The following is a 72,089-nucleotide window of genomic DNA, read 5'->3' as shown; positions in this document are numbered from 1 at the left end:
AAGCAGATACCTGCTGCTGTGGGACAGATCCTGCAATCTTTGCTGAATAAACCTTCCTCTTTACCTGTTAGCCTCATCTGCATCTTTGGTACAGAACTGTTATTCCACAACAAAATATTCACCACCCCACACAATTGGCAGCCAGCCAGCTCCCTAGGACAACTCATATCATGCAATAGTAAGGAAGCCAAAATGCATCTGTGTCAAAAGATCAAAGGCAACCTACTTCCAACAAGGAGAAAACAAATACAAAATTAAAACTAACAATGCAGCAGACACTAAAAACTGCAGTAGATCAGACCAAACCTTCCATCCATTTATTTACCCTCTTTATTTAACTCCAAGGAAAAAAGAAGAAGAATCAAGAGATACAATTATCCATTCCAACCCAATCTCCTAGTCCTTTTCACTTTAGATCTCCAAAAGGTTACCCTGAAATCTGCTCTCAAAAGTGTTTGATCTGCCACAGAACTCTGTTCCTCCCAGGGGTGGGTATGTTTAAGAAAGCCCCCTTCGAGATGGTAGCCCCTAATCAACCTTGGTTGATCTTGAAAACTTAAGTATGGTTGGACCTCCAAGAATACGAAGGGTGTAGGCTAGATTACAAAGTAAAAAAGAAAAAAGAAAACATCCTGGGAAATACAATAAGATACCACTTCCATATTGTTGCCACACAAGTCTATCCATTCACTAGGAATCTCTGAGCAACTCTGGTTGAGCTTGAAAGAAGTTAAGCACAGTTGGACCAGGTTAGTACTTGGATAGGAAATTACCAGGAAGTCTCAGGGCAATAGGCTAAATGGGGATCAACACACTCTCCAAGGGAAAGTAATGGCAAAATAACAATCATATTGTTGCGAGGAAAACTGCACAGACACATAGTCACCAGAACTTTATCCTTAAGAAAAAAGGCTCAGTGGCTCAGTGAAAGTGCTCAAACGTGGTGTAAAAAACTACTCCAGAAAGTTCAGTTATTGCTCTTTTCCATTTTGAATAAAGTCAAGCTTGCCTTGCTGTTTGTAATGGTTCAGTATTCATTGCTTTTGGTTGCATTTCCTCTGAAGGACACAAGCAACCTTTAAAAGCGCTGGTAAATCTGACCGTGGTTTCTTTTTAATGTACTAAGTGTACCTTTAAGGTCATGATTCAGTGGAGTTACATTTTGTAGGTCTGAAAATTATTTTCTTTCCTGGCAGCTGATGGTGAAAAGAAAACTCTACGCTTGATCATTTAACATCTGTGGACTCAGTTCCTACTGTTGCCGCTCTTCCATAATAAAAGGTAAACTAAGCTATAAAAAGAGGGATAGATGCCAGAGGCCATAAAAGGATTCTTTTTAGGAACTCTCTGGTCTGGAAAAGTGTATTAACAGTTGGAAATTTGCTGCCAGCTTGTCTCTGGCACCACTTTCCTAGTCTTACGACCATCATTAAAAAGTATTCTAAAGTATTTTAAATTATCAAATGATTTTAGTGATCTGCAGTCCTTTTTCACATTTGATCATGTGTTGTAGAGCAAAGAACAGCTTTGATGCCTCAGTGGTTATGACAAAGGAAGCCTAGCCTGGCATTTACCTTCCTCAAATACCCTCTGTTTCAAGGCTATAATGTTGCTTTGTCTTTGGGGTCTAGAGAATTAGCTTCCAATCTGAAAAGAAAACTAATTTCAAGCTTTACCCCTTCCCTTCCCCCAGATAACAGGAAAAAGATATGGCAAGCAATGTACCCAATTGCTTAAAAAAGAATCAAATCTCTCCTGGCCTTTGGGGTTTTGGCTTGTTTTGTTGGTCAGAATCTATTGAAAAGAAACTATATTGTGTCCAGTTCTAGGTGACACTCTTTAAAAGATTCAGACAAAGCGAACTGGTTTCAGAGAAAGTGAACCAAGTAGGTCAGGGAAGTGGAAACTAAGTCTTTGAAAGAGAGGTTAAAGGAACTGAGTGTGTTTAGTTTTAAGAAAAGATAACCAAAAAGGGATAGGACAGCAGTCTTCAAGTATCTGGAAAAAAAATTCGATAGAAGAGAAAGTCAAAACCAGTTCTCTGTCATTCCAGAATCACTGGAATTAAGTTACAGGAAAGTAGAGTCTGACTGTAGGTCAGAAAAGCCTTCTTAACAGCGGGATCAGTTACTGAGAGATGATGGACTCCCCTTCATGGGTTATGTTCAACTAGAAGTTAGACAGTCATCCCTCAGGAATGTTTTAATTTGGATTCCTACAGCAGGGGGTTAGATTCTATGGCCTAATGGCCACTCCCAATTCCATGATTCTATGGAATACTGTTTCATCAGAATGTCAATATTTTCACTGTTATGCAGTGGTATCCATAATCATTTGCAGTTATTTTATCCACAAACTTCCTCTGATGTATTTAACTACCTACCAACTGTCACACGTTTCTTAGGACAACTCTGTTTTTCCAAGGATGCTCCCTCCGCAAATCCCAGACTTGCTTTGAACAGCTTTACCCAGTTCAAATTGCCAGTTATACTCCCCCGCTCCAGCCCCACCCAACTCCTGTTCCCATGGGTTTCTCCTGAGTATGCTCATTTAATGCCCATTTCATTAATAGAGGATTGACCTTCCTGAAGTTGCTAGAATGCATGATTTTTTTGCACTTAATCAAGGGCCAAGACAATGTATAATGGTAAAAAGAATACATTAACTACCTTAGCCAATTGCCTCTTAACTGCAATCTAGAACTGGATATTCCAGTTGTATCTAGGACCTTATTATTTGCTTGAGCAACAGCTTGGAACAGAGGTGAAAGATTTATGAATGAGCCATGCTATGTTTGGCAAAGTTCTAAGACATCCAACGTGAGGCACCAATTATAAATATGTTCTTCCTGATGCTATTTTGTTTATAAACTATGAACCAATGGTACAGGTTGGGGAGGTAGAAATGAAGGAAGGTTTGTCTTGTTTTCAGAAGTTTCTGCAAAGTTGTACATATAGTTTGTGCTGTTTGATTCTGTTTGTGTTATTTAATTCTGTTTAGATGGAAGAGGGAGAAATATGGTATATGTACACTATATTCCAGTATCTAGGACTCGATGCATTCTGAGGGTCAACATCTTCTTCAGGGGATTATAAAGAAAGAAATGTCATTGTTGCAATGCATCCTTCAAAATTAAATGTACAGGTAAAACACATTAACCAATATGAAACAGTGAAGACTCTGTATGCATTACCAAATATCCAAGAAATATAGAATGGGACTACATGTTACGGTTTTGGAAACTGATGAAACTGAGAAAGAAAAACACGATCAACTAGTTAAAACAAAGATAAACATATATCAGTAAGCAGAGTCCAAATGAATGAGTTAAGAATTTATCCAAATATTCTACAGAAAAGATTGCTTCCATAGATGGGTTTGTAGTGGCCAGGAAAAAAAAGTGAGTGTTCCTTTCTAAGCACGTGTTTCATAACTGGCCCTGAATCCTGCAGTGGTCACTTTGTGATCATATAATTTCCCACAACAGCCATTTGGTGGCAGTGCCCGCGATCTCTTCCATGTGGAGCTAGCAACAGGACTCCTGGAGCCTGCTCAGTACGTATGTACACACATGCATATACACAGAGTGGAAGAGAGAATTTCCTATACTTTAGGTGAGTCAACTTTTTTTCTAAAAGTACCTGACCCACCTTCTATGCAGAGTTGGAGAAAAATAATTACTGAAGAGGGAAGATAAGACTTCAAGTAGAGCCATACACTGGGCATTCTTTATTCTCCATTTATTAGCTAGATTTTGTCAAACACTGCACAGGCAGAAGTTTGATTTGGTTGCCGAAATAACGGCATGTTAGAGGTCTGTAGAATAACAAAAGCTGGGTCTACAATTTCCCATTGGCCCACAATCTGTTTGTGCACACTGTTAACTGAATAACATTTTCTTCTTCTTTCCCTACTTTGGCACAAACGGTACAAATTGTTCTCTTCAGATGAGAAACTGTAACCAACAGTCTATTTAAAAAATAATAATAATAATCTCACAAGCTGGGTCATGCAGTCTCCTGAGTCCTGTTTGTGCAACCATCTGGGCCTGCATGGAGGCTGCATGGAAAATCTTGGCGGCTTCAGCCAGAAGCAAGGCAAATATTGCTTCTTGGCAAATTGAAATACTAGTAGGGTTAGCACAGTCTTTTAAAGGGCCCTGAGCCAAATTCGTTCTGGCAGCCTACAATTGGATCAGAGTAGTTCCCCAACTTCAGTTGTGGTGGTTGTTGTTGTTGTTGTTGTTACTGATGGAGGAGGAGGAGGAAGAGAAACTTTGCCTAAGGATTTTTTTTAATATTGTTGATTTAATTTTATTCACAATATAAGAAAGAGAATATAAAAGCAAAATACTCATATAACACTAGCGAATTAAATTATCTAGGTAGGAACCTGAAAGTGAGTAGTAAACAATTGTATCTTTGCTGTGCACAATTAATACATAGAAACTAGGTAGAATTAAAATAAACTTCTGTCTTATCATGAGGCTGACGTCTTTTTTTTGGTTGGCTTTTCTATCAGTGTAGTCATACAACTATATTTGCCACTATATGGAAATACTCAAATCTTCCCTTATTTTCCAAGATCTTGCCATACCTGTCGAGCTGCAATCAACAACAAAATAAATATCTCAATTCTTTTTACATTATATAAGATATCATTTAAGAGCCAGTTTGGTGTAGTAGTTTGAACAGATTTTGAAAAAGGGTATCACTTGTGTTATCAAAAAGCCATAATCAGGTCCATTTAGGATCAAAAATAATTGGGTTAGCACTTCCTTTAAGTGTTCAAGGAAAATATTAAAGTGGATATATAGATGTTCCTCAGATAAAGAGTATGAATCTTTAGAAAAGAAGCATCCAAAGTTTCAAGAACACTTGTGTCCAAAACCACACAGGAAAAGGCCCTGGTGGATCAAATAATCTCATCCATGGGCTGCTGCAAGGGGCCTCCTGTTGCCCACCCATCTGATCACCAATGCAGTTTCCAAAGAGCCTCCCAGCCTTCCACACGCTCCCTTGTGGGGGGAGATGGGCGGTGATAAAAATTTGATAATAAATAAATAAACAAATTACCCATCTCCTCTCTTTCATCAAAGTTCTTTTTTTCCACAGTGATCCCCAAGAAGTTCTTAAGTGGAACAGTGATGGTTATAGTCACCTAAACTCTTGCTTCCAGGCACTGATACCTGAAGGAAGAGAGCACGCTGCTTCAGTAATTACACCGGTCAATATTGATTGATTACATTGTCTGCCATATATTTGTCTAGTGCCCTTTTCAGTGATCTAGTCTATTCTTCACTACCACATCCTGCAATAGTGAATTCCATACCTCAGTTACATGTGTGTTAATGCATGCAGACACCATATTAGCAAAGGGCATACCTATCCATTAAGAAAGGCTTATTGTGTGTCTTTTTATATTTCAGCATGACACGGCCTTAACCTTTATCTTGGAAACCACCTAGATACCTTTGGCAATAAAGCACCATAGAAATGCAGTCAATCAATCGGTAATGTCAGCATAATAAAAGACAGGATGTTATTATTTCAAATGTAAATAATAAGTTCCATAAATAAATGAAACAGATTGGCAGTACATTCAGGACAAAAGAAAGTATTTTACATATTGTTATTATTTGAAACCATTGTTTTTATGAACAGTAGGTTTTAGTGATATCTATCTATCTATCTAAGAACAGCAAAACAGTAAAATCTTTAAAAACTCTGAATTCTGAAAACTATGTCAAGCATTACATTTCTATTATAATTTCAAATGTTTGGAGTGACGAAAAAGTTTTAATATGGTACAATATCAGTGTGAGATATATTTCCCATGGAAGACTATTCCAAAATTGAGGGTAGCCCCATATGTCTCTTTTGTAAATATTATATATATATTCCCTCTTGTGCCCCAGATTTTGCCAGAAATGGATTTGTACAAGCCACCCATAACAGACTTTCCAGCAACTCAGATATGAGCATAAAGTGGAGTCTGCTATTATTCATCTTACTCCAAAGTCTAGAAAAAAGTGAAATTGAAAAAAAGAATGTATAGCATTAAAAGCTGTGTACAAATAACATCAGTTATATTTTTTAAAAAAGAGCTTGCACTGGGATTAGTACTGATTTCCTCTTTAGCTACTATGAAAAGATTCTTCGATAAAATTTGTGCACAAGCCAAACACTTCTAAAAATTTCAAGCTTGCATTGGATTGGTGTCACACAAGAGTAGCTTTGCTGGTTTGTGTTTTTTGAATCTGTTCTTAATTTGGGCTCTCCACATTGTCTTTCCATCTCAATTCAGGCAGTGAAAGACAAAACAGCACAGAATAAATCCTTCATTCTCTATCTACTTCTCACTGTCCCTTGTGGTTAGTAGGATGGAAGTGCTGAATAGCTAGTGCTACTGAAATTATACTTCCAGGACACTATCCATCATCCGTATATTCAGCATTATATTCAGCTCTTTTCCTTGCATATTTTTGTCCCAACGTTAAGGCTTTTTTTTTCAGAATCAGGAAAATGTTAAGGATACATTTAATATCTAGATCAGTGTTTCTCAACCTTAGCAACTTGAAGATGTTTAGACTTCAGCTCCCAGAATTCCCCAGTCAGGGGAATTCTTCAAGCTGCCAAGGTTGAGAAACCCTGATCTAGATGATAGTTACTTTCTTTTAGCACTAGTGTTATGTTCTACATCTAAATTGTTGAACGTGGGGGAATACTTCAAAAATTGGTTTTTTGCATCATTTATTATATTGAACATTGTCCCTTTAATATGTAGGCTATAAGACATCTTTAGGGCAAAAAGTAAATGAAGGACGCCTTCACCTTGGATTCTGGACACAAAACTAAACTGCATACATGGAATAATTATGGAGGGAGGTTACCTTCAAGGGTCTTGCTTTTCACTAAGAACAAGATACGGCTGTTTTCAAGGCAAACCATACAAATTCAATGTCCTTATAGAAGATAAACCAAACAATATTCATTGCCTTATGATCTGGACAAACCTGATGCATACAAAAGCTATCAATCATTTATCTACACTCTTATTTTCCAGTCCTTCACTAAAAAAAACCCATTAACTGAAAATGAAGCAAAGATGAGAAATTGTGGTGTCTCCAAAACCAAGGGCATGTTTGGAGGTAACTCTAAAATTCCATTCTGGCAAACCTGTATCTGAAGGATGATACTGATCTTCAAGCACTTATCTTAGCTACCAGACTTCACACTGGAGCCTTTCCAAGCAACTATGTGCCTTATATGTCCCTTACATATGATTGTGTCTCCCTCTGCACAGATGGTGGCCTCTATCCGGAATAAATTTAACTGACCAGTAAGAGCCCAAGCAAATTTTAATACATGTATCATATATTGGCTACATTTCTGCAGATAAGAAAAATCACATTAGGTGCTAAAAATGCTAGAATGTCATTCAGCATTTGGAATGCTCTGATCTTTCTAGGGCATTCTTAGTGGAAGATCGGGAAATAACAGCTATCGCATAGAAAGTGATAGTCATCAGTGAAGGTTCCCAACTTTAATCTGATGGCTAATTGTTCCACTCAGGATGTCTCACTGTTGTCATATACAGACAAAAGAAATTGGTATTCATTTATTTATTTTCTATACCGCCTTCATTATTTTTATAAATAACTCAAGGTGGTGAACATACCTAATACTCCTTCCTCCTCCTATTTCCCCACAACAACAACCCTGTGAGGTGAGTTGGGCTGAGAAAGGGACTGGCCCAAGGTCACCCAACCAGCTTTCAGGCCTGAGGCGGGACTAGAAAGTCTCCTGGATTCTAGCCTGGTGCCTTAACCATTAGACCAAGCTGACTCTATTAGAGAGACTTGCCAAAAGAAAAAGCAGTGACAAACACAGGTGCAGTAAGCTTTTAAAAACACACACCATTTCTTCATTTACATTTTGTATACAATATTGGTAAACTACCTTCTCTCGAGAATGAGAATAAAAGTAACTTAGTGAATGAATACAAAATAAAGGAGACTTGTTCAGCTGTGTTAGAATGCAGGGTGCAGGGAAGAGGAGAAGGGGTTGCAAATTAAAGACTGGGCAATATTGTCCCTCACTTGATCAATTAAGGCTAAAGTCAGGCTTTGGTGCAGCATTGAGATCTAAATATTTGGAGTCCCATCCTCTCTGCTGGCTACATAACCAATGCCAGTTGGCTTGGAGATAGGCAGAGATGGCAGATTTGTAAGCACGCCTCAGTTTAAATTGATCACTCAAAGTAGGGCAGACATCAAATAGGCCCTTGGCCTGGCTTTGCTTACAGTGGACCCCTTGAAGTAAATGGAATTTAAATTAGTCCTGGGTAATCTGTACCACTGATTTTAGCAGACTTATTCTAAGCACAGCAACATCTAAAGCCCATTCTCTGGCTCTGTAATGAAACTAAGGAAGATGGATCAGCTTGCTCACTCAGAAAGACTGAGAAGAAAGCTTTTTCTTTATTCCTGTTTCTGAAATTGTGGCCATGAAAGCTACACAGGCACATCTCAAGAAGACAGCTGAAACAATGTAGGAGAAAGCAGCTTATACATTTTAAAGAGCTGGATAAAATAATTCCTGATTCCGTCACCCTGAAAAATTGTACATGTCATTCAAGAGAATAATATTGCCCTAAAATTGTGCCTGGTTGCATCCTAATTACACGATCCTGTCTTGGACTACAAGCTCTACAGCATATTTGGATGGCACTTAGATGAGAAAATCTGCAATAGACCACAACCAGTTTGATAGGGCATATACTGAGCCACCCCAAAAATAGTTCAGTCCCATTAAAAAAGAGTCACATACAGAATTTTATAGGACTGATGGTCAATAAACAGCTATTTTCAGAGAGCATATATATCTTTGTCCCCCGCATTACTGTACACTAAGCTCAATTATAAGACCTCAGGATGAAGGTATAAAATAGGAAGGTTCAAATTACTGGCATTTAATAATTAAAAATAGAGAAGTCCTTGTACTTCACAGCTGAGATGTTACTGTGTGGAAAGTTAGTATTTAACAGCAACAAAGAACTTTGTGCTATTTCTAAATTTACCTGCTTCTCCACATGCAGCACCAAAGTATCAATAAAGAGATTTCCACAGACTTTCACAGTCATTAATCCATTTTAATATCTAAGAGCTGGTGATAGAGGAGATCAGGACAAAAACAGAAAAAAAAGTCATGAATATTCCTGTCTAGTAAAAGAGCTACTGGCATAACATCTGGGTTTTCAGAAACAGTATTTTCTTGGCATGAGAAAAACTAGACAGAAACTAGTGTGCTAAGAATGGGAGGGCAAAGTGGCAAGGAAGTCTGTCACTTTACTCTTAGAAGGAGCCTGAAATTGGATTCTCAGGCAGAACTAATTCTTGACTTCATTAGAAAAAACAGAAGGCAGACTAAGCAAAGCCAAGAGGTTGGGTTTTGTAGCTCAGAAGTTCAGAGCTTGAAGTCTCCAGAAAGAGAAAGATTCCAAAGGTCTCTCTAAGCCAGTGTTTCTCAACCTTAGCAACATTAAGATATTTGGACTTCAACTCCCAGAATTCTCCAGTCAGCATGCTGACTGGGGAGTTCTGGGAGTTGATCTCCAGACATCTTAAAGTTGCCAAGGTTGAGAAACACTGCTCTAAGCTTTAGTTATGAAACTCCATAAGTGTCACTACAACCTGCCTGTGAATTATGTTTAATGGAACAAAGGGGAAATATTATTAAACAAATAGGCAATAATCTTATTTTTCAATTATTCATGTTGCTGTGTGTTGCAATTTTTTTATTATTATTTTATTAGTCAGCTTTGATCTGGTGACTACATGGACAAGGTCAGGCAGTTTTCCTAGCAACATTTTCTGAAGTGGTTTGCCATTGCCTTCTTCCTAGGGCTGAAACACCATAACTAAGTCAGGTTTTCCTACACCTGATTTAATACTTTAACCACTAGACCAAACTGGCTCTTGTGATTTTAGTTAATGGTGTTTATTTTATCAAAACTGTTGTACACTGTTTTGAGAGGTCCTTGTCATGAGAATGTATTTATTTATTTAATCAAATGTGTATGCCACCCAACTCCCAACGACTCTGTTAGATTAAATAAAGTGTAATATTAAATAAGATTAAATAAGTGTAATATGAAATAATGTTTTACACTTAATCAAATTTAGTTTGAGGCTTGGCCCCACCCACTTTTTTATCCTGATTCTGAACTTTCTGGAGTATGGCCTCTGATATACCACTCCAAAGAAAAGTCCAACCTTGGTCATGCTTGTTTTAAGAGACATTCCAAAAGTAAGTGACTCCAGGAGGCAAGTTGTTCCTCTGTTTAATAGTTCTCACTCTTAGCAAATTGCTCCTAGTTTAGATCTCTCTATATAAAGCTTCCACCCATTGGTTCTTGTCCTATTTTTGGACACGATGGAGAATAAATCCATACCATCTTCCCTGTATCAGGGACCCTATCATCAACCTATGAATTTCTAGTTTCATATGCAGCCACAACACTCTAGATGATACCAGTTCATGCCTTCTAATATGCACTCTAGTCCTTTCATACATATCTGAACCTACAGTATACCTTCACTTCCTTGCATGCATTCACTATCTCCACTCTATAAGACATACATTGTCTGTTACATCCTTCTCCTGTCTTGAGGTTCATAGGTACAACGTATCTAGTTTCCTTGCTTTGCCTTCCTCCATTAAGTTATATCCTGTTTCCCATGTATTCCTTTTACATTCCAAAGCTCAATTTTCCATATGCCATGGCCATCATCCGATGGGACCAGAGATCTGACCCTACCTCCCATCATGACTATGGTCAATCAAGGCTTTCACATAATATTTAAGTAACAGAAAGACGGTGTAGACTAGGTTACCGTCCCTAGTCACACTCATGGCATGTGTGCAGCATTCTCTGCTAATAGTAAGGGCAATATCAGTTCATTTTTGCACATTTTGTCCAGTATGCAGCAATGCCCAGTTTTACCCCAAGTGTGTTCACACTATTCTATGCAAGAAGGATATCTAATCTAGAGTCTACTTTGCAAGCCAACATATTGTTGTCTGTATCCCAATAAGGAAGAACTACTCAAGACCTTTGAGTGTAACGAAGTGCAAATGGATGTTTTAGCCTGAAATGCATTTTCCATGAAATTGACAAAGAAACCCTATAATAATGATAATTGTATCATTGGATTCATAATTATTTAAGAGACAGCCTTGCAGATGTGGTTAAAAAAGGTAGATGGCTGGAAGGAACAGTTTATTATTATAGAAGGAGACTATATTAAAATGTCAGCACCAGCCAATGGATTATTAATGTGAGATCATAGTAACAAAGGTAAGTTGCCAAATCCAAACATTAAAGAGAGGTGGGAGAGTTATTTCCACCTTTGCCTTGCACAATGAAAAAGCACAGAGTAAAAACTGATGTTGCATGACTGGTTCTATAGGCAGTAATGCACAGGTTCTTCAGGAAGGAAAGAGTTGGCATCTTTGCAGCTCCAGTACCATAGCTTGGCAGAGAAATGATGTTTTTTGCAACCTAGCCAACCCTGAGACTGGAAACCATAGTGTAATAAGGACTCCTGCCAAGTGGTAGGAATAACATGGAAAATATACTAAAACCAAAGTTTGTGTCACTACGCTCAGGCGATACCCAATTTGACCTTCAGCTTCAACACTGTGCTACTTTTGTGTAAGATGCTACAGTTGCATTGTGGGAAAAGCAGAGAGCAGAAACATAATGTTGCTTAACTAGTGCCAGGACCATTTGTTGTAAGTATGGGGCAAAAATTGAAGTGATGCACTATATAATACCTGAGAAATTACTTCCTTTTTCCAGTTTATCTTGTGAGGCTTGCTTAGTCTAGATGATGTAGATGCTGCTGGTTTTTTACAACTAGAAAACATAGTTTTACAGTCCAGAATACTCTAGCCCAACTTTACTCAACCTTTTGACCCCGAAGGAACCCTTGAAATATTTTTCAGGTCTTGGGGAACCTCTGCACATTCAGGCTCAAATATAGGCCAGAAGTTACAAAATTATTGTATTTGTTTCATGGGTAGGCCTGTATGTATGCATTGACAGTGTTCTTAAACTAAAAATAAAGAATGGAACTTACCTCTTTAATGTGAAGTTGCCCGAATTTGAAATAATTTTTTAAATAAATCATGATCCCCCAGGGAACCCCTAGTGACCTCTCACAGAACCCTAGGGTGCCATGGAACCCTAGTTGAGAATCCCTGTTCTAGCCCATTTTTCCAATGCTAATTTCCATGGGATTTTTTTTTTCAATCTGACTGCTTTTCTTGACTTTCTTTTCTGTAATGTAGCTTTCCTGTTGAGGATCATGTGTTTCAAAGTTGGGCAAGCTATCTATTTCACTTGTTGAATACTTTTAGGAGAAAGTACACACTTCTTATATAAATAGGAAAAACTTTTATAGCCACTGAGACACCAACTAGAAGGAAATGAAACTGACCGGTGGGATTAAGATCAGATATATTTATAATTTGTGAAATCCATCAGAGAACAAGCAATTGGCCAAGGTGAGATCAAGAGGGATGTGACTCCTGATTTCTTCTTTTACCCAAGATTGATGGCCAAGAAATGATCCATTTCTTTAAAAACAAAAAACCCTACATGTACAAAACAGGAATGAAAGAATGATGGTTGAAAACATGTGCATATTTGCAGACAGCCCATGGGAAGAAGCAGAGCAAGAGCAATGCTTTTGATTGCCAAAAGTGCATGGAGCTTTGAGGCACCAGTGGGGTCTGCAGATGTGGTCAAAAAAGTCAAGATGGCAGCCACAATGGGGCAATTGACCTACATAAAAAACAAACGGAGCTTCAATCATACCATCGTGGCCATCATCTTGACATTTTGACCACACCCTGTGGACAACCCTGCTAGCAATGTCTGCTTCTCCATCTGTTACAAGCTGCATGCCTTGTGTCCATGTTATAAAGGCAGGATGCATTGAGTCATACTGTTTTTCATGTGCCTGCTAAGCAGCAATTACATTTTGGAAAACTGAGCCATCGCAGTGCGTCCTACAAAGGAAGGGCCCCATACAGGTCTTATCCAAGAAGCCTACTTTATAAGCAGAAGTAAGGGGAGAAATGAGTTGCTTGCTCATTCTCAAATATGCTGTGTGTTGCTTAGCATCTGCCTTACATTTCTATCCAAACTACAGCGGGGCAGATGCCACTGATTTCAATAAGGCCCAAAGATCTCTCGCAGCCCACACTCCTGGAAATAAAACTCCTTGTTGATCCAAGAACTTGCCATGAGTGCAATAGGAATGAATAATAACTTTCCAACGGACTCCATAAGGGATGATATTCTACTAAATTTTCATTCCACATACTTATGGCTGATAAAATATAAGCCCAGTGATATTTCTGCCAGTCTGATAAATTAAAGCCATCCTCATCAAATGGTAATCTCAGTTTAGCTAATGAAATCCTTGGTGGGCTATTATCCCAAATAAATTTCCTAAATAACCTATCAACCTGAAGAAAATATTTATTTGGAATTAGCATTGGGATGCCACAGAGGGCATAAATCAAACAAGGGACAATGTTCATTTTAATAGCATTAATTTTGCCTCACAGACTTAATGGAATTTTAATCCATCTATTTGCATCCAGATAAATCTTTTCTAAAAGTTTCAACGTATTTATTTCCACGTGTTTAGAAGAATCTGGGGGGATATAAAGTCCCAAATATTTAATATCCTTGATAGAAATCACAAAATCCAGCTCTTTACATAACTGTGTTGATGTATTAGAGCCTAAAGGAAATAAACAGGATTTATCCCAGTTAATCTTAGAGGCAGAAGACTTTCCAAAATCCATACTACCTGTATAAAAGTAGGCAGAAAAGGAAAATACTTATCTAAAACTGCTAAAATATCATCAGCATATAAAAATAATGTGTATTCATATCCCACCAAAGTAATACCCATAATGTCTGAAGATTACCTTACAGTAATAGCTAAAGGTACAAGAATTAAACTAAAAATCAAGGATGATGGTGGGCAAGCCTGCCGAGTATCACACAGTAATTCTGTATATAATTTTTTACTAAGGATTTTGATTACAATAGTAAAAACTAATAAAACTAAACTTAAAGAAAGAAAAGAGAACAGAAAGAAAGAAAAAAGTGCAAGAATGGTTAAGGCAATGGGCTAGAAACCAGGAGACTGAGAGTTCTAGTCCCACCTTAGGCACGAAAGCCGGCTGGGTGACCTTGGGCCAGTCCCTCTCTCTCAGCCCAAGAGCCAATCAGGTGTGGTATGAGAGTTCTAGTCCCACCTTAGGCATGAAAGCCGGCTGGGTGACCTTGGGCCAGTCACTTTCTCTCAGCCCAAGAGCCAATCAGGCGTGGTATGAGAGTTCTAGTCCCGCCTTAGGCACGAAAGCCGGCTGGGTGACCTTGGGCCAGTCACTTTCTCTCAGCCCAAGAGCCAATCAGGCGTGGTATGAGAGTTCTAGTCCCGCCTTAGGCACGAAAGCCGGCTGGGTGACCTTGGGCCAGTCCCTCTCTCTCAGCCCAAGAGCCAATCAGGCGTGGTATGAGAGTTCTAGTCCCACCTTAGGCACAAAAGCCGGCTGGGTGACCTTGGGCCAGTCCCTCTCTCTCAGCCCAAGAGCCAATCAGGCGTGGTATGAGAGTTCTAGTCCCACCTTAGGCATGAAAGCCGGCTGGGTGACCTTTGGCCAGTCCCTCTCTCTCAGCCCAACTCACCTCACAGGGATGTTGTTGTGGGGAAAATAGGAGAACGAAGGAGTATTAGGTATGTTGGCCCCCTTGAGTTATTTATAAAAATAATAAAGGAGAGATAGAAAATAAATAGATAGATAGATAGATAGATAAATAAAATAAGAAGAAAGGAGAGAAAAGAAAAATATAATAAAAAGAAAAGAAATATTTAAAATGACTTCCAACCTTCATTACAACAGATATAGACGAATTTAGTAACTTTTCACCCCCTATAAGGTTACAAACAGATATCTCTTCATCCCATATCCCATCCCTTATCTACTGTATAAGCAAATCCATAAAACATCAACTTTTCAGTCCTGGTGTCAGCAAAAAGTTCGTAAAGGTTTGCCAGAACTTTGCAAAAAGAAAGAGTCTTATTTTAACCCTGATAAGATAAACCAACTTTATATTCCTTCCTTTTACTTCTAACAGCTTTAATCTTTAGTTCATTCAAATATTGTCATAGGATTTGATTTCCCTTCAATTCTTCTTTATCCCATCGCACAGACTTCTTCAAGGATTTAAAATCCCTCTTTTGTGTATCCAATAAAGCATCCTTTTCAAAATCATTCTCTTGGCCTGTCATTTGTAGTTCCCCTTTCAGTATTTCTCTGTCTTGTCAGACACAACTTGCTCCACATCTGTCATTTCCTCATTAACATTTGGACATAGTCTATCCATATAGTCAGACATCATTACTGACCCTGTTGATATTGTAGCTACTAATTTATAGCTCCATTGTCTAAATATCTCCTTTATTATTTCCAATGTTGTGATGTTTTGTGTCATTTTGTAAGTTCCAGTACTAACTGACACCAAAAGCAGGCTTGTATTTTTTTCCTTCTACTTAGAATCTTCAGTCCCCTCTAGTATCCAGTTTCTAAAATCATAAAGTCACTTAACTTTAGTATGACTTACAGTAACCTAAGTTACCCAAAATAAATCTGGTTCCCACGAGAACCTATTTCTTTTTTATAAATTAAAGTTAATATTCCAAATATAACAGGACCTTTAATCCGTTTATAACTTTCTTAGATCAAAATCTTATTTAGCTTTTTCCTGTTTATTTCAAATTCTTTAAATTCTTAAGCTTATAATTAATTTTTATTTTGTTCAAAGTTGAAGCTAAACTCACCTGGTGACTTTTTAAACTTGTCATTCTGAAGGTCTCTAAATAGCTTTAAGATGATTAATAAGCTATTTCCATAAGTGATTAGAAAGTGAGGCTTGTGAACTTAGTGTCCTTCAAAAGTGTCCCCAATGCTCAAACCCGCAGAAAACTGCTGTCCTGAGGAACAGCCATCTGGAGCATACGTGGGTGATCTCCCATCCTCTCCTTGTCTGGAGAGGTTCCAAAGAACCAGTCTACTCACCAGTTCTTCACCCTTTGCCACTGTCATTGGCTCCACTTTTGCAGAGATATCTTCAGTTCACCATGCCTCCCCTTCAAGACAGGGACTGAGTGGAAAGAGGACTTACAAATCACAGACTACAAAAATGACATGGAAAAAGATGTTACACTGGACAGACAAAAGAAACTGGCTGATGTTTTATAATTGAAAGGGACATATAAACCATAAACCAAGAGAGTGACCTGGATAATTTTTTCTATATTGGATCTACGAAAGAGATTAAATCCTTGAAGAAGTCTGTGTGATGGAATAAAGAAGAATTGAAGAGAAATTAAATCCTACAACAATATTTGAATGAACAAAAGTTTAAGACTGTTAGAAATAAAAGGAAGGAATATAAAGTTGGTTTATTTGATCAAGATTAAAATAGATATGTTGTTATCTCTGGTAATCGTTAATGGATTTTGGTTACAGCAGGACTGAAATGACAGTGCTTTATGGATTTGCATATAGATAAGGGATGGGTAAAGGGAAGAAGAGATAATTTGTTTTAATTTAAGAGTAGGTGAAAAATTACTAAAATTGTTTATACTTGTTGTGTTGAAGGTTGGGAGTCACTTCCTTATATATTTCTTTTCTTTTTCTTTACCATATTCTTATTTTTCTTTCTTTTCTTTTTTTTCTTTTCTATTTTTTATGTCTTTCCTATTTTTTCCCTTTGCACCTTTTACTCCCTTCTATTTTTCTAACTTTCTTTCCATTTGTATCAGTTTTTACTATTGTAATTACAAACTTTAATAAAATTACTTGGAAAAAAAAAAAGAAAGTCAGAAAGAAATTCCACCCAACTTTTATGCCCAGAAATTTGGAGAAGACCTTGTTCTCAGCCACAGTACCTCAGATAATAAAGTGCAAACAGGCAAACAAACCATCGTTGCTAGTCATCAGAGATAAAAAAAGAAAAAGATAGCCGTTTCGTAGGCTTAGCGTACAACAAAACACATGAGCTGTGCACTTAGTTGCGTTTAAGATTTCTGGTTGTGTTATATCGTATTATTGCTCTGTTCTCATCTAAATGTAGTTCTTGAGAAAGGGACTTTGAGTTCTCATTATTGTTGAGTAAGCATTTGACTTGCATAATATGCACTATTTTCTCCCTTATCTTCACCTTCTCCCTTCTCTTAGCACTGCCATCATTCTGGCAAGTTTTCAGTTTTGAAATTGTTTAGAATACAGGCGGGGGGGAAGAATTATAAGGGGGGGCACATTTATTCTTCCTCTTTAGAGTGAAAACAAATGTGTTTTTCTCCAAAATCTGCCAAGCCCGTGTTTTAATGATTTAACAGATGGAGTTGGCACATGTAAACCTGGGAGATGCATCTGTCTGATTTTTTTTTTTTCAGTCTAAAGATTTTTTAGCTGCATTAATAGCACAGATGATGGTAAAATATCACCTCCCCAGGCTGCTTTGCTCTCCTACCATATAATGACTTTTAAGAGGAAGTGGGGAGAAGTGAAAGCAACTAGAATAAGGAAAAGGCCAGAGAACTGCAACTGTAAAAACTTTAATAATTTCTATCTGAACCAATTAGGCTCTCATGTTGCTGAGACATCCAAGATCCTTGCCAGCTAAACATATCTGTTCTCATCTCTCAGTTCTACTAATTATTTACTTATATATAAACAAACAATATGGCCAAGAGGAACTGATATTTCTTTTTTTAGTTATTGTGACTTGCAATGTTGGATGAGTTCTACTTTTTACACAAAACAGGTTTCAGAAGTCTTGCTATTTGTTCATAGTACTTTTCCATGAACAAACCTAGAATATGGAACCCAAAAATGTTCACAAACATCTTAGTTTAAGAAGTAGAGCACTCCGCTCAATAGTTGAGTTATTCATTTGATTGATTTTATACCATCAATTCAGTGTTAACTCTTAGCAACCATATAGACAGATTTTCTCCAGGAGGATCTGCCCCAACCTGGTCCTTCAGGTCTTCAAATGGTGTACCTATTACCACTGTAATTGAGTCCATCCCTCTTGCTGCTGGTCATCCTTTTTATCTCTTTCCTTCCACATTTCCTAACATTATGGACTTCTTCAGGGAGCTGGGTCTTTGCATGTGTCTGAAGTATGACCATTTGAGCCTGATCATTTGTGCCTCAAGTGAGAACTCTGAATTGATTTGTTTGATCATCCATTTGTTTGGGAGTTTCTTGGCTATCCAACATCGAAGTTTGAAAGGGTCAATACACTTTCTATCCTGCTTCTTCAAAGTCCAAGTTTTACTTACATAGAGTTATCACAGATAAAACTATTGCCTGCACAGTTCTGACCTTTGCAGGTGTAGACACATCACAGCATCTGAGTATTTTTCCCAAGGTCTTCATGGCACCCCTACCAAGTGCTAGTCTCTGATGCATTTCTTGATTGCTTGTCCCTTTAGTGTTGATAATTTAACCTAAAAGGCAGAAGCTATCCAGCATGTCAATATCTTCTTTGTCAATTCTAAAACAGGTTGCTGTACCTATGGTCATTACTTTGGTCTTCTTTATATTTAATCTCAGCCCCATTTGTCCACTGAGCTCCTTGACTTTTATTACTAAAGCATGCAGATCATTTGCATATTTAGTTATCATAGTAGTACCATCAGCCTAAAATAGGTTATGTTTCTTCTTCCAATTTTAAAACAACACTCATCTTCTTCCAATCCAGCTTCCCCCAATATACATTATATTCTGCATGTAGGTTGAATAAATAAGGGGAGTGTATACATATTTCTCTCACTCTTTTGACAACCTGCAGCCATCTGTTTCACCATGTTCTGTCCATACTGTGCCTTCCTGACTAGTTTATAGATTTCACAGAAGGACAATGAGATGTTCTTGGATTCCCATTTTTCTAAACAGATTCCACAGCTTTACATGGTCAACACAGTCAGAGAGCTTTCTGTAATCATATACAGCCTTCTTTTTGATATATTTTTTTTAATTATCCAGCATGCATCCACAATCGAGACGTGTGTTCCTTGACCTTTTCTAAAGTCACCTTGAATATCTGGCATTTCCATTTCCATGTAGGGCTCTAATCTGTGTTGGATAATCCAAAACATTATTCTGCTAGCATGTGAAACTAAGTATGAAATTGTACACTCTGTTAAGTCTTTTGTTAAGTAGCAAAGTCTTCTTTGATAATGGGATGTATAATGACCTCTTCCAATCTATGGACCACTGTATCATTCTCTAGATTTTCTGGCATACCTTGGTTAGAACCTTAACTGATTTTTCTTCTGTTGCTTGCCATGTTCTTGTAGACATTCCATCAATTCCTATAGCCTTCCAATTTGGTAATGATCAGAGTGTTGATCTAGCTTCATCTTCTAATATTAGAGTTATTCTAAGTAGGGAATATACTGTAGGTATCTTGGATGTTGACTTTACCAGTGTACAGAATTTCAGTATGCTCCCTCCATCTTTCTTTGATCTTATTTGAATCAGTTATTCTCTGTCCATTGGCAACCTTTAGCATACCAATTTAAGGTTGGAACCTCCTTCTGAGTTCAGAGATTGTTTGGAAGATGTTCCTTGCTTTTCTCTTTTTAATGTCTTTACAAATGTTGTTGTAATACTGCTTCTTGTCTCTTCTAACAGCCCTCTGAAATTCTTTGTTAAGTTCCTTCCTGAGATTTTTGTCTTTCTTGGCTTTGGCTTCTCTTCTCTTCTTGGCAATTTCCATGATTTGTTCTGACATTCAGTTTGCTTTCTTCTGTTTCTTCATCTTTGCCAGACTTTTTCCACATTCTTTCTTAATAACTTTTAAAAGTTCCTCTGGTTCTCTATCAATGAGGTTTGAAACTTCAAAGCAATTCATGATGTTCTCCTTGAAAATGATGGGTATACACTTAAGTTCGTATTGCAGAAACTAATTGGTTTTCTTCTTCTACTTTTGCTTTGTTGGAGATGTTAACAAATCATCATGCCTCATGTTAGCATATTTATGAGTTGCTCTAGGATGCAGACTCTATGTGAGAGGAAATTGTTTGTTGCCACTCCCACTTCCTCTCTCTCTCTTCCTCCTTCTTCACCATCTAGGAAGAAGCATGCTTTGCTTCTCTGTCCATCTTGGGCCTAAAGCCATGTGCTTGCTCGTTCTCCCATGCAGCTCTTAGCAGCTATAGGGCTAAGGCAGGGCCACAACTAGGGTCTGTGTCACCTGGGGCAAACATGGATTCCGCGCCCATTTTGGCACCCCCCCCCCAGTGCAGCGCCTGGGGCACATGCCCCACTTGCCCCCCCTTAGTTGCGGCCCTGGGCTAAGAGATCACTAAGTATAGGGAAAGAACAGAAGAAACAAGGAACATCATTTTTGCACCGAAGATGGATGTAACTGAACCAAGAATAAAGTCAGTAAGACTCTTTTTACTTATCTTAAACCTACTTTGTCTAAGCGTCTAATTCTTTATGCTTGGGAGGGCTAAGTGTGTAAGATCAATAACCTGTGTTTCTCTGACATGCTCATCAAAGCTATTTAAGATAATATTCTTTTTCTGTGCACAGCTTCTCTGCTGTGTTAAGCTCTGCTCCATTCAGTGGTCCTAGCTGTCCACTAATGGCTTCAAGCTTAACTTGGAACTTGCACATGAACAGTTCGTGATCTGTTCCACAGTCAGCACATGGCCATATCTGTGATGCTATAACTGAGCTCCTCCACTTCCTTTTAGCCATAATATAGTCAATTTGATTTCTATATAGCCATCTGGTGATGTCCATGTATATAGGCATCATTTTGGTTGTGTGAAAACTGTGTTAGCAATGAAGAAATCATTGGATTGGCAGAAAATAAGTCATTATCCTGCTTCATTCTGGGCCGTACAATCCAATTACATTTTCCTCCTTAATATTTCCAACACAGGCATTCCAGTCTCTAATCACAAGCTGTACATCTTGTTCGCATGTTCTGTCAATTTCAAATTGAACAACCATAAAACTCACCAACCTCCTCTTCTTCTGCATAGGTAGTTGGAGCATAAACTTGGGTAACTGTCATATCAAAGAGTTGTCCACGAAGTCTAATTGATATTATTTGATAATTGATTGCATTGAAGTTAAGTACAGTTCTTGCCATACCCTTCCTAAGTATGAAAGCAACACTGTTCTGTCTTTGTTTTTCATGCCCTGAGCAGTAAACAATGTGATATTCTGTCTGAAAATGTCCAATTCCAGTCCATCTCAATTCACTGATGCCTTAGATGTCAATGTGTAGTCAATTTATTTCATCTTTCACTGTGCTGAGCTTCCTGTGTTTATGTTCTACGTTCATTCCTGTCTTTATAGCTTTGGATTTTCTTTTCCTGCATGGCAACATCAGCAACTAGATGTCTCAAAGGCTTTAATCTAGCCACATAATAAACATCATTAGTACTCTGAAAAATCCTCAACTTCTTCAATGGCATATTGAGTGCCATCCTACCTGAGGTGCCCATCGTCCAGCACTATATAGTCAATCATTTAAAATTTTCTATCCATGTGGTTTACTTGGTAAAAATACAGAAGTAGTTTACCCTTGCCTTCTCATGCTCAATATGAATTGAAGCCTTTATGGTTGTACTTGAGTGATCATCCACCTCCAGCATATTCTTACATCCCCGCTGCCCAATATAGATGCCTGCTTGGCTTAGCTGGGCAGTTAAGAGATCTTAATGACTTGGGTGACCCTGCTGGAGTTAAATACTCTTGGCATTCACTCATCCCTCCCAGGAATACACACACTGACACACAGACACACCCCATGATGAGGCACCAGAGTGGGATGTAGATGCAGGGAGCTACTCATTATGTCTATGCAAAGGATCTGAAAAGATGCAACATACAGCAGAAACAGACAGAAACAGTTCCTGTAGCCACTGTGAAAGCTTTGCAAAAGACACCATTACTTTAATGATTCAAAGAGAGGTATTTCATACACACACACATTGTAGAGCACCCCCTTTGAAAGCTTTGCATAGTCTTATTACTGTATCCGTAGGGATTTATTCAGTTGCCGATATTTACATATAACCTATATGTGGTTTCATCTGGACCAAGAAAGACAAAATAAAGGGGGAAAAATCCCTTGGTGAACTGTATTCCTTCCAGTGAGAGAGGCAAAATAAGTATCTCCCAGGGAATTTTGCAAAATTGAACCTCTCCCATCAAAACCAAGTGCCTGCATGTAACCTCAGCTAATTTCATCTCAAGCACACGTTTCACAGTGAAAAAGCAATAAACTCTCTCATCACACTTACACAGTGCTTTCATTCCTCTTTGCCCACAGTCCCAGTTATTATTAACGAGTCAAATGTTTGCCTTTGACACATGCTGTCTGCAGAAGAAATACTTACTTAAACATAAATACATATTTAAACCGTTCCCTAGCAGAATGTGATTGCTGTCAAAGCTAGAAAGTTTTAGACTCTCCAGAATAAAGATATGAATAATCAAATCCAGTCTTTCTAATTCAGTTTTAAAAATAAGAAAACAATCCTCTATTTTAAAATATTTTAAAAATTACCTGCCAAAGTTGCAGATCCATGCAACATTATTTCTAGAGCTGAGCAAAACGCTGCCACCTTTATTCATAAGGTTTTTTTCCCCCTCTCTCTGTGGAAGAGTCTCTTTTTTTTACCCTGTTTTACAGAAAGCTAAGGCATCTTGCCAAAAATGTCAGGGAGCAGGGCTGAGAAAGGCAGGGTCTCCTTACCATCTTACCAATTAGGGATTTTTTTCCCCATTTCCTGAAAGTCCCCACATATGCTCATTTGATTGTAGCATTAGAGAGCCAGTTTTGTCTAGTGGTTAAAGCATCAGGCTAGAAACCAGGAAACTGAGAGTTTAGTTCCACCTTAGGCATGAAAGCCGGCTGGGTGACCTTGGGCCAATCACCCTCTCTCAGCCCAACTAACCTCACAGGGTTGTTGTTGTGGGGAAAATAGGAGGAGGAAGGACTATTTGGTATTTTCACCACCTTGAGTTATTTATAAAAATAATAAAGGCGGGATATTAAATAAATAAATTATAAGTGTTTGCCATCACCTTGGCCCAGGCAATGTTGTGCAATCCCTTGAAAATGCAAGATGGGCAGTGACCGAATTTAAAATATAAATAAATAAATAAATGCTGCTGTTCCCCAAGTGGAATTGCTCAGAATGTTTCCATAGTGATTCTATGCATGTCTACTTAGGACAGGGTTTCTCAACCTTGACCACTTTAAGATGTGTGGACTTCAACTCCCAGAATTCCCCAGCCAGCATATCCACACCTCTTAAAGTGGCCATGGTTGAAAAATACTGTTTTAGGAATACATTCTACTGAATGCCATTTGATTTACACCTGGATAATAGAAGTGCAGTCTTAGTATGTTATCCCAGGGATCAAGCTGCCACAGTGTACCAAATGTTAGCTTATTTAACATTTCTTCGAGGTCAAACACTCATATTCCTAGATCCATGATGGTTCTGAAATTTTAAGCATGCTTCCTTGGTCTGACCAATTTGGCAGTGACACAGATTAAGGTCCCGACCATTCACTCTTTTCTCCCTCTGGAATGCTAGCCCTGCAATTGGTTTTGGAGCTAGAATACCATTTCTTTTAGTTTTTCTCTTCTTAAAATGTTGTGTCTTCATTGAATGTAACTCATTCCTTGATCTGAACGGTATTTTATTAGCATATTAAACTTTATGATGCTCAGTCAAAGCATACCTACATAGTACTTTGGGAGGATTTTAATCAGATTTGATGCTTTTGAATGAAAAGCACACTGGGTTGGTGTCTCCCAAAGAGGGGCACATAATCCTTCAGTCATTAAACTCTAATCTGGGTGTAATTGGTGCTAATGACAGGATGTCCATTTATTTCCTTGTTCCAAGATCAGAGTCCAGATACTCCCCTAAATTATATATGTTAACATTCTGGCTTCTGCATAAGTAGGAGGAAATGAGAAAAAAAAACAATAGAGCCTCACACAAAACAAATTGAGCAGTGCAAATGAGTTGCTAAAAACAATCTTGTTTATTTGCAAAGATATTTCTGTAAGACAATAAAGATCAATCACTTGCTTTTGATTGCTTAATAGCATGCTAATACATTTCATCTTTAACATTTTAAATTTTTTCCCATAGAGCTCCTTAGTCACCGCAGCTGAATTTTGTAAGCAGCTCATAATGATGAAATCTATGTTGGGAGCAATATACTGTTTGAAATAACCTAAAATGAAGACACTTTGGAAAGATAGGTCCCCTTGATCAAAACAACAGGGAAAACTTAATTTATGGCATATTGACTTACCTACAGTAAACATTATTTATTTGTTTGCTTGCTTGCTCTATTTGTACACCACCCATTCCCAAAGGCTCTGGGCAGGTAAAGATCAATATCAGCATAAAATAAAATAAAAACATGCTCAAAAACCATAAATAAACCTACCCATAATATAAACAAAATTGATACCATCAAAATAATAAACAGAAAGTAAACGAAGTAATGAGATCATCATCAGATCATCATCAGATTCCAACCTTCACTCACAATATGGCTTCCTCTTATGCCAGATGGAACAACCAGGTCTTAACTGCTGTCCTGAAACCTAGGAGAGAAGGAGCAGACCAGATCTCTGTGGCGAGGGAATTCCAAAATAGGGGACCAATGAAGGGCCCACTTCTGAGACCCTGCCAAATAACACTCTTGTATAGACAGGACCTGGAGGGAGTTGACCCTGCTTGGTCTGATTGATGAGCAGGTGACTGTGCGCAAAGGCAGACCTTCAAATAGCTTGGTCCAGAGCCAAGTCAGGCATGACAAGTGATAGTCAACATACTGAATTGCACCCAGAAGCCAACTTGGCAAGCAATGCAATGGAGTCTCCCATGAATATTGGGATACATCATCACTGCCCAGGTTGCTTCATTGGCATGAGTGGACTTCAACTCCCAGAACTCCCCAGCCAGCATGCTGGGGAATTCTGTGAGTTGAAGTCCACACATCTTCAAGTTGCCAAGTTTGAACATTTTATTACAATAATTTTATTACAATAATCCAAGTGGGAGGTGAGTAATGCACGAATAACTAGGGACCTCCCGAACCAGGAATGGGCACAATTCGCACAGAAGATGTAACTACTCTATACGAAATCCCTCTTGGCTCCCAGATGGTAGAGACAGAAGTGTACATTATCATATGAAAGCGCTTTCGGGTTGTCTCTCAAGAAGACCTTTTCCACATGCCTTTTCTATGAGATATATTGTTATTTAGGTTTAATACAGTATATCTCATGCTGTCAATTCCCAGGAAAGTGTTTAACTGTCTTATTTCTTATTTGCTGTGGCCACCACTGCCACCTTGGCCACTCCTCCAGATTTTCATGCAAAAGTAGATGGAAGTTGGTTTGCTTGTCAGTGAAGTGGAAACAACATATAATGAGCTGTGAGAATAACCTTGGGAGAAAGAAGGAAGAGACGCAGCCCAGACAACAGTCAGACAAGAGATACCTCAGCCCACAGAAGGAACGGGGCTCCTGGAGAAAGCGTCTCAGAAGGGACCCTCCCTAGTTCTCTGGAAAGAAAAGGCAGGGAGGGGGGAAGTGCTTTCACACTTGCAAGATTCTGTTACTGGAACCTCACAATAAAGGTAGTGTTATTACTCATGGTTTTGGTTTCCTGTCTGGACTACCTCAAAGGGCTGACACAGACTCCCTCAAGTCAAACTGAACATGGACATGTCCACCTGCATGGCAACAATAGGAAAGTGGGTAGCCATTGCTTTCTTTCAGGATCTCATTTCAGCTTCTCAATCTAGCCTCAACCATGATATATCTCCTGGTGGTCCCCCATCCTAGCGTTCAACAGGCCCAACGCTGTTTAGCTTTTTTAACATACTCCCTCCAAAAGTATGTGTGATTGGAGCAATCTATAAATACGATTAAACAAGCAGGCAAACAAATGCCGCACACCTGCTGCAATCCTGCTTGCGAGTACCTTTGCTTTGTTGCACAGGATGTTCCTTTCAGACTGTCTCGCTATGAGGTGTTGTGCAATCTTTTTTGCTGAAGCTTATTTTTCTTTCTTCTGAGTTTCTTTAAAGAGATGCATCGTTTTAAAAGACGGTCTTGCCATTTAGCCCTTGTGGTTTGCTTAGAGTTTATTATGCCTGCTACACTTTCCTTGAACTTGCACCAGAAAAAAGAAGACCAAGCCTTTTACTTTAAAAAAGACTGGGAATCCACAGCATCTTCTTTCCTGAAATTTTCCCTTTTTACCACACCGCATGGTTCAAAAAAGCAGCAGCAATGTCAGTGAAGGCGGCGGTGGGGGGTAACCAAGAATCAATTATGCAGGTTATCTGCCATCTTGACTTTTTTCAACTCCCCCTGTTGCAGGGACCCTGATTCTTTGAGTATATAGCACTGCAGTTTGAGAGAAAGGACCAGACAGAAAAATAGGAGATGAAGCAGAGCTAATTTTTCAGTTCTATAAACCAGTATTTCTCAGAGTTGGGGTCCACACAACTTAAAGTTGCTGAGGTTGAGAAGCATTGCTATAAACCAGCCTTTCTCAACCTTTTGACCCTGGAGGAACCCTTGAAATATTTTTTCAGGCCTCAGGGAACCCCTGCACATTCAGCCTCAAATATAGTTACAAAATTATTCGTTTCATGGGTAGGCCTGTATATATGCATTGACAGTTTTCTTAAACTAAAAATAAAGAATGAAACTTACCTCTTTAATGTGAAGTTGCCCAAATTTGAAATATTTTTTTAAATAAATTGTGATCTCCCAGGGAACCCCTAGTGAACTCTCACAGAACCCTAGGGTGCCACAGAACCCTGGTTAAAAAACCCTGCCATAAATTAATACCACCCAGGAAAGCAGAAATGTCTCTTATTCTGATACCTTCTGGATCCTTAAGCTGCACTTCCAAATGTCACTTGTTTTCAACATACGTATTTGTAAATGAACTCAATATGACAGAAGGGCCTTCAGTGACCCCTCCTTCCAAACAAATCCAAATGTAGGGAAATGTCAGCCCTGAAGTTTTTCTCACTCTACAGTACAACAGGGAAAGGATAGCTTTGATGCTATCAAAGATCCAATCATTCGTTTTAATGGACAGCCTCACCAAACAAATGCTTCCCTATGCAGTTGTATAGGGGAAGAATGCTGGCTGGAGAATTCTGGAAGTTGAAGTCCACATATCTTAAAGTTGCCAAGGTTGAGAAACACTGGTATACACCATTCCACTGAGAAGTGGCTTGTCTTCAAAGTTATACCAGCCAATGCTTAACCTGTGAAAGTATAAATCTTTTGAGTCATCTCTGGAGGACTGTTCTATCCTTGTAGAATTTCATGGCTGTCCTGGTAAAAGCCAATGTAATGCTCCCTACCTCCTGGCTCATAGTAATTCTACTGCTATACCTTCACCCTTCTGGTTCTCCTTGTTATCCTATTTCCCTTATGGTTACAAGGTTGTCATTGTTTTTCTCCCACTTGTTATTCTTGTGGAATTCAAAAAATGTGTAACAGTGAAAGCCGAGCCAGCTCTGGGGGGGAGGGGGGTCAAAACTGTCAAGAGACTGGCTGCAACTGAGCAATCAAAGTTGCCATCTTGACTACTTTAACCACCCTTCTGGATGCTCCCATTAAAAAATAGCTCCCACACAGCTTTTTGTAACTGTCTACTTGTGTCTATGACTCCACAGTTACAATTAGGATTATACACAGCTGAAACCCGAAATCTGAAACATAGCTGCAGCTGTCTGCACATAAACTCTCTTCAGAAAAAGGAAGCAAGCATGGCTTGATCAAGAGGTCCCCAACCTTTTAGGGCCAGTGGAAACATTCAACATGTTTTGTTGCAAACATCTATTGCTGTGGGAGAGGTTGGAGCAGTTGCCCATTCAGAAAATGGCTGCCACGGGGTATATAACCACATGCAAATTCCTGGCTTACCAGAATTCTATTGGCTACCCCATTTTGCTGCCTTCTCCCCAAATCCCCCTTCTAGCTTCAGGATGCTCATTATTACTAGGACTACCTTAGTTCTTCCTCCAGAGTGGTGGCAAACTTCAGAGCAAAGCACTGCATAAGCCAACCATAACTTTAGTAGATGGTCAGAAGTAGAAACAATGTATGAATAAGCAAAAGAAAATTAAGGCCATGTAATAAGGAAAAAAGAAAGAAAATATAGCTAAATCTAGTTCACACTAACACTACAGCTCTTCATGCAAATTTTTATCCTTGCAAACCACTGCATTGTGATATCCCCATCCACTGCCTTTTCTTCTTTAGTTACAGTTTTATCAGCATTGATAGCTCTAGAATCATTACAATGCAGGCTAAATATTTTTAAAACTTGCCTTTAAGTTAAAGTTATATAGCAGTGCAAAAGCAATCTGAAGAAGGGCTAGATGTAATTAAAATACCATTGTGTTCCAGTGACATTGCTGACATTGTTCCTATTGGATGTAGATCCTAAAGCCAGGTATACGGGGGCAGCCTTGGACCTACACAAATTTAAATCTCCTGTTCCTTTAACATGCCCACAAAAAAAGCCTCCAAACTCTATCGACTTGATTGTGATATTCTTATCCCTCCTGTTGGTAACAAATGGGAAATTTAAAACGGGCAGCGGAAGTTACAATTATTTTTCTGGGTTGCTTATTCCGAGATTTCTATCCCAGCTTCCATTCAGGAGCTCACGGTGATGTGCAAAACTCGTTATGTTTTCCTCATATAACAACTCTGTGAGATACGTTGGGCTGAAAGAGGGTCACTGGCTCGAAATCAATCAGCGACCTTCCATAGGTAAGGGTGGACTTGTCCCTGAGTCTCCCCAGTGCCAATCTAATGCCTCAGTCCCAATCAAAATATGGATTCTTCTGCTATGGAAAGTATTTTTCTGTAATCTTGAATATATCTAAGAGGGGGACCTTCAACCATGCTAAAAATTATCCCAAGGGAAAGAAAGAGATAAAAAAGATCAAACGTTTGGTGTCCCTCAGTCATGAAACTCTAAAATGATGCTCTTTGACTAAATCAAAGCAGCAGCACTGGATCTCATGAAATAATCTTGTCAGCCATTTTGCAAATGGGAGCTGAGACTGGCATGAAACACACTCATACAATTTAAGCTGAAAAATAATGAGAATTAGTATGTGTAAAGGCTGAGGTGTTGAACTAGATTTGATGAGATCAAGATTCAAATCTAACTTCAAACATGGAAGTTCAATGGATGACTTGAAACCAGCCATTTTCATAGGTTGGGAGGAAGAAATTAGAAGCGGGAGGGCTACCACTATTGCTAGACCAGCTTTCCCAAATCCAATGCCCTCCTGATGTTTGAAACATCAACCTCCATCACCCCCACCCAATGTATAAACTAATGGAGAAAGATGGAGGTCACAATCCAACATACCTGGAAAGTGCCAAGTTTGGGAAAATTAAATTGAACCACTAACTGACCCAGTGGCCAATGTCTATCTTGGCTAAGGATGATGGGATTTACAATTCTGCAAATATTTCTTTCCATATTATAGTCCTCATCTTGATTTACCTATTGTGATGTGGGTATATTTGCTGTATTCCAGCAAAAAGTTCAGCTTTCATTCCTTATGCTGTTTCATGAATTACAAATCTTTCAGATGGCATGTTTTAAATATATTGGACAAACAAAGTTGGATAATTTAAGTAACACCTCTCAAGTGTAATAACTTGGAAGGTTCTTAAATTGCCTGTCTATCCACATAGTCAATAGCAGAGTCTTAAAAAAGCATCACGCATGCAGCCTTTGCAAATTATTATACACTTTCCTCCTTTTAAAATGCAAATTAATATTTTATATTTGAGTATATAGAACAAATTTCTTTAAATATTTAACGGCAAGTCAAAATATTACATTTACAAGTTCAAATAATAAAAAATTTATCAGAGTTCTGAAAAATTCAGGGGCTAGATTATACAAATTTGAACAGCGCTCAGAGATATACCTTAATGGTAAAGAAATATATTCTATTCAGAGCTACTGTTTGCATCTGGGCAGCTTCAGTTGAGCCATTTTGTGTATATCTGTTTCTAAAATTAAAAACTGTACACATACATAGGGACTTTAGCACATAGAGGAATAAACAGAATTAGGACCAGATGCTGATAAACAATACAAGTATTTCAGCCAAATCAGATGGCTGGTACCCTGTTCTTATATAGTATTGTGGTATGTGCTATATTGTGAGTATGTGTGTCTGTGTGTATATATATATATACACACATGCACACTCACAGAAAGACACACACACACACACACATTTATGTATTATGATATGTTTAAGCCAGGACTGCCAGCCTTTCTGGGCTGGGGGTCATATTTGGAATTTGGAATTATTGATTCATCAGCTCTTCCCCGGAGGCTTCCTACTATGTTTGCTTGCCTTTTTATGGGCAGGTGGGCTCAATTCTAAACAAAGCACACTGGGTTGTAGGTTTCCATCATTTGTAGTTTTTAATCAAGCTTATTAAGGAATTATTTTTAAACAAGCAATGCGCGGAAGTGGAAGAAGACAATAGAATAGGAAGGACAAGAGACCTCTTCCAGAAAATTAGAAACATCGGAGGTAAATTCCAGGCCAAAATGGGTATGATCAAAAACAAAGGTGGCAAGGACCTAACAGAAGAAGAAGAGATCAAGAAAAGGTGGCAAGAATATACAGAAGACCTGTATAGGAAGGATAACAAGATCGGGGATAGCTTTGACGGTGTGGTCAGTGAGCTAGAGCCAGACATCCTGAAGAGTGAGGTTGAGTGGGCCTTAAGAAGCATTGCTAATAACAAGGCAGCAGGAGACAACGGCATCCCAGCTGAACTGTTCAAAATCTTGCAAGATGATGCTGTCAAGGTAATGCATGCTATATGCCAGCAAATTTGGAAAACACAGGAATGGCCATCAGACTGGAAAAAATCAACTTATCTCCCCATACCAAAAAAGGGAAACACGAAAGAATGTTCAAACTATCGAACAGTGGCACTCATTTCACATGCCAATAAGGTAATGCTCAAGATCCTGCAAGGTAGACTTCAGCAATTCATGGAGCGAGAATTGCCAGATGTACAAGCTGGGTTTAGAAAAGGCAGAGGAACTAGGGACCAAATTGCCAATATCCGCTGGATAATGGAAAAAGCCAGGGAGTTTCAGAAAAACATCTATTTCTGTTTTATTGACTATTCTAAAGCCTTTGACTGTGTGGACCATAACAAATTGTGGCAAGTTCTTAGTGGTATGGGGATACCAAGTCATCTTGTCTGCCTCCTGAAGAATCTGTATAACGACCAAGTAGCAACAGTAAGAACAGACCATGGAACAACAGACTGGTTTAAGATTGGGAAAGGAGTACGGCAGGGCTGTATCCTCTCACCCTACCTATTCAACTTGTACGCAGAACACATCATGCAACAAGCTGGGCTTGAGGAATCCAAGGCTGGAGTTAAAATCTCTGGAAGAAACATTAACAATCTCAGATATGCAGATGATACCACTTTGATGGCTGAAAGCGAAGAGGAACTGAGGAGCCTTATGATGAAGGTGAAAGAAGAAAGTGCAAAAGCTGGCTTGCAGCTAAACCTCAAAAAAACCAAGATTATGGCAACCAGCTTGATTTATAACTGGCAAATAGAGGGAGAAAATGTAGAAGCAGTGAAAGACTTTGTATTCCTAGGTGCGAACATTACTGCAGATGCTGACTGCAGTCAGGAAATCAGAAGACGCTTAATCCTTGGGAGAAGAGCAATGACAAATCTTGATAAAATAGTTCAGAGCAGAGACATCACACTGACAACAAAGGTCCACATAGTTAAAGCAATGATGTTCCCCGTAGTAACATATGGCTGCGAGAGCTGGACCATAAGGAAGGCTGAGAGAAGGAAGATCGATGCTTTGGAACTGTGGTGTTGGAGGAAAATTCTGAGAGTGCCTTGGACTGCAAGAAGATCAAACCAGTCCATACTCCAGGAAATAAAGCCAGACTGCTCACTTGAGGGAACGATATTAAAGGCAAAACTGAAATACTTTGGCCACATAATGAGAAGAGAGGACACCCTGGAGTACATGCTGATGCTAGGGAGAGTGGAGGGCAAAAGGAAGAGGGGCCGACCAAGGGCAAGGTGCATGGATGATATTCTAGAGGTGATGGATTTGTCCCTGGGGGAGCTGGGGGTGTTGACGACCGACAGGAAGCTCTGGCGTGGGCTGTTCCATGAAGTCATGAAGAGTCGGAAGCGACTAAACGAATAAACAACAACAACAACAATCAAGCTTATGGGCTTTACTGTGGGCTTAGAGTAAATAAAGATGATGGGAAATGATGATGGTGATGGTGATGATGATGCTGGACACTTGCAACTCCCCATTTTTCAATGTATTATTATTTTTTAGGTATACAGTTAGGGAGGGAGGAGTGGCTGGTAGATACCAAGGACTTGGGTTGTGGGTCCTTGCAATGATGACTGACAATATATAAAAGGGGAGATGACACTGGATCTTTCAACCAGCATGAGGAATAGAATTATATCCTTGCAAGTCAGTGGGTTAGGAAAAATCTTTGACTTAGCAGTGTTTCTGTAGGTGGAATACGCGTGCTCACTGAGATGAACTAATGGTCTGATCTGCCAGGAAACAGTTTAATCCTATACAGTAAAATCATAGTTCACCACCAGTTGAGGATTTTTACCATGCCTGTTCATTATCTTTAAAAGAATATTTAGTTTGCTGTCACCCGACTATGAATCAATGGCACTTGTTTTTTGTTTTACTATCAAGTAATTTTTCACGGAATTATTAATATTTACATAGGAGTAGTGACACACCTTCACCATTTTAGAATTCTTTTCTTCTTTAATTTTCATTGACAGCATTTATTCCCCACCCTGCATCCAGAAAAGAACCCAGACTTATTGTCATGAGTACTGATGAGGGACGCGGTGGCGCTGCGGGTTAAACCGCTGGCTGTCGATCGGAAGGTCGGCGGTTCGAAACCACGCGGCGGGGTGAGCTCCCGTTGCTAGTCCCAGCTCCTGCTCACCTAGCAGTTCGAAAACATGCAAATGTGAGTAGATCAATAGGTACTGCTTCGGCGGGAAGGTAACGGCGTTCCGAGTCGTCATGCTGGCCACATGACCCGGAAGTGTCTATGACAACGCCGGCTCCAAGGCTTAGAAACGGAGATGAGCACCGCTCCCTAGAGTCGGATTCGACTGGACTTCACGTCAAGGGAAACCTTTACCTTTACCTTTACTGATGGTGAGCAGGAGGGGGCCTCTATCCAGGGGGGAAAACGCATGCGTAGTACTGAGGAGTTGAGCAGCCATTCAAAGAGACACAGATCGGACCCGCCTTAACCTTTGGGGTTTATCTGTTTGGGTTTTTCCCACACTTCTTCAGTTTGTTAGGATTTTCTGTCTAATGTAGCAGTAATAAAGCACTAGAGACCTATTCCTTGTCTCAGCGTGGTTCCTGGCTGTTAGGACACTTATTTCCCCAAATAATAAAACAGTATTTAATGCTTGTATGTATTCAATGAGAATTTGGAAATAGGCAGTGATGCACACAGGGGTGGAGTCAAAAAAAAGCAAGATGGGGATGCAATGTTGTGATGCAAGCCTGACCTTTTTTGTATGTGTGTCAATATTGCACACGTGTACAAAAGGGTAGGCCTTGTATCATGACCATAGATCTACCATCTAGCCTTTTTTGACCCCATTGCACAGAAACTATGGAAATAGGAAGTGAGATTACTCACTCTAATTCAGGACAAATAACTAGAAATGGCCAATCCAATTCTATGTTCAAATCTGGAGCAAGATTTGGAAGAATGAGGAAAAAACAAACAATCCAAAACCTGACTTGTTTATTTTTAGTGGAAATTTGCAGGGAGCAAAGTGTTCCAATTTTCATGGAAATCAGCACAGGGCTTTTGAGCTGCTTCTAATAAAAATCTTGTGATTGTTTTTTATTTTGCTTTGGGGACAAAACATGATGAAATTTGCAACAGTGGTAGGTCTTAAGCTTGGGAAATCTAGGTTAAATTTCAAATAGATATTGGAACTATTGTACACAAGGGAGGGGTGGTTAAAAGAAATGATGACATCTCATCTTAAGAGTGGTGAAGCTGACGTTCCTCAGGAATTTTGCCAGAAAGAACTTAGCAATCTTATTCTTTTCCATTATCAAATCTCACTGAACACGATGCTATGAAAGTCACCAGAATTTCTGAATTAAACATTACAGAATTAAAAAATAAATAACAAGTGCTATATCCAGTCAGCTAGCTATTGGGATTTAGAAAACATCATCACTCAACCATTCAGCTGAGAGGATAGTGTTATTACACTTTATGGAAAAAAATAGTAAAAAAGGAGCATGTTTCAACCCCATGATTTCTCCACCTTGACACAATATATGGTGTGGCCAAAATGACCTACCAATCGAAGCAATAATGACCTAATCATGAAAATCAGAGTTGTTGCTTACTGAAACCTAATACTCCATCCCCCTCCCTGTGTTAATCCAAAACTGGAGAAAAAAAAAAGTAGGGCCTGCACATTGCACAGAGGCCAAGAACTGGAATGAAGAATATTCAAATCTACTCATTCCATCACTAGGGAATCGTAATCTGGCACAAATTACTCTGCGCAACTTCTGGATCTGTGATTTAGCCAAATTGGATGCACATGTCTTTAGGGAATTAATAAAATATAATTCATTGCAAAGAATATGAAAGCCCAGATTAGCACCAAAATAGGCAATGTCATTCTTACAGAAAATATTGAGATAGCATTCTGGAGTCAAACTAAAATTTCAGTAATAATATGTTTTCTGACGACTTATAAGAAAAAAAAATGTTTCTTTTCCTCTAACAGGATTTAGATGGAATAACATCTGTGTTGAGATTATTGTGAATATGGTACACTGACAGCAAGCCTCTAAGGGCCACTATTCATTAATTTTCCATGCATAAAATTAACTATCTATCTATCTATCTATCTATCTATCTATCTATCTATCTATCTATCTATCTATCAACCATCTACCTAGCTATCATCTATCCATTTTGAATCATTTAAGCAATTCGCATGCAAAGGAACTCTTATACTGAAATAATATATTGGGAAAGTAAAGCATGAAAATCTTTGACTTCTTGCTTCTCATCAAAAAGAATGGAAGGAAATCAGCTCTCTCCTGATTTGAAATGCATGCTGAATGAGACAAAAAAAACCCCTACTTTAGAATGGCATTAAAAGGGAGACCAGTCCATGAAGGCCAGAAAACTGCAGGTAGGTTTTCCCAAATTATATTTAATTCATGCTGTCTTGCTGAGATGTTGAAACATATGCTGACTAATGTAAACTCTCCCAGATGCACCCAACCACAGGATAATGGGACTATGTATTTCCCTTTCAAATATTTGTAAAAAAAAAAAGTTAATTTTGTCTCTGTTGCATCTATGGCCTCTTTTACAGGATAATAATGATAAAATAATTTAAAACTGGAAAATCCACCAGCATTCTAACACACTACAAAATAAGCTGTTATTTTTTTTTAATATAAATTTTATTAAAAGTTTTAAAGAGAAAATAAAAACTAACAAAAACTAATATAAAGAAAGAAAAGGGGGGAAGGGGGGAAGGGGGAAAGTTTTAAAGAGAAAATAAAAACTAACAAAAATTAATATAGAGAACAAAAGGAAAAAGGGGGGAAAAGAGGGAAATGAGGAAAAAGGGGGGGAAGAAAGAAAAAAAACAAAAAAAACTAGATAATAGAAAAAAGTGAGTTTTTCTTTTGTAACCATAGAGTACAAGATAACTTTGTAATCATACTTTATCTGCTGCAAAGAAAATCAGAAGCTTCTTTCTATTCTTATCTTTTTTTCTGCACCTTTGTCTTTGCCTTTCCTCCCCCCCCATAAATTCTTATTTCTAAAACATATGTGAATGCTGCATTTCCTAGCTGAATATTGTGAATGGCAGGAACACTCACCAATTCATGGTCTCACTATCAGACACTGACAGTCTCATATAGATGACTGTCCACAATTGTTGAAGTATTTTTTAAGATCTGGGAGAGTCTCAAGAGTCAGATGTGGTAGTTGACTTTCACTGTGGCAATTAAGACTATCAAATTTCAAATATTCACAATTGTAGCAATTTCAACATACTTGAAAGTATAGGAGCAGACTCTTGAGTTTTTAGCAGCATGGCTTGGCTAGAAATCTGGGAGCTGTCATCCAGGCATATCTAGAGGACACTAATGTATTGCTGTGAAATAATGCATCTCCTGTTCAGACACAGCCAATCAGAAGCCATGTTCCTTTGAGCATAGCTCCTGAGCATAGTTCCACAATATGGGAATAATATTCATGAACTATGTGCTACTCTTCCTAGATTAATACATGGGATGTGTTCACCCTAAGGGTACCTTATAAAAGTCAATTACTTTAATTATTACATTGTGCTACCACATCTGGGCTTCAAAATTCCAGATGTTCACTAAATGTCAGCAAAGAGTTGGTGTTCAGCCTCTCCTTTCTGCCCTCTGTTGGTGCAGTCCAAATCTGGTAGCTCTATTACAATTCAGTCTTACATCCTCTGACTAAAATGGCATTATTTGATTCAGAAGTGTTGTTAGCAGTGCTGATGAATTCCGCCTGCACCTTACTCCAGTTGAGGCCCTTACACTTCTACAGTTATTATTTCTTCTCCTTTGAGAAAGGTTTAAGATAGTCATCAACAGCAGGTATATTTGCATTTTGCACACAGGTAATAGGCTTTCTCATAAAATGGCTGTGATAAGATAGGCATCTACAGTATTCACAAAGTGGCTGCTACAGTCCCTGTGAATGGTCACAAAACACCCAATTACCAGCAGCAAACTGGTGAAGTTGATCTCCTCTAGATCTCCTAGAAAATAAAAGTGGTAGAAATGGTTTTTGATAGCAACAGTTAATAGGTATGGCATGGATATGACACAATGATAGCAAGAAATATGTATTTAATTGTTGCATAACCTAATTCCTACAGTTAACTCCTCAAAGACTTGCATTTGACATTCCTGCAACTGAAAGCTAGATACTAAAGAGTGTATACTAAATGTTTACAGCCATTGTTTTTCTATTCTAATGATAGGTATAAAAGAATGCATGTATGTTTTATCACTCCGCTATCACTCAAAGCTAGTAAGATAAACACATGTATTATTTCTCTGGTTTCACAACCCTGCATAGTCCTACGTATTCTTCAGTAGTGATAAATGGCTTGCTCCTAGGATGTGCAAATTATTCTGCGCATGGAATAATGCTAAGGGGAGAGGAGGAGGATGCTGGGAAGGTCAGGAAAGAAAGACAAGTGGGAAAAGAAGGGACTGGGAAGATAGGGTGTAGCCAGGCTTTGCAATGGGAAGTAGGAGTACCCTTGAGGAACAGGAGGAAGAGCTGCAACCAAGACAACGGTCAGATAAAAGAAATGTAAGTTGAGAAAACGTTTCAGACATGACCCTCCTTACCTAGTTCTCATGAAGATAAAGGGAGGGAGGGGAAAGCACATTCAGACTTGCAAAATTCTGTTACTACAACCTTATAAGAAAAGCAGTGTTAGCATGCATGTCTTTGGTTTTCAAGTTTTTATTTATTTATTTATTTATTCATCAAATTTTGCTGCCACCCATTTTTATTTATTTATTTATTCGATTTCTATAGCCGCCCATCTCAACAAGTGACTCTGGGAGGCTTACAACAATAAAAACCATAAAACAATTACAATTAAAACAATTACAACACAAAATAAATATACATGGCTGCCAAGTAAACAATGTAAGATGTTAATACAACCAAGAAACAGGATCATTACTACACTCGGGGCCCCAGGCCTGGGCACATAACCAGGTCTTCACAGCCTTACGAAAGGCCAACAGGGTTGGGGACATCCTGATCTCTGAGGGGAGAATATTCCAGAGGGCAGGCGCTATGGCTGAAAAGGCACGCCTTCTAGTCCCCGCCAAGTGATATTCCTTCGCTGACGGGATCCGCAGCATGCCCAATCTACCATCTCCCCCAGGGGAATTTGGTCTACCTTGGAGAGATAACAGGCTGATGGGATATTCCACTCTGGAAGGTGCTGCACATAAGTGAAAGAGGCAATGCCCACCGGCCTTGTCCTACTCATTTCTATGGGTTGCGTTGGGTTGGGTTGGATTTTCAAAACCCAGAACAGCCTAAACTTTCCAGGCCTGCTCTGCCAAACATCTGGAATGGGATTATTTTCTGGGTCCAAAACAAAACATCTTCCCCATTTTCTGCCCTTTCTATTCCATTTCTTACATATTTATTTATTGGATATTATGTTTATACCCTGAGTTTTTGTTGATCTAAGCCCTCACAGCAGCTTACATATATATAAAACATGATAGTAAAATCAACACAATTAAAATCAATATAATTCAGTCTTTCTATTGCCATCAGAATGGGGAAAGCTGTGCTAAATTACTGGAACTATGAAGTCCAAACCCCAACTTAATGATGAGGCTTCGTGGACAGTCAGGGGCACACGTAACTATTTCTCTTGGTCCCACTGACACTGATACCATACAGTTAATCTCAACAAAAAGTATGGTTTGGGTGTAGCAAGCAGCATACCAAATTATTGGGTGGAATGGATTGTGTGTTATTCACTGATTTTAGATGGTTGAGAAGAGAATGGCTGAACATACTTCCTTGCTATATTTGAAAGTCTGAGAAAATATTTACAGCTTGCAAAAAGTTCACTATGTTCTAATGTATTAATATTTTTGGCTTTCTGTCAACTTTCCAGAACATTTTTTTTTCATCTTGCAGTGGCTGTATAAAACATTTCAACAACAAATGAAGCCAACTGTCTTTTTCACTTAAATAGTCCACCAACCACCTTCTTCTTAAAAGCAGTTTTCTATTGTGAACACAGCAATGAAGTGATTTATACTGTGAGACAACTTTTACTCATTGTATAAGAAGAAGTAAATGAATTTAGTGTGAAGTGTAAGCAGGCTACATATTAAACGGTAACAGTTCTCACTCATTATTTAATCCTATGTTAATCTTTTTAAAAGGTTGAGCTACTATTTTTTTATAACATCTGTTTATTTGATGTAAACAGGAATTTAATAAAAGGTACAATTCAGCTGAACATAGGAAGATAAGAAGTGAATGATGGAATAAAAAAGTTTTGTAAGCAACAGAATCCTAATTTTCATGACAAAAAGAAATGTTTGTGAGCTTTAAGGTTAAATGCTAGAATATACCTTAAATTATTATTTTGAATTTACCATAGCATTTCTATATAGTAGAAAATAGGATAATTCTACACAGATAAATAAGCAATAAAGGTGTTAGTCTGCAGTGCCAAAATGCTTTAAACCATTAACAACATGCAGGAGAATGTTCTGAAACAGTTGATCATGGCCTTATCTGTTCTGCTGTGATTCTAATAATATTTATAAAAACTGTCTTTAGGAAAACACAATACAAAATAAAATCAGCAAGATAAAACATTAAAAAAAATAACACAAAATAGAAGCAGTCATTAAAAAGTTAAGAATCAAAGGAGGATTAATACATTATTAAAAATTCTGGGAACATGTCACAGTGAGCAATCAAAGCTTTTATATGATTTCTACCTGGGCCAGATCCTAAAAGGGTCCATACTACATGGAAAAGCTCTGTAGGGTAATATGAAATGCAATGGTGGAGGAGAACAATGTTGCTTTTACTTTCATCATTACCACAAAGTAAATTCACTGATTATCTCTTACTAATGTTTGGTCAGATGCAGGATGAGTTTCCCTCTGCCCACGTTCTACTTATCTCCAACTTGCAGATGTAAAATCCCCAGCTTCAACCACTACTCTCCTGTCCAGTAGGTAAACCAAATCCAGAGGGTCACCTGCCATGTTTGCTGTGCCAGTACAAATTGAGTTACATCCATGGTTGCCATGGCCACCAAAAGATCCTGAGCAACTAGGCTGACCCTTCAATCCCACCATGAACATTGAAGTTTCCCAGAACTAACTTCCCTGGAGTCCTCTACACAGTCTCATCTCTGTCCGCTCAGGTATGGAGACAATTGGTACGGGGGTGGGTGGCAGACCAGTAGAAATCCCAATCTCTTCCAAGTGTCCAACACAAAATAGAAACATGTGAGATTGATACTAATATGGAGAGGAAGCCTGGAGAACTCCTATAGATGACACCAACTCACCAAATTAAGTTATCACACTAAAGAAATCTCTTTTGCTGTATCTTTGACCAACAGAATACCTTTTCATTTCAGCCATAGGTCTCTCCTTTGGTGTTAGAAGCAGAAAGCTGTTACTGTTGAAGGAAGGATCTGGGTTAAATGACCTCAGAAAAACTAAGTGTGGTGAGATCTACTTGAACCTGGATGAAGCTAGGCTGGGAAGTTGAAAAACTTCCAGGAGGTGGCATTTGCAAGGAAAACTACATGCATGGATCGATGAAGCCTCCAGAAGTCCAGTTTAAAAAAATAAAAACAGAACCACCATGCCTTGGTTCACATCTTGTTCTAGGTTAGTGTTTTTCAAACTTGGCAACTTAGAGATGGGTGGACTTCAACTCCCAGAATTCCTCAGGCAGCATGCTTGTTGGGAAATTGACCAGCTTCACCATAGCTTGTTAAATAAACCACAACTGCCCGGGGGCTCCGGATCCATTCAGCCAGATAGGCTTCAGCGGCAGGACGACCAGATGGGCGACAGGCAGCCCAGGACAAAGGCCGGGTTTCTCACCACCCACTGCACGCGGCCAGGGCTCGGCTCTCTTCTGCGCAACTTCGTCCATCCATCCAGCCATCCTGGGCAGAAGGGCGCGCGCGGCCTCCACCTTCCCTCCCTCCGCGTTGCCCAGCCGTCGCCTGGCAACGGAAGCCGCCGCCGCCGCCAGCCGGGGAGCGCGTCTCGGAACTGGCCGGTGCCTTGCCGGCTTGGGACTGGAGAGGACCCTAGCTGCGCGGAGCGTTTTAATTCCCCCACGTCCGGGGCCATTAGCTAGCTCGAGAAAGTGTCCGGGATGTCTCAGAAAAACAAGCTCAACTTCGTGGCTGAAGCTCAGATCTGGTAAAGTCGGCGCTGGACCACCTCCTCCCCACCGTCTCCTCTTTTAATTCCCCCGATGTTCCGCTGCGGGGGTGGCGTAGGAAGCCTGCCCCAAACATCCAGCTTTGCCCTCCCTAAATCCTCCTCCCCCCCCAAGTTTCCAAATACAGGGAATGTTAACCGCCTTTCCCCAATCTAAGTAGTTTTTATATGTGTGGACTTCAACTCCCAGAATTCCATAGAGAGCATGGCCATTGCTAAAATTTGGGGAGTTGAAGTTCTTACATCTAGAGCAGTGTTTCCCAACCTCAGCAACTTTAAGATGTGTGGATTTCAACTCCCAGAATTCCCCAGCCAGCTAGCCAGCCATGACCTCCAGATGTGTTGACTAGGGATTCTGAGAGTTGAAGTCCAACATATCTGGGGTCACCAACTTGAGGAACACCTTGAGAGCAATCTCCCACCAGCAGTAGAAATCCCCAAGCTATAGATGTTTACTCAGGCACTCCAGTGCATTTTTCCCCAAGTATTTGCTTTTTATTTTAACTCCCTTGTACCTAATTTGTATTTGGACTGTGAAATGTGAAAAGATACCACATGTCTGTGAAAGAGAGAATGTTGAAAGAGAATAAGGTTTGCATATAGACAGAGAAATATTCAGTACTCCAGAATCTCCAGATGGTTGATGCCACAAATATAAATACTAACCATCCCATAAAATTGATGCCACAAATATAAATACTAACCTCCTCCAAACGGGTACCTTTCAGAAGTGCTGGCTGTGGATTAGGGAAATCCAAGTTTAGTTTTATTTTATTTTATTTTATTTTTTTAATTAATTAATTTATTTATTAATCAAATTTATCACCGCCCATCTCCCAAAAGGAGATTTTATTGTAAACTCTGGGCGGTTTACAATAAAAAGTTTAGTTACATTCCATACCAAATCTGAACATCTAGCGATCACAGAACTTCCCAAAGCCACAGAAATTTTATATGTACAGACCCCAAAGCATATGCTCATGTCCTTTCCCACAAAACTCTGGGTGCCCTTTCAAGGAAACTTGGAAAGCACTTGAATACTATACAGTTTGTAGTATTGCTTCTAGCAGTGTCTGTTTTGTGGCACAAAAGTACAGTTATCAAAAGAGGCATCAAGAGCACTGCTCTTAAAACTGAATTTCACAGGGATAGCAAAATTCAAAAGCTCACTCTTGGATGTATTCAAGATTCAAGCCACAATGTGTTAAGAGCTCTTGTCATAGTTTTTTTATTTTTTAATTTCAGAAGATAACAGTGTAAAAGCTTTTAATACTTGCCAGAATGCCACCCAATTTGGATTTTTTTTTTCTTTTGAACAATTGTGCTGGAGAGAAATAAATTTAAAAGTCTGGGATATTAGGGGCTGTTCTTTCCTCACTTTTTAAGATGATCCATAAGTTGTTCTCTACTAGTATATAGATATGTTTGCTCAAGATTGCACTTCTATTCAAAAGGTACCATAAAAATTGGGTGGACAATATAGCAAGTACCTGAGAAAATGTGATATTCTCTCCATTGCCTCTATCCAGTGCAGCCTTTTTGAATTTGTTATCCTCCACGTTTATGACTCCCTATAGAGTTTGTTAATGGTATTTATTATTATTGTAAAAGTACAATCCACAACGTTATTTTTTGTTTTGGCTGCTGAATACTTTTATTGAAGACTAGACAGCCCATGACCTGCTGGGTCATCATTTCAGAGATATTTCCTTACTAGATTCCTCAATGCCTTCAACAATGGCAGAGCTTCTAATGTACTGCCTTCACTGGAAAAGTTCTTAAAGATTCAGGGAGGTATCTGCCTTGAAAATAGCTCATGTCATTCATATTGAACTGTATAGCACAGTCAAATATCAGGAGTTGACCACAGAAAATGTTTTATGACATTTTGTATTATGTCATAAAATGTTTTATGATAATTTTATGTCATAAAATGTTTTATACAATTTGCTAAATTTTAATTCTACAGGAGTCATGGGTCCCAGATTTTGGATGCATTCTGTAAGTTAGCCCATCTGAGGTACTTTTCTTCAAAAATTGTTGATCTGTGAGCTACCGTTTCTCCCACTTAAAGGTTACAAACAAACAGAGTTTTAGTGGTATATAGATTGAAGATACATTGGGGGCGGTATATTTCTTTGGGAGAACTGATAATCACCATCATTTTTCTAAGTATTCTCATATCCTACTGTATGCTGTACATGGCATGGGTATGTTTGAGACAGGTAACCTAGCCAACATCTTTTCCTTAGTAAAAGGCATTATGTAAGTCTTGATTGCCCCAAAACATGATGGGCAACTGAGGTCAGTATCCATGGGCCTTTCTGATGACAACCATGGTATATGGAAGATTTGCAACTTAGAGTATAGGAAGAATAAACAGTAGAGTATGAATTAACAAATGAAATGAAATGAAAGAAATGGAAACATAATGTATCTGTGAAATTAAGAGGAAGAAAAGCAAAGTGATAAACGTGAATGAAGGTGGTCTAATCTTGTGGAGTCCAGCTAAACAATAATATGAAGTATAGTGAAGCTGTAAGCTTAATTATGAATGAAACAACTAAATGGTGTCAGAAAGTATGAATTGGTATCATCTGCATTGTTGTGAGTGTGAATGAAAGTAGGAGTTTTTAGGTTGGCAAATGGTAATAATGAAAAAACCAGGGAACAGTTTGGGGAAAAAATACGCAGCATTCTGAATGAATGGGGTCAAGGGGAAAAAGTTATTTTGATGGATTGGTGGAAACAAGATGCGAGAGTACAAAAAAAGTCATTGGTTAGAAAAAGTAGGACCAAGGGCTCCACACCAAGGACTCTGCGCTAAGAAAAGGTTTATTTGTTTCAATTACATGGTTTAAGTAAATTCTTTTTATGTGTACACTTGGCAAAGGAAGGAATCTAAATCTAAAAGCATGATTGATTTGAACTTTTATGATGAAAGGAAAGGATGCAAGGATGATGAAAGGTTCTGAATGTAGGACAGACTATTATTTGGTAGCGTTCAAGAATATACCTTGGGAGGAAATGAACATAGAAAAAAAGAAGGAAGTGAAAGAAATGAGGGGGAAAAAGTAGAATGATTGAGGAAAAAATATGGGTCCCTTCTGACACCATTTAGTTGTTCGAAAAACTATTAGAAGATAAATATACTGTATGGATTGACTGGGCTAGATGACTCTTCCAATTGAGCAAACGAAAAGTGGACATAAAGAAAGTTGATGTGGAAGCTATCAGAGAACTGTATGGAATGAGCCTGATGGGGTGTATGGAAAATAATAGTTGGAATGATGCAATGGAAGAGGCTGTAAGAGAGGGGAAAATGTGTATAAGAGAATGATTGCTGCGAAAAAATTAGGGTAACTAGAAAATATTGTCTTCAGCAAAGGATCATTACATTGTCGTGGTGCTGGAGCTTGAGCACCTCAGTGATGCCATGAGCTGAACCATGAAGGGCCACCCAAGACGGGAAGGTCATGACAGAGAGGTCAGACTAAATGCGATCCCTGGGGAAGGTAATGGCAACCCACCCCAGTATTCTTGCCGTGAAAACTAAATGGATCAGTACAACCAGAGATATGTCGGTATACCATCGGAAGATGAGACCCCCAGGTCGGAAGATGGTCAAAATGCTACTGGGGAGGAACAGAGGATGAGCTCAACTAGCCCCAGACGTGATGATGCAGCTAGCTCAAAGCCGGAAGGACGGCTAGCGGCCGACGGTGCTGGTGGTGAACGGCGAATCCGATGTTCTAAGGATCAACACACCATCGGAACCTGGAATGTAAGATCTATGAGCCAGGGCAAATTGGATGTGGTTATTGGTGAGATGTCAAGATTAAAGATAGACATTCTGGGCGTCAGTGAACTGAAATGGACTGGAATGGGCCACTTCACATCAAATGACCACCAGATCTACTACAGTGGACAAGAGGACCACAGAAGAAATGGAGTAGCCTTCATAATTAATAGTAAAGTGGCTAAAGCAGTGCTTGGATACAATCCAAAAAACGATAGAATGATCTCAATTCGAATTCAGGGCAAGCCATCTAACATCACAGTGATCCAAATATACGCCCCAACCACAGATGCTGAAGAAGCTGAAGTAGAGCAGTTCTATGAGGATCTGCAGCACCTACTGGACAACACGCCTAAAAGAGATGTTATTTTCATCACAGGAGACTGGAATGCTAAGGTGGGCAGTCAAATGACACCTGGAATTACAGGTAAGCATGGCTTGGGAGAACAAAATGAAGCAGGACATAGGCTGATAGAATTTTGCCAAGACAACTCAATGTGCATAACAAACACTCTCTTCCAGCAACCTAACAGACAGCTTTATACATGGACTTCCCCAGATGGACAACACCGAAACCAGATTGACTACATCCTTTGCAGCCAAAGGTGGTGGACATCTGTACAGTCGGTAAAAACAAGACCTGGAGCTGACTGTAGATCAGATCACGAACTACTTCTTGCACAATTTAGGATCAGACTAAAGAGATTAGGGAAGACCCACAGATCAGCTAGATATGAGCTCACTAATATTCCTAAGGAAAATGCAGTGGAGGTGAAGAACAGATTTAAGGGACTGGACTTAGTAGACAGGGTCCCAGAAGAACTATGGACAGAAGTCTGCAACATTGTTCAAGAGGCGGCAACAAAATACATCCCAAAGAAAGAGACAACCAAGAAGGCAAAATGGCTGTCTGCTGAGACACTAGAAGTAGCCCAAGAAAGAAGGAAAGCAAAAGGCAACAGTGATAGGGGGAGATATGCCCAATTAAATGCAAAATTCCAGAGGTTAGCCAGAAGAGATAAGGAATTATTTTTAAACAAGCAATGCGTGGAAGTGGAAGAAGACAATAGAATAGGAAGGACAAGAGACCTCTTCCAGAAAATTAGAAACATTGGAGGTAAATTCCAGGCAAAAATGGGTATGATCAAAAACAAAGATGGCAAGGACCTAACAGAAGAAGAAGAGATCAAGAAAAGGTGGCAAGAATATATGGAAGACCTGTATAGAAAGGCTAACAATATCGGGGATAGCTTTGATGTCAGTGAGCTAGAGCCAGACATCCTGAAGAGTGAGGTTGAATGGGCCTTAAGAAGCATTGCTAATAACAAGGCAGCAGGAGACGATGGCATCCCAGCTGAACTGTTCAAAATCTTGCAAGATGATGCTGTCAAGGTAATGCATGCTATATGCCAGCAAATTTGGAAAACACCAGAATGGCCATCAGATTGGAAAAAATCAACTTATATCCCCATACCAAAAAAGGGAAACACTAAAGAATGTTCAAACTATCGAACAGTGGCACTCATTTCACATGCCAGTAAGGTAATGCTCAAGATCCTGCAAGGTAGACTTCAACAGTTCATGGAGCGAGAATTGCCAGATGTACAAGCTGGGTTTAGAAAAGGCAGAGGAACTAGGGACCAAATTGCCAATATCCGCTGGATAATGGAAAAAGCCAGGGAGTTTCAGAAAAAGATCTATTTCTGTTTTATTGACTATTCTAAAGCCTTTGACTATGTGGACCATAACAAATTGTGGCAAGTTCTTAGTGGTATGGGGATACCAAGTCATCTTGTCTACCTCCTGAAGAATCTGTATAACGACCAAATAGCAACAGTAAGAACAGACCACAGAACAACGGACTGGTTTAAGATTGGGAAAGGAGTACAGCAGGGCTGTATACTCTCACCCTACCTATTCAACTTGTATGCAGAACACATCATGCGACAAGCTGGGCTTGAGGAATCCAAGGCTGGAGTTAAAATCTCTGGAAGAAACATTAACAATCTCAGATATGCAGATGATACCACTTTGATGGCTGAAAGCGAAGAGGAACTGAGGAGCCTTATGATGAAGGTGAAAGAAGAAAGTGCAAAAGCTGGCTTGCAGCTAAACCTCAAAAAAACCAAGATGATGGCAACCAGCTTGATTGATAACTGGCAAATAGAGGGAGAAAATGTAGAAGCAGTGAAAGACTTTGTATTTCTAGGTGCAAAGATTACTGCAGATGCTGACTGCAGTCAGGAAATCAGAAGACGCTTAATCCTTGGGAGAAGTTGTTGTTGTTTATTCGTTTAGTCGCTTCCGACTCTTCGTGACTTCATGGACCAGCCCACGCCAGAGTTTCCTGTCGGTCGTCAACACCCCCAGCTCCCTCAGGGACGAGTCCGTCACCTCTAGAATATCATCCATCCACCTTGCCCTTGGTCAGCCCCTCTTCCTTTTGCCCTCCACTCTCCCGAGCATCAGCATCTTCTCCAGGGTGTCCTGTCTTCTCATTATGTGGCCAAAGTATTTCAGTTTGGCCTTTAATATCATTCCCTCAAGTGAGCAGTCTGGCTTTATTTCCTGGAGGATGGACTGGTTTGATCTTCGTGCAGTCCAAGGCACTCTCAGAATTTTCCTCCAACACCACAGTTCAAAAGCATCGATCTTCCTTCGCTCAGCCTTCCTTATGGTCCAGCTCTCGCAGCCATATGTTACTACGGGGAACACCATTGCTTTAACTATGCGGGCCTTTGTTGTCAGTGTGATGTCTCTGCTCTTAACTATTTTATCGAGATTTGTCATTGCTCTTCTTCCAAGGATTAAGCGTCTTCTGATTTCCTGACTGCAGTCAGCATCTGCAGTAATCTTCGCACCTAGGAATACAAAGTCTTTCACTGCTTCTACATTTTCTTCCTCTATTTGCCACTTATCAATCAAGCTGGTTGCCATAATCTTGGTTTTTTTGAGGTTTAGCTGCAAACCAGCTTTTGCACTTTCTTCTTTCACCTTCATCATAAGGCTCCTCAGTTCCTCTTCGCTTTCAGCCATCAAAGTGGTATCATCTGCATATCTGAGATTGTTAATGTTTCTTCCAGAGATTTTAACTCCAGCCTTGGATTCCTCAAGCCCAGCTTGTCGCATGATGTGTTCTGCATACAAGTTGAATAGGTAGGGTGAGAGGATACAGCCCTGCCGTACTCCTTTCCCAATCGTAAACCAGTCCGTTGTTCCGTGGTCTGTTCTTACTGTTGCTACTTGGTCGTTATACAGATTCTTCAGGAGGCAGACAAGATGACTTGGTATCCCCATACCACTAAGAACTTGCCACAATTTGTTATGGTCCACACAGTCAAAGGCTTTAGAATAGTCAATAAAACAGAAATAGATGTTTTTCTGAAACTCCCTGGCTTTTTCCATTATCCAGCGGATATTGGCAATTTGGTCTCTAGTTCCTCTGCCTTTTCTAAACCCAGCTTGTACATCTGGCAATTCTCGCTCCATGAACTGCTGAAGTCTACCTTGCAGGATCTTGAGCATTACCTTACTGGCATGTGAAATGAGTGCCACTGTTCGATAGTTTGAACATTCTTTAGTGTTTCCCTTTTTTGGTATGGGGATATAAGTTGATTTTTTCCAGTCTGATGGCCATTCTTGTGTTTTCCAAATTTGCTGGCATATAGCATGCATTACCTTGACAGCATCATCTTGCAAGATTTTGAACAGTTCAGCTGGGATGCCGTTGTCTCCTGTTGCCTTGTTATTAGCAATGCTTCTTAAGGCCCACTCAACCTCACTCTTCAGGATGTCTGACTCTAGCTCACTGACCACACCGTCAAAGCTATCCCCGATATTGTTATCCTTCCTATACAGGTCTTCTGTATATTCTTGCCACCTTTTCTTGATCTCTTCTTCTTCTGTTAGGTCCTTGCCATCTTTGTTTTTGATCATACCCATTTTTGCTTGGAATTTACCTCCAATGTTTCTAATTTTCTGGAAGAGGTCTCTTGTCCTTCCTATTCTATTGTCTTCTTCCACTTCCGCGCATTGCTTGTTTAAAAATAATTCCTTATCTCTTCTGGCTAACCTCTGGAATTTTGCATTTAATTGGGCATATATCCCCCTATCACTGTTGCCTTTTGCTTTCCTTCTTTCTTGGGCTACTTCTAGTGTCTCAGCAGACAGCCATTTTGCCTTCTTGGTTTTCTCTTTCTTCGGGATGTATTTTGTTGCTGCCTCCTGAACAATGCTGCCAACTTCTGTCCAGAGTTCTTCCGGGACCCTATCTACTAAGTCCAGTCCCTTAAATCTATTCTTCACCTCCACTGCATATTCCTTAGGAATATTAGTGAGCTCATATCTAGCTGATCTGTGGGTCTTCCCTAATCTCTTTAGTCTGATCCTAAATTGTGCAAGAAGTAGTTCGTGATCCGAACTACAGTCAGCTCCAGGCCTTGTTTTTACCGACTGTACAGATGTCCGCCACCTTTGGCTGCAAAGGATGTAATCAATCTGATTTCGGTGTTGTCCATCTGGTGAAGTCCATGTATAAAGCCGTCTCTTAGGTTGTTGGAAGAGAGTGTTTGTTATGCAGAGTGAATTGTCTTGGCAAAATTCTATCAGCCTATGTCCTGCTTCGTTTTGTTCTCCCAGGCCATACTTACCTGTAATTCGAGGTGTCATTTGACTGCCCACCTTAGCATTCCAGTCTCCTGTGATGAAAATAACATCTCTTTTAGGCGTGTTGTCCAGTAGGTGCTGCAGATCCTCATAGAACTGCTCTACTTCAGCTTCTTCAGCATTTGTGGTTGGGGCGTATATTTGGATCACTGTGATGTTAGATGGCTTGCCCTGAATTCGAATTGAGATCATTCTGTCGTTTTTTGGGTTGTATCCAAGCACTGCTTTAGCCACTTTACTATTAATTATGAAGGCCACTCCATTTCTTCTGTGGTCCTCTTGTCCGCAGTAGTAGATCTGGTGGTCATTTGATGTGAAGTGGCCCATTCCAGTCCATTTCAGTTCACTGACGCCCAGAATGTTTATCTTTAATCTTGACATCTCACCAATAACCACATCCAATTTGCCCTGGCTCATAGATCTTACATTCCAGGTTCCAATGGTGTGTTGATCCTTAGAACATCGGATTCGCCGTTCACCACCAGCACCGTCGGCCGCTAGCCGTCCTTTCGGCTTTGAGCTAGCTGCGTCATCACGTCTGGGGCTAGTTGAGCTCATCCTCTGTTCCTCCCCAGTAGCATTTTGACCATCTTCCGACCTGGGGGTCTCACCTTCCGATGGTATACCGACATATCTCTGGTTGTACTGATCCATTTAGTTTTCACGGCAAGAATACTGGGGTGGGTTGCCATTACCTTCCCCAGGGATCGCATTTAGTCTGACCTCTCTGTCATGACCTTCCCGTCTTGGGTGGCCCTTCACGGTTTAGCTCATGGCATCATTGAGGTGCTCAAGCTCCAGCACCACGACAAGGTAACGATCCTTTGCTGAAGCTTGGTAGAAGAGCAATGACAAATCTTGATAAAATAGTTCAGAGCAGAGACATCACACTGACAACAAAGGCCCGCATAGTTAAAGCAATGGTGTTCCCCGTAGTAACATATGGCTGCGAGAGCTGGACCATAAGGAAGGCTGAGAGAAGGAAGATAGATGCTTTGGAACTGTGGTGTTGGAGGAAAATTCTGAGAGTGCCTTGGACTGCACGAAGATCAAACCAGTCCATCCTCCAGGAAATAAAGCCAGACTGCTCACTTGAGGGAACGATATTAAAGGCAAAACTGAAATACTTTGGCCACATGATGAGAAGACAGGACACCCTGGAGAAGATGCTGATGCTAGGGAGAGTGGAGGGCAAAAGGAAGAGGGGCCGACCAAGGGCAAGATGGATGGATGATATTCTAGAGGTGACGGACTTGTCCCTGGGGGAGGTGGGGGTGTTGACGACTGACAGGAAGCTCTGGCGTGGGCTGTTCCATGAAGTCATGAAGAGTCGGAAGCGACTAAACAAATAAACAACAACAACAGAAAATATTGTACAATGAGTATATGGAGAAGAAGAGGGTTGGTTGGTTGGTTTATTTGATTTATTTAATTCGTTCAATTTGCAAGAGCAGCTCTCGGCAATTTACAATAAAAAACATGAAAACAAGGAATTAAAAATGAAATAAAATATAAATGAAAAAACCACAGAGTAACAGAATAAGAGAAATAATAATAACAGAAGCCTCTGAGGCCCATCAGCATGTATCTCATTCAAGGGTCTTACACTCTACACAGGCTCAACCCACTTTCTGGCCCAATGCTTGGGGGAATGCTCTTTAGGGCCTTCCAGAAAGACAGAAGAGTTGGGACTGTCTGAACCTTGGGAGGAATGATGTTCAGTAGGGCAGGCATGGTAACAAAGAAGGCACACCCCTGTGTCTCCCTAAGTGACCTTGTTTCATGGAAGGGACCCAAAGCCTGATTGCTCTGCTGGATTTCATGGGACAAGCAGAGACAATTGGAGGTAGCTAGTCCTACAAGTAACCCAACCCTGTGCCATGAAGGCCTTTATAGGTGATAACCAAAACCTTTAAATTGCACCTGGAAGCTTATAGGGACCCAGTAGGTGTTAAATAAGAGCAGAAAGAGACTTGAGCCCTGGAGAACCCCACAATGCAGGAGCCTTAGGCTAGATCTCTCACTCCCAATAATACCAGCTGGGAAGAGCCATGGAGGAAGAAGGAAAGCACTGTATTCCCACTTCTAAATCTTGAAGGTAGTCCAGAAGGACAGATTTGCATAGAATAGAGTCAAAGAGAACAAGCAAAGTTTAAAAGAGGCAAAGAAAATGTAGAGCAATTCTAATGGAAATATACTATAGTTTTGGAAGTTTTCAAAGTGAGTGGAAAGGAGCCTCCAACAGAATGAAGGTAATTGAGAATAAAAGTGATGAAATTATTTGGGATGAAACTAAAGTGAAGGAATTCTTATTTGGAGGATCATCTTCACATCCCTCTAAGTTAGCACAAATGTGCCCCAATAACTTTTTTTTTCTTATGCCTTGTCCTCATGACATTACTTTCATTTCATCCCTGGCCCATAAATTTAGTTAGATTTCCTTTTCTTTTCTCTTATCTTCTGCCATTAACTTCTTTTATCCACTACTTCTCACTTTTCTTTGCTGTGCTTAATGTTGCTTACCCCAAAAAGGAATCGTGTGATAGGTACCTAGACATAAATATGTTGTCGTCATCATCACCACCACCACCATCATCATCCCATGTGCCCAGCTATGCCATTTACTCACCTTTTACTTTTAATGCTCTTGAGAAATATGTTCTGGAGCATTCCTCCTGTGCATGGGCACCACAGCAAACCAAGATTAGGTCAAAATGACAACATGTACATGGCAATGTCATGATGCAAATTCTGCCATTACGTACTTACATCTTGACATCTGACATAAGTACATAATTTGCAGTATTTGTCTCATGATATTACATGATACAAAATAGATGTAATCATGTATTTTTTGTTGGCTTTTAATTTTTAAAAGCCATATGCCTTCTCCACCACCATTTGTTAACTCAGGAGCACCTTCAGCTGAGCAAATACCTCCCAACCTGTCTGTGAAAAAGTATAGGCTAGGAGAACAGCAATTCTTTTTGCTCATACATCCCACACAAACCCATGTACTTAATCCATTATCTGGATCAGGGTTTCTCAACCAGGTTTTCATTAGATGATTTTGCCAAGTTTTACAAACACCTTTTCTGCTTGGAATAGGAAGGATCACCTTGAAACAGAACGTGAAGCTGTCCGAAAATGGCCCAAGCGCTGGGGATTTCTGTTGACCCCAGTTGAAGAGGTAACATTTATTTCTGTGTAATATCCATATATGAAGAATGAATATATTTCATGGCCTATATTGAACAGCAATTGGGATGCATATGCTAGAAGAAGTGGGATAGTATGTTGTTAGATATTTTTAAAAGAATTGTCTCTCTCAGCCTTAGAAAGTGGCCTCAAGGTAGTTGACGCAATTAATTAGCAACTGGAATAATTTTTTCTGCAAGAGAGTGAAAGGGATGTGTAACCCTGTAGGGTTTAACTGCATGACAGAACTTGAGTGATAGAGTAGTTGCTTTGTATGCCAATCCTAGCTATGTCTGTGTATTACCTGTACATCAAAGGGAGCCTAATAGCACTATTTCAGACTAATAAATGTTGTTAATAAACAAATAATAAAATTCAATATCATCTGTTAGTCTGAAAAGGCACTATAAAACTCCTGAATTTTGGCTACCTTGGACTAACGTGGCTGTCCTCCTACAATGTCATGTACTGCTTGGAAGATATTTGTCTAAAGCTAGAGAAAGTACTGCTTAGCAGACTATATTATCCTTCCCCAGTCTGATGCCTTCCGGCTCTGGTGGATTTTAGCTTCCAGAATTCTCCCAGGCCTTTGTCTAAGTATCACATCTAAACTCTATATTAAACATTTGGGTTATGCAACTGTATAATAGTAGTAGTAGTAGTAGTATTTTGGGGTGAAGGATATGCATTTATTTTATTTTTTTAATTTTATTTATTTTCTATCCTGCCTTTATTATTTTTTATAAATAACTCAAGGCGGGGAACATACCAAATACTCCTTCCTCCTCTTCTTTTCCCCACAACAACAACCCTGTGAGGTGAGTTGGGCTGAGAGAGAGTGACTGAACCAGTCACCCAACCAGCTTTCAGGCCTGAGACGGGACTAGAACTCTCATACCACGCCTGATTGGCTCTTGGGCTGAGAGAGAGGGACTGGCCCAAGGTCACCCAACCAGCTTTCTTGCCTAAGGCGGGACTAGAACTCTCAGTCTCCTGGTCTCTAGCCCGTTGCCTTAACCACTAGACCAAACTATCTAAGCACATTACAAGACTTACTTTAGAGGTGTTAAGCATCTAAATATTTAAGTATATAATAATAATATTTAAGTATGTTAGATATTTACTGATAAGGCTTGCATTTTGTGCTAGCTTAGCCATGTTTTATGGAATAATCTACCATTCATGGATTGACAGTGCACAATACCATAAACTGTGGTCTACAAACCCCTCTTGCTGGGTTCACTGGCATTCACAGGGAGCAGGTCAACCATGTCAAAATGTGGGGGCATCCAGGCAATCAAAGCTTCACTCCTTTTTAACATGCGTTGTACAAACTAAAAAGAAGCAGGCTTTGATTACTGTGGCTACTTCTGCCATTTTGATGATCCCCTGTGGAACCACTGGCTGGGTTGCTATAACTTTCTGCATGGAACCAATCATGTTTCTCAGTCCCCTAGCTGATCTTATACTCATTTACCTGGGAGAAAATCCCACTGAAATCTGAGTAAAGATGTATAGTGTAAGTTACATTATCTTAAGCTATATTACATTACTTAAGTCTGTCCTCCAGATTCTGTTGTTAGCTTCAAAATGAGAACCCATTTTCCATGTGAAAGATGAATTTCAACAGCAGCCAAAGGGGTATAATAAATAGCCTTGTACCAGATGCCAAGTACAAGGTCTTCAGGTACTGCTTAGATGGGAACAGCATAAATATCTAGATGGATATGAACTACTACAATGTTATCACAATGCATGGCTCAGTCTGAAGTGCCAATTTATTTTATTACATTTTTCCATTTTTAGTTGATAAAAGTTGAAAAGAAAGAACCCACTAAGCCTAAGATCCGGCTTCCAGAACACTTACAGATCCGACCTGTGACACCAGTGGAAAAATATATTAAGGTTAGACATTTGTGAAGTAGTTTCAAGTGACAGCACATTTGTAAAAAAAAAATAATAATAATGAACAGCACATACTTTTTCAGAGGCCATCTAAAGATTGGAACCATTATATATTTCAGCTGGTTTTTTTTCAGATCTATGTAAATTGGGGATCCTCAAACTCTTCAATTCATCAACCTCTTTATGAAGTTTCAGATTGTTCATCAACCCCAAACATTATATGAAAATAATTTAATAAACACTTTAACTAATAGTACTACAAATAACAACAACAACAACAATAGGCACCTTGGGTGCAATCCCAAAACATCTGGAGCATTGATAGAATCACCATCAGTCAATTACAAAAGGGAGATTTAGTCCTGTAGTCTTAAAAAAAGCTGTTCTTCCATTTTATTTTGGAGGAAGAGCAGAAAAATCCAGATGGAAGTAATTGGTCAGAGGCTGTAAAGTCTGGAATGGTCCATTGGGCAAATTTGTTTAAAAATCCTAACCAATTTTATTAATTTATAAGAACATTTTTTTAAAACCTCTGTGCAAGAATTCCTCACTTTAATGTTGCATTATGTAGACCAGCGTTTCCAACGCCTTCCAGATGTGTTGGATTCTGACTTTCAGAATTCCTAATTAGCATGGTTTTTAGACACAGTGGGAATGGTTTTTGAACATAGTATCTCAAAATTCTGGGAGCTGCACACGGGGAGAGCTCCAGTTTGGGAAAGTCTCATCTAGAACTATTACATTTTAGGCTCAGGAACAACACTGAAACAGCCTTAGTCACCTTGATTGATGACTTGTAACAGGAAAAAGGTAGAAGTGCTATCCTGTTGGGTCTCCTGGATGTCTCAACATTTTTGGCCACTGTTGAGCTTGGTGTCTTACTGAATTGGCTTTGTGGAGAAGAACTTGGAGGCATTGTCCTATTCCTACCATCGCCAGAGATTAACAAATGATCACATCTGTTCAGCCCCATAACAAGTAGACTGTGGGACTGCAAAGGATTCCATTCTCCCTGCTGTTCAATGTCTATATGATGTCACTGGGGGTTGTCATCTAGAGATTTAAGACACAGGCTCACCCTCTCCCCCCCTCCCCCTCCCATCAGAATCTACTAGAGGAGGGGTGGAGATGCACAACCCTTGCCTGAAGGCAGTAATGGGCTGCATGAGGGTCAATAAACTGAAACTAATTCCTGATAAAATGGAAACACCATGGATACGTAGCTCTCATATCCAAGAATTAGGAAGATAAATGATGTTGCACTCTCCCTGAAGGAAAGACTATGTAGTTTGAGGGTCCTCTTGCATTCAAAGCTCTCAATAGAGATAGAAATTATTTCTGTGGTGAGCACTGCGTAATACCCAGCACTGATTGCTGTACCAATTATGAACCTTCCTAGTTTATGAGAGCATTGCTTCAGTGATCTATGCCTTAATAATGTCAAAACTGAATTACCACAATGAACTTGGTGTGGGTTTCTCCTTGAAGATAATCCAGAGTTTGCAGCAAGTGCACAGCATAGATGCTAGGCTAAGATGTAGGACAGCTAAGTGAAATCATGTAACACAAATACTTAAATAACTACACTGGCTATCTGTGAGGTATTCATATTATTTGCTAGGCCGTCACAGCCTTAAACCCAGAACTTAACATAGAGCCTCTCCCCTTATGAGTCAGTACATATGTTAAGACCAACCACTTTAACTACACTTGTAAATCTACCTGGGTATGGCCCAAAAGTGTTTTCTATAATAGTATCTTGATCTTGCAAATCCCTGCCTGTTCATGTAATGTTACAGCCAATTCTTGTAAGCTTTCGTCTCCAGCTGAATATTGAGTCAGATCACTCAGGCATTTTGTTGAACCTGTGCTACTGCATCTTGCCTTGCTGTTTTACTTCTGTCTGTTTTTAATGCAACCCAGAGGTTGCAGGAAAATTTGGTGCACAGAAGGGAAGGTTAAACTTGCAAATTAATCCTACCTATATTGTAGGATAGTAAGTAGATGGAAATTTGGGGGAAAATTAGAAAGCTTTTTGTCCCATATCTGTTGACTTCCAGGTAATAATTTAACTAGCCTCAACTCTAAAGGCCATGCAAGGGAAGGGGGAAAGAAAGGAAGATAGCTTGGGACGAGCAGAGAGAACTATCTCAAAAACATATACAAGACCCCAATTTTTGGTGTGGCAAGACAGACAAGAGAAAAAGAAGGAAGAAAGGAAGAGTCCAGTAGAATCTGCTGGGAGAGGACAACAATTCAAGATGGTGGTTGCAACATGCAATTGAAGCCCCACACCTTTCTACATGGACACATACAAAAGGGGAGGGGCTTTGATCATGACATTGTGACCACCATCTTGACTTTTTTAACACCCCTCCCCCAAGAAGCCTCTAGAAAAGTGCTTGAACTAGCAGGGCTGGGAGTCCCCTCTACTATCAGAAAGACTACTCTTGAAGAAGAGAAGGCACAAGGCTTTATGTAAGGATTGGTAGCTGAATCACTGGGCAGGATGTGTATGTGAAAAGCTGCAGGTTTCACCTGTGAAAAGAAACTGAGAAGCATTCTGGAGATCTAGCCCAAGAAGAGAAAGGTGCTAGGATGAAAATGAAAGAAGAGCTGGTTGAAGACTTGATCCATGAAAGCAGCAGTCACCAGCCAACTACAGGAGTCATTACAGAGCCAGATAGAGTGAACCCATTTTGGAAGGGTGGGGGGAAAATGTTGTTTGATTACTGGATTGTTCACTCAAAAGCTTAGTAGTGTTTCTCAACCTTGACAACTTGAAGATGTGTGGACTTCAAGTCCCAGAATTCCCCAGCCAGCAAGCTGCCTAGGGGAATTCTGGGAGTTGAATTCCACACATCTTCAAGTTGCCAAGGTTGAGAAACACTGGTTTAGTATAAAGTTCCTGTTGTAGCGGTGGGTAGACTAGAGTTAGAAAAGGGAGATTCCTCTTCCTATGGGAGGCCTCTACTGGGAGTGAGGTCATCCTTAGAGATACCCCTGGTCCCAGAGGGCTTGGCAGCAGCTCGATGACAATCAATTCTATAGGAGCAGACAAGTTCCTACTTGGAAAATCTCTGTGCACAAGAAGCTTATGAACTCAGTTACAACTCTAGGGTTATAACTGGGGCTACATGATTTTGTGTTGCAGTTTGTATTGTGTTTATATCTCCATTGTAAGAGCATGTAATGAAAAGAGATCACACATTTTATAAATAAATCAGTGCAATCTGATTAGGTTTTGCAAGAAACAATCCACCCAGGATCAAGCAAAAAAGCTCTCTGTCAAGATTTATCATGTTTTATTGCACCACCATGTTTACAACTAGAGCTTTCCAGAGACCAGAAAATATGCATGCAGGCAAATTCATGTTTCCCAAAAGCACAGGAAACATGCATGCATTCTTTGCCCCTTGTTCCCTCTGCATTTTGCTTCTTGGCATGACATGTGCACTGGCAGTCTGTAAATATGGGGATCTAGACCTTGGCTTTTCTGTGTATTGTTTACAAGAAATGGCTTGCTCATCAAAAAAAAAACAAAGCAAAGCAAAACAAAGCAAAACAAAAAACCAAATGGATTTGGGGATTATGTGGAGGACAATGCTATGCGTTTAAACAGCTGTGGCTTGCAATTGTAATTTATTTTCTTTTATGAGAATGAAAAGCTACATATATCCCTTCCCCTGGATGGTCTAGGTAAAAAAACCTTCAGCCCCTTTGTGCTCCCTCTGATGTAGAGCAGCATGGAGGTACAAGGACATAATTGCCTCCATTGTTCCACTCTGTGGGTGGCACGTATGGCCATGAGAAGGAAAAGAAAGAAGAGGCAATCATTTCAAAGGAAATACTCCACCTTGATATCACAGACATTTCCCGGCTTGGCTCAGGAACAAAGCGAAAAGGGCTTTGGCAACAGAACAGAAACATTGCTTTCTTTCACTGTGTATTTCTGCACAGGGTAAGTCCCCAGATGTTAAAGTGTTATGGAAGAGAGGACATTCCACAGGCATTGTGGAAGTAATTCAGCCCAAGCAAGCACAGCAGCCAGGGCTGAGATGAAGGAGGGGCTTCAGTCTTTATATCAAGCCTCCTCCCACTCCCTCCTCTAGATTATTCATTAACTAATTTCATTTCTACTAAAGAAGTGAGAAATTGACACAGATTTCCCCAACTGATGTACTCCAGATGTGTTTGACTTATGAATCACAAAATTCTCAGATTTTGCCCATGCTGCTGAGGATGAGCCTTTCCCCACTGGCCCCCAACATGGCCCCAACATGGCCTGACAACATCATTTTTTCTGCTGTGATCGCATGGCACCTTCTCATATAGCAAAAATATAGCATGCTGTTTTTCTATTAAACATCAGCAAACATCCAAAACAGCTGACAAAATGGGTCAAATGGAAAGCAGGCAAAAGAAAGGGAGGAAATAGACGTGCACAACAGTCAAGAATTTATATTATCTGTATATCACCATATTTTGCACATATTATGCAAAGAACCATAGGACGGGGAAAGATGGAAGGAAAGAGAAGAGGATAAAAAGCAGTGAGGTGGAGGGACTGAACTACAGCAGTGTTGGGAACAACAGTGATAGGAACACTGTTGGAAGACCTGAAGCGGCAGGATGGGACAGATCATCCTGGAGAAGGTCTAGCTACGTGATCGACATTGACTTGATGGCACATAATCAGAGAGAGATAGGCAGAGAACTTTCCAGAGCTACCGGAAACAATACTGTAGGTAATTAGCACTGACAGTCCCAAAGGGAGCAGTCTTTGGTTATTTATTTAATTAATTTTTAATCCCACCTATAATTTTTATCAACTCAAGGCAGCATGCATACATGATGAACCCACTCCCTGTTTTCCCCACAACAACCTTGTTAGGTGAGTTGGGCTGAGAGACAATGGCCCATAGTCACCCAGCCAGCTGTCATGTCAAGGGAGGACCCCAGCTCATAGTCTCCTGGTTTCTAGCCCAGGACCTTAGCCACTACACCAAACTGGTTGGTTATTCCAGCTTTAAAGCTGTTATGTACATAACAGTAGCAGGATAGAGATGGAGAATTGGACATTAGGTGATCCCTCCTCTATTCTGTACCATTAAAGAAACAATTTGGCAGACAGGGAGGATGTATGCAACAGAAATAGCACCGAGATGGTCAGAATGCTTCCTCCCCATTGCCTCTAAACAGAAAACAGAATCTGGAAATCAGAATTTGTGGATAGGATAGGATAAGCATAAATAATAATGCTGCTTGTGACATGGGTCCCTTAGTTACTCTTACCTCTCTGTGTGTGTTTTTCTTTTTAACTTATTCAACTTGGGTTATAACAACACATGATATTGGAGTAAGGGCACCTAAAGATGATAGACAGAGTATTGCAGAAAGATGAACCCATCTCTGCTGGAAGAGTACAATTGGCAGATGTTTTCCTGCCAGCTGGTGAAGTGCAGGAGAGGGAGGGGCAGCAAAGCTGGAGGAAATCAAACAATTGCTTTCCTTATCATGCACTGCACACAAAATCAGGACAGCTCCATTAGCAGTGGGTCACAATAGACACACCAGAAGCAGGATAAGGATCAGCAATCAGGACAGCCAATTTCATGGCCATATAGTTTTCTGCCGCTTCAAGGATGGGTGGATAGCTCTTTAACACAGCAGTTGAGAAAGGCCTTTAGACTGCATTAATTATTCTCCATGCTGAAGTCATCTTAATTAATAATCTTTCTTGTTTTTGTTCATAGAACTCATTAATTTTCTCCTGCCCAAAAAGAAACAAACTTTTGTTTTGCAGAAAAAGCTTTAATGTTTCTTATCAACAAAGCAGCTAATTCTCATAGAGCACTTGCTTCCATATCAGTGTTACTAACTGTCCTGACATGTCGAAGGAAGATTTTACTACCTGTGGAAAGTAGATTATGAGCTACTAAAACATTCATTTAAATGAGAAATGTTTATTTTTTTATTTACAAAGATTGGGAGTAAGATATAAAGAAGGACAAACTAATGACAACAGGTACAGCAACCACCTTAGAATTGATAATGAATATATTAAATGGAAAGAGAGATAAAACTTCTCCAGAATGATCTGTCCCTAACCTGGTCCGTCAGGTCTTCCAATGGTGCACCCATTGTCACTGTAATCAAGTCCATCCACTTTGCTACTGGTGAATCCGTCTTCTCTTTTCCCACTTTTTCCAGCATTATAGACTTCTACAGAGAGCTAGGCCTTCGCACAATATGTCCAAAATATTATAATTCCTTGTTTTAATAATGAAATGTTAAAAGGTATACACCAGTGTTTCTCAACCTTGGCAGCTAGAAGATGTGTGGACTTCAACTCCCAGAATTCGCCAGCCAACTATGCTGGCTGGGGAATTCTGGGAGTTGAAGTCCACACATCTTCTAGCTGCCAAGGTTGAAAAAAACTGGTATACACAATTGGAGTTCTCAAACCTTGGATGACTGCAATTGTCCTCTGTGGGCTCTTGCAAGCAAAATGGGGAGCAAAGCCTGGAGTGAGATTTGACAGTGCTACTGCTTTGCTTGTGCAACCTGTTTAGAGTTAAAACAATTGGCAAAGACCCTCTAAGTGGCCCATGAACTCCTGAGGGGTCCCAACCCACAGTTTGAGAAACACTGGGATATGGAAAATTAGGGGCTTTTTGCAGAAAGCGAGCAGGTAAACATCATCAGTTCATGGGGTTGTGGGAGTTTGCCGGCTGTTTATATGGCAGCTTGTCCTACCATCCTTGATTGGGGTATTGTTTCTTCATTGATTGCTCTTTGAATGGGGTATTGTTTCTTCCTTGATTGCAGCTGTTTATCTGCTGCCGGTTCCTATTTATCTGGTTGTTAATTAATAGGCATGTGCTGAGGAAGGGTATGCTTAGGGCTGTTTGCCCCTTTCTTTGACCTTTGGCTGATTCCTTTTTTAAATGGTTTGCAGATGGAGTTTATCTCAGTGGGCCTGCTAATGGCTGATTTGTCAGAGTGCCAAGGAATTCTCTTGCATTTTTGGATCTGGCTTGGTCTAAAATGTCTGCAGTTTCCCAATTGAAATTTGTCAATCTGTTAGGAAGTTAAAGAGCTTTCATATCATGACTTCTGACTGTTCATGGATATGTTCTTGACAATCTTCTACCTAGATTTGACTAGGTTAGGGGCTGACTGGGTTAAGCATGTTATGGGAAGGAGGCTTGTGTGTGGAGATAATACTTAATGCTTCCACTGCCTTTCATTTTACATCTGTTGAGACTTGAAGAGAACATTCTGTTTTTCTTGCATATATTGACTTCCGTTGCTGCTCTTAAGTTTAAATGTTGACTGTATAAGTCAGTTGTGATTCATCACTTCAGATATAATTGCTAAACAAAGACAGATTCCGACTGAACACTAGTTAGAGCCACTATTAAGACCTACCTGGTGGCGATAAGAGCAGCGAAGCGCCAATACTTCTCTGCCCTTATGTCCGCAGAATCCCGCCCAATGGCCCTGTTTAAAATCACACGATCCCTTTTGGGGACAGTGGGCCTAGTGACCCACCTACAGGACCGTGCGGAGGAGTTTTCAGAGCATCTGCAGGATAAAATCGCTTGGATCCGCTCTACGGTAGATTCCAAGCATGAGGCATGGTCCATGGAGATACCAAGGGAGCGGACTTACCTAGTTATCTGGGAACAGTTTGATCCTGTTGGACCCGAGGAAGTGGACAGGATCCTCCAGACAGTAAATGCCACCACTTGCCAGCTAGACCCATGTCCCTCCTGGATGGTGAAAGCTGCTCAGGAGGTGACATGTGGATAGGTCCAGGCGACGGTTAATACATCCTTGAGGGAGGGGTTGTTTCCATCCGTCTTTAAGGAGGTGTTAGTACAGCCCCTCCTCAAGAAACCATCGCTGGACCCTACTGTATTAGACAATTTTTGTCCAGTCTCCCACCTCCCCTTTTTGGGGAAAGTGGTTGAGAAAGTGGTGGCATTACAGCTCCAGAGGGTTCTGGATGAAACAGATTATATAGACCCCTTTCAGTCAGGTTTCAGGCCCAGATATGGAATGCAAATGGCATTGGTCACACTTATGGATGATCTCTGGCGGGAGCAGGATGGAGGGAGTGCATCCATCCTTGCTCTTCTTGATTTCTCAGCTGCTTTCAATACCATTGACCATGGTATCCTTTGGGGGCAGCTCAGGGAGTGGGTGGCGTGATTTTGCACTGGTTCACCTCCTTCCTCCAGGGCCGGTCCCAGTCGGTGGTGATGGGGGTCGGGGGAGAGATCCAACCCTCGACCCCTCCATTGTGGGGTGCCGCAGGGTTCCATTCTCTCTCCTCTCCTATTCAACATCTACATGAAACCGCTGGGTGAGATCATCCGTCACCATGGGGTGAGGTATCATCAATATGCTGATGATACTCAATTGTGTATCTCCATCCCGGGTGAAGTAAGTGATGCTGTGACTGCCCTCTCCAGGTGCCTGGAGGCTGTGGGGGCCTGGATGAGGAACAACAGGCTTTAGCTGAACCCTGATAAGACAGAGTGGCTGTGGGTTAAGGGCTCTTCCATATCCGGGACTTTGTCATCTTTAGTTCTGGATGGGGTTGTACTGCCCCAGACAGACCCGGTGCATAACTTGGGGGTCCTCTTGGACTCAGGGCTCCTGCTCGAAGAGCAGGTGGCAGCCGTGGCCAGGAGTGCCTTTGCGTAGCTTCATGTTGTGCACCAGTTACACCCCTTCCTGGATTGGGAAGCCCTTCGAACAGTCACTCATGCCCTTGTTACCTCCCACATTGACTACTGAAATGCACTCTACGTGGGGCTACCCTTGAAGAGTATCCGGAAGCTTCAGCTGGTCCAGAATGCGGCCACACAGGCTATTTGTGGTGCCCCTAGAAGGGCGCATATAACACCCTTGCTATGCAAGCTGCACTGGGTACCAGTTTGCTTCCAGGTCCAATTCAAGGTGTTGGTTATCACCTTTAAAGCCCTACATGGCATGGGGCCAGGTTACCTGAGAGACCTCCTCTTCCCCGTCACATCTACCCGCCCCACCCAATCTTGCAGAGGGGGCATGCTGAGGACCCCGTCAGTAAGAGAATTCCATCTGGCGGGGTCCAGGAGGCGGGCCTTCTCTGCAGTAGCACCCACCCTTCGAGACATCTTGCCCCCGGAGGTGAGGCTAGCCTCATCGCTCCTGGCCTTTTGGAGAAACTTGAAGACCGGCTCTGCCAGCTGGCCTGGGGCGGGGAGGAGAGGAGTCATGCCTGGGGTTGGCTAGTGCCTTGAAGCACCCCTTCCACCTGAAGACTGAATGAGATACAGCCATCTGGACTTTATTTTTATTATTAATATGTAATTTTATAATGTATTTTATATATTTATTGTTTTACTGAGTATTTTGTTGTAAACTGCCCAGAGTCCCTCCAGTGGGAGGAGATGGGCAGTGACAAATGTGATAAATAAACAAGTTGATTGATATCAGCTAATGATCTAAGTGTAGCATTCCCAGGTGGCATTAAGGATGTCCTTTTGCTTCTCACATGGAGAAGAAAAGGGGACGACTGAATTTAAGGGTATGCGTAATGCATTATATAGAACATGGAACTACTGTTTTTAATTCTGGTGACTCTCTCTAGAATGATTAGCTCCTAAACTGGAATCATCTGGGTACAGCTTTTTGTGTTCCTGAATTTTCTTCATGTGATAAAATAGCTTTTCCCAATCTGATGTTTTCCAGATGTGTTGGACTTCATCACACTGAGGAAAGTTGACATAAAACACAGTTGACTGGTGGGGACATAAATATGGGGAAAGCCAGAGGAGAATAGGTTGGACTTAAGAATATTTAGGAACACTCATGTATTTAAGCATTAAAATATGAATAAGGTTGACACAGGATAGTCAAGCGTTGGTTTTACAGAACAATCCTGCTGATTTTCAGAACATCTTGATAAATCCAACACTCTCCTGTTATTTATATATGTATATGACCAGTCCTATCGGGATAACTCAGTACAGGTCTTGAACAAATGCAAAATAAAATAATCATAATCAAAGGTGGGTTTTTTAATTAATTTGTTCTTTATAAAATACATTCAACAATAACATGGGCAAAAATACAGCGTAAGACCTAATGAAAAAATAAGTAAGGGCATGTTCAGTCTTCCCTTAGAGTCAGCTTATTCTCTCTGATGGTTCCCTTCTGCAAAAGAAGTGAAGTTTGGTGCAGACATGAAAAAGGTGTGAGTTGTCTTCCTTTAAGTAAGACATTGCATACTAGCAGAAATTTTCATTTCATTCCACCTTCAATGACAGAGCATAGTATGGGTGTTGCAGATCCACTGTTTTTCAGTGGTAACTTTTCATTATTATATTTGCTCCCTTTAATTTATGTTTGGATATTTATATTCTGTCGATCAGTGGTCTTGAGTTTGGATTGATTATCGAAAGACAGGGTGCAAGAGCCTAAATAAGTAAATCAAACAAGTGCTCCTCACTTCCAGATCTATCCATCCCCGCCCGTCCCGAAAACGACCCAAGGGTTTATCGGCTGGAGGTCTTCAGTTCCAGGCTTAGAACTCGAGCGTTATTCTCAGATCAGAAGCTGCAAAGGGGCCTTTTACAAGGACTTGAAATGGCCAAATGAACCAACTGACTGACTTCAACCAATACGTAGGCAGACCTTGGTTTCTTTTACTTCCTTTCCTAAGCATCTTTCAGCCATTTCTGCTAGCTCATCACCTTGGTATTAGTAACAAGTTTGTGCATCACCTTTGCAATGCTTGAGGTTAAAATTAATTATGACACAGTAAGCATAGATTAGTATGGCAGTATTAAAAACCAGTCATATGCAATGTGTCATGTTATTTTACTATTTGTTAACCTGAGTAGGTCCTCTTGCTTCATAACAGTTTGGGAACCCAATGCCATGATTTTAAAAAGCGTAACTTCTTGCTTGCAACAAGGGTTTTAGCAGAATGGAACACAGGAACCAATGCCTAGTATGCTCAGGGCAACCTGTGACCCGTATGACCCCCCAAACCTGCTCCACACCCAAATCCTCTTGAACTATAATTGATGAAAACCAGTGGCATGACTTCCTGCCATTTTGAGGTAGGACACACACCAAGCTAGTAGCCCAGGCTCTAAAATAAACTGAATGTAGTATTACAAATAAACACCTACCCCAAAACAAGGAAAAAGCCTAGGCCCCTCAGCTTCAGAAACCTCCCACCAGAGAAGATGGTGGGAAAAGGGATAAGGCCATCAGATCCGGGCTACAAAGCTCCAGGCAGCTCCTTGACAGAAGCAAAAAGATACAGAAAACTAACACTAGATTAGATTTACTAATCATTTATTTTCATGGACAACTTACATTGTCCATGAAGTGTGCAGTTTCTGATCTTGTTCCTGGCTGTGTTCACACAGCCTGTTTAACCTGACTTTGTATCAACCCACTTTCTGTGTACTAACAAAAAATTGAATAATAACCATATTGGTCAGAGGTGGGTTTGTACAACATGGAAAGCCACAGAATTCTAACTAACTTAGCAAGCTTAGGAAGTAATGTGAATGTAGCCACTAGGTCTCTAATTAAGCTGGTTGAGCAGGTTGTGTGAACCATCTAATATCTAATGGGGCTACATTTGATTGCAATACCTATGCTGGGAAATGGTTTTAGGAACGTTCTGTATGTGTATTGCTTAGTATACTGTTTTGAAACCTTTTGCTTGGTGACACTGGTCCTGCTGCTCCTTCCCACTGCTGCTGCCTTTTTAAGCAAGCAAACTGTGACAAGCATGGAGAGATCAGACAGCATGTTGGGTATACTTGCCCACTGTTCTGGATAGCTGAATGGATTCTAAGACAAAAATCCCTTTTGAGTCTGGCTTGGCTCCTGGTGGGTACATGGCCATGGCCATGTGGCTTTCTTGGCATCAAGACAGATGTGGTTTGTGTTTATCTTTAGGGATGCTTCGCCTGAAGCCATGAGATTTCCTGGTGATCTTCTATCCAAGTCCTAATTAGATTCAGCTTTGTTCAGCTTCCTGAGATCTGCTAAGGTTGGCTAGTTCTTGCCACCTAATGTGCATGTGAACTGTGCTCAAAATAGAAAAGAAAATGGACAGCAGTTAATAGAAGTGAGAAACAGTTGGACCCACTACAGATACGGCCAACCAAGAGCAACTTACTCAAAAGTTCTCCAAAACATAGAGCACATAACTGGCAAACAATTTAAATTACAATATACCAAAAGTCAGCAAACAGAAGGTTAAATACCCAAGTTGTCTAAATTGGTGATCTCAATCAGTGACATGTGTACCACAGGTGGGACTCAGCAGTAATCTAGGTGGGACACAGGGTAAGTCAATGAAACTTTAATTAAGTCTTTAAATCTTACTTAAAGGAAAGAGAGATAAATATTAGCACTAGTTGAGCTTGCTAATCCAAAAAGTTAAGTAGGTTAGGTTAGTCGAAGAGTACAAGGAAATCCCAGAGCCATAGGCTAGGCAGAGAAGTTGCAAAAGAACCCAGAAGAAGTCAGTGGCGCTAGTTCCATATTGCTACAAGGATGTGTCCATGAAGTTACCAGGAGTTGGTCATCACCAGGAGGGTTCTTTAAAGGATAAATGTAAGGTCTATAAACATATAAATGACCTTTTGGGGGAAAGTGAGCTTTTTGTTTCCATCAGGGAGAACCAAGATTCTTTGACAGAGTGATTGGTGGGACTGAAAATATGAAAGTTTGAAAAATGTGAGTCTAAATGGCTCCACATAGTGCAGATCAAAATTCCTTTTTTTGTTCAAAGAGAAATGTGTGATTCTTGCATTTGTAGTAGGCAATATTTCTCTCAGAGGAGATCATTTAAACTGGAGACCAGGAGACATTACATTGGAGCACAAGTTGGTTTATTTACAGCACTGGATCCGAAAACAGGTGTAAAGAAAGGAGGGATTATAGTCCCTCTTCGTTGTTGTTTATTCGTTCAGTCCCTTCCAACTCTTCATGACTTCATGGACCAGCCCACGCTAGAGCTTCCTGTCGGTTGTCAACACCCCCAGCTCCCCCAGGGACAAGTCCGTCACCTCTAGAATATCATCCATCCACCTTGCCCTTGGTCAGCCCCTCTTCCTTTTGCCCTCCACTCTCCCTAGCATCAGCATCTTCTCCAGGGTGTCCTGTCTTCTCATTATGTGGCCAAAGTATTTCAGTTTTGCCTTGAATATCATTCCCTCAAGTGAGCAGTCTGGCTTTATTTCCTGGAGGATGGACTGGTTTGATCTTCTTACAGTCCAAGGCACTCTCAGAATTTTCCTCCAACACCACAGTTCCAAAGCATCTATCTTCCTTCTCTCAGCCTTCCTTATGGTCCAGCTCTCGCAGCCATATGTCACTATTGGGAATACCATTGCTTTAACTATGCAGACCTTTGTTGTCAAGTGCGATGTCTCTGCTCTTGACTATTTTATTGAGATTTGTCATTGCTCTTCTCCCAAGGATTAAGCATCTTCTGATTTCCTGACTGCAGTCAGCATCTGCAGTAATCTTTGCACCTAGAAATACAAAGTCTTTCAATGCCTCTATGTTTTCTCCCTCTATTTGCCAGTTATCAATCAAGCTGGAGTCCCTCTTTATAGACTTACACAAATTAGAATATACATGTGATTGGATAGAGCAACGAGGTATTTCACTAGATTTAACACATCACGTGCCTAGTGGTGTCAATGAGACAATTGGGGCATAACTATGAGGGAATGGGGCAGGACTATAAAGACAATGGGATTTTGAAAGAAGAAAGAGGCAGCTATTCCATGGACATAGTTTATTTCTCAGGAGTTACTTTCTTTCACCTTCTCAGGGCTCAGCTTAACTCCCAGGATCTTTTTCCCAGCTTGCTGGCATTGCTTGGCCTTCTAAATGTTCTATAACTAAGCTGACAGTGTAGTTTTCCTGGGAAAGTGTGGTTGGGTGGAGGGTGGGGGTAGTTGCTCAGTTTGACACCCTAGCTGAGCCAGTGCTTGGTTTTTCCCTAGGAAAATGTATTTGAGTTATAGGATTTTAACTTAGCCTCCAAGATTCTTTGTCAGAGTGATTGGTGAGACTTAAAATACAAAAGGTTGAGAAGCTTGAATCTTAATGCCTCCAAATATGTAGTACAAATCCTTTTTTTTTCCTTGCTCAAAGAGGAAGAATGCAGTTCTTAGATTCAACTTGATATAACCCTCCATTCAAATGTTCCTGTGGTTCTTCAGGATGCTGAACACTTCCATTATTTTCTATCAGCAACTTTGATCCAGCATAGATGCAGGAGGACATAATTATGCAATAAATAATGCAAATGAACGAATATCAGCAATATACAGGCTGAGTCACTGTTCCTTTATAATTTAATCATGCACCCCTCTCAGTCCAGTTCATTTAAGGTGGTGTCCATAACTGTTACACAATTATATAACAAACATCATCCCAGCAGTTGCTAATCATCTTTTTCCATCCAGAGTTGTTCTTATGTAGTGTCTCCATCCAACAGTACTAAACCAAGCAGTTGAGGGGAATAACACTAAAATGTTATATAACCAGACTCTACTTTTGTTCTCCTGGTTTAAATACCATGGTTAAAAAAGAAATAGTCACTACAGACACCAATGCCTATCATAGCCACAATTAAAGTAAAGATAAAATAGGAGACTTATTTCCTGAACCACATTAGGTTTTGGCTTCAGGTTACACAAATTGTCTGTTTATCTTAAAGATTTGTCACCTTGGACATACCGATCTCAAACTAGCTGAGAGTATCATTTCAATTTAGCCAATGTATTTAGTTTATGGTTGAGTTTTCACCCAAACTCAGAAAGTTGGATTAATGCTATAAAAGTTGGATAAGTAGGTCATATAAGTATAGTCTGTGTTGAAACAAGTCTTGGATACAGTACAGAAATCTCAGCTTGTATTCATGAAGCTCTATTCTCCAACAGTGAATAAAGACGTCCAAGTTGTCCAAGAAGCTGCTAAATATATGAGTTTGTATGTCTACTTAATGAGAAGCAGTTCGGTGTAGGCTAGAAACTGGGAGACCACGAGTTCTAGTCCTGCCTCAGGCTCAAAGCCCACTGAGTGACCTTGGGCCAGTCAGGCAACTTAACATTCTTCTATGGCGCAGATTATTTCCTGGGGTAAGATAAAACATCCCCCATCCAGGTTAGTATGAAAAACCTCTGTCATATCCTTTAGATGATTTGGACTAGGGGCAGATGAAGGGAAATTACCCTTTTTATTGAACAACAGGCACTGTTTTGAAAGAGAGCCAGTTTGGTGTGGTGGTTAAGGCACCAAGCTAGAACCTGGAAGAACATGACTTCTAGTCCCGCCTTAGGCACAAAGCTGGATAGGTGACTTTGGGCCAGTCACTCTCAGCCCTAGGAAGAAGGCAAAGGCAAACCACTTCCAAAATCTTGGGGGGGGAAATTGCAGGGACTAGTCCAGGCAGTCTCCAGGAGTCAAGACTGACTCAAAGGTCCCCTCAAAAAAAGAAAAATCCACTTAATGCAGGAGATACTGATCCAGGGATGTTTCCCACATTTATCAGTGAATTGCTACCAAAAATGTAGCATTTCTTCTTAAAAATAGAACTCTTTTTTCCCAAATAATAATTGATCTATATTTTTCCTAAAGCAAACTCTGGTTCTCCCATTGATTTTATTGTCTAGGACAGCCTTTCTCAACTTTTTGACCCAGGAGGAACCCTTGAAATATTTTTCAGGCCTCAGGGAACCCCTGCACATTCAGGCTCATATACAGGCCACAAGTTACAAAATTATTATATTCGTTTCATATGTAGGCCTGCATATATATATTGTATGTATGTATGTATGTATGTATGTCTTCAGCAAAGGATCGTTACCTTGTCGTGGTGCTGGAGCTTGAGCACCTCAATGATGCCATGAGCTAAACCGTGAAGGGCCACCCAAGACGGGAAGGTCATGACAGAGAGGTCAGACTAAATGCGATCCCTGGGGAAGGTAATGGCAACCCACCCCAGTATTCTTGCCGTGAAAACTAAATAGATCAATACAACCAGAGATATGTCGGTATACCATCGGAAGATGAGACCCCCAGGTCGGAAGATGGTCAAAATGCTACTGGGGAGGAACAGAGGATGAGTTCAACTAGCCCCAGACGTGATGATGCAGCTAGCTCAAAGCCGAAAGGACGGCTAGCGGCCGACGGTGCTGGTGGTGAACGGCGAATCCGATGTTCTAAGGATCAACACACCATTGGAACCTGGAATGTAAGATCTATGAGCCAGGGCAAATTGGATGTGGTTATTGGTGAGATGTCAAGATTAAAGATAGACATTCTGGGCGTCAGTGAACTGAAATGGACTGGAATGGGCCACTTCACATCAAATGACCACCAGATCTACTACTGTGGACACGAGGACCACAGAAGAAATGGAGTAGCCTTCATAATTAATAGTAAAGTGGCTAAAGCAGTGCTTGAATACAACCCAAAAAACGACAGAATGATCTCAATTCGAATTCAGGGAAGCCATCTAACATCACAGTGATCCAAATATACGCCCCAACCACAGATGCTGAAGAAGCTGAAGTAGAGCAGTTCTATGAGGATCTGCAGCACCTACTGGACAACACGCCTAAAAGAGATGTTATTTTCATCACAGGAGACTGGAATGCTAAGGTGGGCAGTCAAATGACACCTCGAATTACAGGTAAGTATGGCCTGGGAGAACAAAATGAAGCAGGACATAGGCTGATAGAATTTTGCCAAGACAATTCACTCTGCATAACAAACACTCTCTTCCAACAACCTAAGAGACAGCTTTATACATGGACTTCACCAGATGGACAACACCGAAATCAGATTGATTACATCCTTTGCAGCCAAAGGTGGCGGACATCTGTACAGTCGGTAAAAACAAGGCCTGGAGCTGACTGTAGTTCCGATCACGAACTTCTTCTTGCACAATTTAGGATCAGACTAAAGAGATTAGGGAAGACCCACAGATCAGCTAGATATGAGCTCACTAATATTCCTAAGGAATATGCAGTGGAGGTGAAGAATAGATTTAAGGGACTGGACTTAGTAGATAGGGTCCCGGAAGAACTATGGACAGAAGTTCACAGCATTGTTCAGGAGGCGGCAACAAAA

The 72,089-nt window shown here is 40.2% G+C and overlaps 1 protein-coding gene across 1 annotated transcript; it reads left to right on the top strand.

The window, feature by feature from the left end:
* Positions 1 to 41,273: 41,273 nt before the first annotated feature.
* Positions 41,274 to 65,577, top strand: CIMIP1 (ciliary microtubule inner protein 1). Its single transcript, XM_063298891.1, has 4 exons — positions 41,274 to 41,320; positions 52,914 to 52,995; positions 54,810 to 54,908; positions 65,422 to 65,577. Exons 1-4 carry the CDS (start codon positions 41,274 to 41,276, stop codon positions 65,575 to 65,577), a joined length of 384 nt encoding a protein of 127 aa, XP_063154961.1.
* Positions 65,578 to 72,089: the final 6,512 nt, after the last annotated feature.

This window comes from Candoia aspera, chromosome 3 (genome assembly GCF_035149785.1).
Source record: "Candoia aspera isolate rCanAsp1 chromosome 3, rCanAsp1.hap2, whole genome shotgun sequence".
Classification (NCBI taxonomy): domain Eukaryota; kingdom Metazoa; phylum Chordata; class Lepidosauria; order Squamata; family Boidae; genus Candoia; species Candoia aspera.
This window is presented reverse-complemented; position numbering and strand designations above follow the sequence as displayed.

Excerpts from the sequence above, each read along its gene's own strand:
- CIMIP1 (XM_063298891.1), top strand. The coding sequence starts at position 41,274 with ATGTCTCAGAAAAACAAGCTCAACTTCGTGGCTGAAGCTCAGATCTG. Across the intron at positions 41,321-52,913 it reads GTGGCTGAAGCTCAGATCTG|GAAGGATCACCTTGAAACAG; the intron begins GTAAAGTCGGCG and ends TGCTTGGAATAG. Across the intron at positions 52,996-54,809 it reads TGTTGACCCCAGTTGAAGAG|TTGATAAAAGTTGAAAAGAA; the intron begins GTAACATTTATT and ends TTCCATTTTTAG.